Source organism: Amaranthus tricolor, chromosome 3, assembly GCF_026212465.1.
Source record: "Amaranthus tricolor cultivar Red isolate AtriRed21 chromosome 3, ASM2621246v1, whole genome shotgun sequence".
In the NCBI taxonomy this organism is placed as follows: Eukaryota; Viridiplantae; Streptophyta; class Magnoliopsida; order Caryophyllales; family Amaranthaceae; genus Amaranthus; species Amaranthus tricolor.
The window spans coordinates 36825547-36897635 of record NC_080049.1 but is presented as its reverse complement, the minus strand read 5'-3'; the positions used below and the strand labels follow the sequence as shown (position 1 = coordinate 36897635).

At 31.2% G+C, this 72089-nt stretch overlaps 6 protein-coding genes across 9 annotated transcripts; 4 read left to right on the top strand and 2 right to left on the bottom strand.

Annotated features, from left to right (window-relative positions):
• Positions 1-4918: 4918 nt before the first annotated feature.
• LOC130807596 (uncharacterized) lies at positions 4919-11654 on the top strand. 2 transcript variants are annotated; one of them, XM_057672865.1, is made up of 7 exons: positions 4919-5325; positions 5903-6033; positions 6264-6301; positions 6397-7010; positions 7663-7743; positions 9392-9454; positions 11165-11654. In XM_057672865.1, exons 1-7 carry the CDS (start codon positions 5272-5274, stop codon positions 11219-11221), a joined length of 1038 nt encoding a protein of 345 aa, XP_057528848.1. In that variant the 5' UTR covers positions 4919-5271; the 3' UTR covers positions 11222-11654. The 2 variants fall into 2 exon arrangements, with proteins under 2 accessions (XP_057528848.1, XP_057528849.1); XM_057672866.1 differs by having other exon boundaries at positions 10967-11654.
• Positions 11655-25365: 13711 nt separating this feature from the next.
• LOC130807595 (zinc finger protein 5) lies at positions 25366-26227 on the top strand. Its single transcript, XM_057672863.1, has one exon. The coding sequence runs from the start codon at positions 25427-25429 to the stop codon at positions 26093-26095; it is 669 nt and encodes a 222-aa protein (XP_057528846.1). The 5' UTR covers positions 25366-25426; the 3' UTR covers positions 26096-26227.
• A 6854-nt stretch (positions 26228-33081) lies between these two features.
• Positions 33082-41082, top strand: LOC130807594 (actin-related protein 2/3 complex subunit 2A). 2 transcript variants are annotated; one of them, XM_057672861.1, is made up of 11 exons: positions 33082-33230; positions 34450-34629; positions 35073-35139; positions 35259-35466; positions 36078-36247; positions 36358-36435; positions 37952-38090; positions 38175-38266; positions 38805-38861; positions 40606-40677; positions 40763-41082. In XM_057672861.1, exons 2-11 carry the CDS (start codon positions 34568-34570, stop codon positions 40817-40819), a joined length of 1002 nt encoding a protein of 333 aa, XP_057528844.1. In that variant the 5' UTR covers positions 33082-33230; positions 34450-34567; the 3' UTR covers positions 40820-41082. The 2 variants fall into 2 exon arrangements, with proteins under 2 accessions (XP_057528844.1, XP_057528845.1); XM_057672862.1 differs by having other exon boundaries at positions 33097-33230; positions 34400-34629.
• A 3739-nt stretch (positions 41083-44821) lies between these two features.
• LOC130807590 (chaperone protein dnaJ 16-like) lies at positions 44822-53333 on the top strand. 2 transcript variants are annotated; one of them, XM_057672859.1, is made up of 12 exons: positions 44836-45385; positions 48485-48608; positions 48754-48836; positions 48960-49071; positions 49151-49255; positions 50611-50661; positions 50896-50985; positions 51068-51176; positions 51780-51928; positions 52002-52055; positions 52274-52503; positions 52599-53333. In XM_057672859.1, exons 1-11 carry the CDS (start codon positions 45216-45218, stop codon positions 52496-52498), a joined length of 1272 nt encoding a protein of 423 aa, XP_057528842.1. In that variant the 5' UTR covers positions 44836-45215; the 3' UTR covers positions 52499-52503; positions 52599-53333. The 2 variants fall into 2 exon arrangements, with proteins under 2 accessions (XP_057528841.1, XP_057528842.1); XM_057672858.1 differs by having other exon boundaries at positions 44822-45385; positions 52274-53333.
• LOC130807593 (peroxidase 6-like) lies at positions 53333-57266 on the bottom strand. Its single transcript, XM_057672860.1, has 2 exons — positions 55089-57266; positions 53333-54544 (listed from the first exon to the last, which is right to left on the bottom strand). The coding sequence occupies exons 1-2, from the start codon at positions 55617-55619 to the stop codon at positions 54011-54013; spliced, it is 1065 nt and encodes a 354-aa protein (XP_057528843.1). The 5' UTR covers positions 55620-57266; the 3' UTR covers positions 53333-54010.
• Positions 57267-67356: 10090 nt separating this feature from the next.
• LOC130807589 (anthranilate N-benzoyltransferase protein 2-like) lies at positions 67357-69719 on the bottom strand. Its single transcript, XM_057672857.1, has 2 exons — positions 68938-69719; positions 67357-68169 (listed from the first exon to the last, which is right to left on the bottom strand). Exons 1-2 carry the CDS (start codon positions 69614-69616, stop codon positions 67511-67513), a joined length of 1338 nt encoding a protein of 445 aa, XP_057528840.1. The 5' UTR covers positions 69617-69719; the 3' UTR covers positions 67357-67510.
• Positions 69720-72089: the final 2370 nt, after the last annotated feature.

Sequence of the window (72089 nt, the reverse complement as noted above, 5' to 3'; positions counted from 1 at the left end):
TGCATAAAAGTAAAATGTAAGCATGTTTGTAGTACGATCATGATATATAATAAGCATCGTGGTTTGTTTAAAGTTTTTGATGATTCAAATTCATGGCTGACATATTCAGGATAAAGTTATCAATTTAAATCTCACTTTTGAGTTTAGAGTAGTAATTCTTGTCTTTTCATGCTTCTATTTATGCTTTTCTAAATCATACAACCAAGTACTATTTCTTGACTTCAATCTAGGCGAGAGGTAATTGGTGTTTAGTCCTTCAAGAGATTTCGTTCATTCACTTTTTTTGTAGTGCTACTATATTCATCTTTCTAGCTCTTTCAATTTTGTTGTATTTGTATCTTCAATATCAATGAACTTCATATATATTAGATATACCAAATTTTAAAAAACAAATGAACTATTTTTTTTCTGCTTAGTCTGTTATTTTTATTTGAATTTAGGGTATAGTGCTTTTTAAGTTTTGGTATAAAACAGGTAGTTGAAACAGATTACAAATAAGTGAGTGAAATGAGTGGTATATGAATGTAAGCAAATGCATGCATGATCCGTTTTAAGTAAGATTCTGAGTAGTGTATGAATTTTATAATTAAATTTTCATTTTTATATGTGATTGATTTAAATAACTATTTAATATGCTTTGTTTTGTATACCAGAATGGATATTGTCTCACTTGAGGTAAATATCACTTTTCTCAGATAAGATTTTGTGTTTTAGTTCCACCTATTTCTTTGCTTTCTTAGGCCTACGCTATAAGTTGTAATAAAAGAAACTCAAGAATGGCATTTTAGGCTTATGAGGTAAGGTGATAAGAGAAGATAAAATAAGACTCAATTTTATTTGCAACTGTTTTTACTAATATAGCAAAACAAATTTGAAAATCAAAAAAAAAAAACAAAATAATCAAGAAAAAAGACAGTAATTTTATTGCCTTTTCTAAAATGTTGTGTAAGTTGGTTAGTAGTTTGCTACCATGTGATGGCATAAGAATTAAGATTATGTATTAGTGCCCGTTTTCAGTAATTAGACAAAAAATTATCATGATAAATTGGTAATAATAATAGAATGAATATAATTGGCAACAAGCATATTTATTGGAGAGCGTAATGCTTTTAGAAGTATAGTTCAATAGTAATGTCAATGTGTACGCGTAATTTATTTATTTATTTCTCTTTAATTAACTGGTGAGACAATTTTACCTCTTTAATAATTATATAATTATGAAATTATATTGGTTATTAAGGAAGAGAATCGAGTTTTATATCAAGCAGATTATAAGTATTACTCTCCAAATAAGATTTTGGATTTGGTTTTAATATTTCTCAGTCTTCTTATAATAAAAAATTTTGTAATTCAACTCAAAATTAAATCTAAAATTCCTTTCTTAATAAACATAGCCATTATTAGATTAAATATATAAGGATATATATAGATATATTTTCTTTTACATGCATTTTATAGTAGTTAGTAGTTACAAACAAATTAATGTATTCAATACTGCGTGTTGAATAATAAATTTTTGACTTGTTGATTGAAAATTTTTTTCTTTTCGCTCATTTGATTTGAATTCGATTATTACCACCTACAAGAAGATCAACTAACCTGACGTTCCTATTACTTGTAAAGGGTTCGATCTAAGCCAATATTAAAAAAAAAAAAAATTAATAATTACAACACACAAAAGAATAAATTGAATTTTAAAAATAGTTGAAAGACATCGTAGATCTTAAATTGATACACACTATTTCAAATGACATAAAATGTGGTCAATATTATTATGTGATTGCATAATATGGGTTATTATTAGTTTATACTTATCACTTTCTAGATAAAGTTACTCTTGTAATGCACTAATATCACATCTAATTGTTTTAACTTAATCTTGAACAATAAAGTCTATTATTATAGCCAGACATATATAGTTGCCTACTTTGTTTCTATCTTCCAAAAGCATCTAACCATATGTCATACACAAAACTTGGTTGACTTTTGTTATTATTTATTAAATTATAAATCATTAGTTATGTGAATGACTCAAACAATACTTATTTTTTTTTTTTGTCAAATTTTACCATCTATAAAATATAAATTATATATAAAGTATATACAACATGTATGATTATATGCTGTTATTAGTTAGGACTTGCCAATTTAAAAACTCTTCAATGAAATTGCGTATAAGTTGAAGCTAATTAATATAGAGGTATAATATATATTTTTAGGTTTTTATTATGTTTTTATTAAAGTGATTGTTTGCTATGGTATTACATTGCAATTCTTGTTCTCATCTTTTCCTTGTCAATCATAACTTCCACATTCCTACACATAAATTAGTAAATCACAACTCATTCTATTCGAGTCGATCCAATTTTTTATTTTCATTTTATCAAACTCCAGCTTTGTCGTTGAACAAAATCATTTTACAAACTAAATTTGCTCATGTGGACAAGAATTGACACTCATGTGTGAAATTGTGCCAAGAAAATCAAATTTTGAGGATGTTTAAACTAGTTATTTAAGTCAGTTATTATAAAAATATTTGGTAAAAATTATTTATTTGTTATTGGCTATGTATTAGAGAAAAAGTAGGTCAAAAAGACAAATGCTAATAAAAAAGCTACAATGAACAACTTTTTTATTTTGATTTAACTAATTTTTTAATTGGCTTAAAAGCTATACCAAACACGTATTTAGCTGTTTGACGAGTCAAAAATAGGGATGGTCATGGGTGTAGGACCCTGTTGGACCCGCTCCGGACCCGCATGGGTCTTAATTTTTGAGACCCATTGGATCCGGGTCGGATCTGGATCCAAAAAAATATTTGACGGGTCCGGATCTGGGTCCTAAGGTGAAGACCCGGACCCTAAACTTTTAAATTTTATATTATGAATTTATGATTTCTAAATTCTAATATTAATTTTTTTATTATTAATATATAATGCCTTGAATATTGATTGTCTAATTTGCCTTCTCATTAATCTCAATACAGTAATTATTTTGTAATGTTATGGAATATAAACTATTTATCTCATTTAGTCTTTTATATTTGATTTTTAATTATGTATTTAGATAAGTGTTTTTACGTTTTAGTAATTATTTTGTATTTGAATTTTATGGACTCGAACAAGTGTTTGTAATACGATAATAAATTGCTTACAAAAATACAAAAAGACTCGCAAAAGGTTCAATTTTACAAATCAAAGAGGCTTTGTATAAGATCCATTAAGGACCCTAGACCCGTCAGATCCGTAGAGTCTGGGTCTGGGTCTGGGTCTGAAATTTTTGGACCCTTAGGGTCCGAATTCGAGTCTGAATCCATAAAAAATAAAAGGGTCCGAATCCGAGTCTGGCCAGACCTGCTCTAGACCCGCCCATAACCATCCCTAGTTAGAAATCATAAGCTCTAAATCAATCAAAAAACCAACAAAAATAAGTAATTGCAAAACATCTTCTTTTAACTCTCAATACGAGCTACCGAGCTAGCTAGCTAGGTAACAACCAATGGGTGACCATCATTTATCCAGCGTGTGGAGCCAAATGGATTTAATCCTTAAACCCCAGATAAAATAAGCCCCATCTCGCAATCTCCAAGAGTCCATTTTTTAAATTGACATGCAGTAGATCACCTGCGTGACCGTCGCGCGTATGCGACCGTAAGGCCCAATCCATTAATTTTTTTAACATATAATATTTGAAACACTAATTTCAAAACTTAAAATGCTCATTTAAAATTTTTAAATGTCAATTCCAAATATTAACCTTCTTTTACTAAACAGCTTTAGTTTTGCGTTCTATTATAAAATTAAAACGGTCTATTTTAAGTCTTAAAATATTATGTTAATTATAAGAATTAAAATGTTTATTCTAAGGATTAAAAATTCCACTTCCATCTTTTTCAAAAGGCTTGTGTTTTACATCTTACTTCAAGTTTATGATGCTTATGCTAATGCTTAAAATGTCAATTGGAAAGATTAAGATTTTCATTTCAAGACTCAAGTATTTAAATGTCTATTTCAAAGATTAAAATGCTAATTTAGAAATCATGGCATTCTTATATATATATATATATATATATATATATATATATATATATATATATATATATATATATATATATATATATATATATTGTATTATAACGTATTAAAGTTTGTGTTATAACCTATTAAAGTTAGTATTATAACGTATTAAAGTTGTATCTCTAAATAGGTTATAATACCAACTTTAATTGGTTGTAACACCAACTTCAAATACTAACTTTAATAGGTTATAATACCAACTTTAATAGGTTATAACACCAACTTCAATAGGTTATAACACCAACTCCAAATAGGCTCAACGCGCTCGTCAAGTTTTAGATTTTTTTTAATTAATGAGAATATGGGATGAGCTTTTTTAAGAGGCGTCTATACAATAGACGGTTTCTCGGGCCTGAACTTATAATACCAAAAGAGAAAATTTGAATAAAATAAGATTATTTAACAACTTAATTCCAAAAATAAGCTCCGTGAAAACTTATTTTCCAAAATAAGCGTCCGTACATCCAAGCCTAGCCTCGGTTTAAATCGCTGTTACTAACAGCGAAAGTAAAAAAAAATAAAAAATTAAAAGGCCAAAGTCGCTGTTGACTTTAAGGTTAACTGGTAACTCCTTCACCTCGTCAGCTGGAATAAGGAAGTAACTGAGAACTGAAAACTTAAAACGCATTAAGTCGCAGTTACTAACAGCTACTTAAAAAAAAATTATTTATTTATTTATTTTTTTAAGTCGCTGTTAGTAACAGCGACTTTGGGCTTTTAATTTTTTTTTTCTCTTTCGCTGTTACTAACAGCGACTCTTGCCAAACCTAAGTTTGAATGTACGGACGCTTATTTTAAGAATTAAGTTTTCACGGAGCTTATTCTAAAAAATAAGTTGTTTAATTATCTTATTTTTTTCAAAATTTCACCAAAAAAACCATCAAAATGCAAAGCCCATTCAATACCTCCTCCCTCCACTCTCCAGGACTCGACAATCGTTTTTCCTCTTAAAAAAACAAAAAAGAAAAGGAAAATTAAAACCCTAATTTCGAAATCGACATTCATTGAAGAAGACTCAACGGTTCAAGTGAATCAACCTTGTGCTTCTTCATTTTGGAACCATTTCCAGCTTTCATCATTTTCGTTATTCAAATACGTTGATGTTTAACTTATTCGCAAACCCTAATTTACGCGAATCCGATAGCGCAAATATTCAATAGCACAACAATTTCGGTTTCAACAAGAGTTTTTTCTGATGTCGGACAGTTCGAGACCTGGTTTTACGGTTACTCTTGGTCGTAGTGGTCGGGTATACTTTCTTCTCCACCTATAAAATTAGGGTTATAGTTTTTCCCCTTATTTTTTTTGTAATAATTTATTTTTGCCTTGATTTTTATATGATTATGCTATGACTTCAGCATTTTTGAAGGAAAAATGAAGTGATTAAATAATCAGTGAAATAATTATTTTGGATATTTTACTGCTGGCTGCTAATAGTTCTTAAAAGTTATGTTGCTTGTAAAATGAGAAATGAAATGCTTGGGTTATCTAAAAAAAACAAAGAGGATGGATTTGTTGACGAATATAGAAATTGGAAGATATTTTGCACTGAATCAGTGAGGGATTGGAAAAAGCAAGACCTGATAATTATAATAGAGTGGGTGCACTACATTATCGATCGAAGTACTTCGTCCTGGGGATGTTATCAATCAAACTAGATGTGCTATATATGGGTTTAAGAGATTTAGGAGGTAGAGAATTTTTAAGAAAATGGAAATTAGGGTATATTCTGATTCCTCTTTGTGGACCGTGGTGTGCTCTGTTGTATTTGCAGGGATGATATATCTTATGTTTAATGAAGATGAGTGAATGATTATTGAATGTAGGTGGTGAAGAGGGCAGGTGGATTATCAGATGAGGGTTTCCGAAATGATGGTCCAAGGCCAGGAAGCAAACGTTCCGTCAGAGATAGATTGGGTGGTTATTTTGATGATAGAAATCATCCGAACAACAAGCGGTGCGTTCTTTTGCCTAGTTTCCTATTAACTCATTTGATTAGCTATGGCATCCGTTGTTGGGGAGATCCTATTGCTTCAATTTTTTGTTGCTTTCGTCTATATCTGGTTTTAAGCGCTTGCACTGATTACAATGTTAAATTTTTAAACAGGGATATAAAAAATGTTGGTAGTATAATTGGGTTTGTGGTTTGATTGCCAAGGTTTAATATCCGTTGTTTATCTTACACAGGCAACGTGGGGAGGGTTTTGGCACAAGTAGCGTAAATGGTAATTCGCTTTTATGAGCATTGCAGTGTTATACTTTTCTCTATTGTAGAGCTTATTTTCCTGTTACTGACCATGTTGCTTTTGGAACACGAAAGATATGCATCTTCATAAAGGTGATCTTCGTTTTAAATTGATGCAAAAAAGCACGTCTCAGAAACCTCAGAATAGTGTGTCACATGGAAACCTTGATCTCCGTGATAAACTGTTGAGTAGGAACTCTATGACTTCTGTAAACATCAAAGCAGTGCGTTCTCCTGAATCTACTCTAACTACACGGCATTCTTTGGTCCCATCTAGAGATGCTGGGATAGTAAGGCAACCTTTACTTGAATCGAGAAATATCAGTATATTAGGGAGATATCCTTCCTCAAGAAACCCAAGTGACTTGTCTGTGATGGAGCCTACTCGACCTTGTTCTTCGTGGACTTTGGATAATTTGAGACGAAGATCTCCGGAAAGGCTTTATCGCTCTTCTGCACCTCGGGGAATCTCTCCTGAAAGAAGTAGGGAAGATTTGCAGAGAAGGTCAATCAGGGTGTATGACGATGGCAGGCCAGCTTCATGCATTAGAAGTAGTCCAACAAGACCTGTCATTTCGTCACCCTTTCTCACTAAATCTTCTCTACCTTCTGGTCCTGTGAAGTCTGCTGTACCGCTTTCTCCACATTATCCACAAGCAAGTGGACTTGTTCGTAAGATCCCATCTATGGTACGTGTCACATTCTTCATTGACTTCCTTTGAAATACCTTATTTTATGGAGCTGTATATCTACTACGCTGTTGTTTGCCGGACACATTGGGGCTTTACTAGTGAGTTTTATTTTACGTAATTAAATGTCTGAAATGCTGTTAAATGATTCTGAATAATGCAAAATTTTTTGATAGTTGTAGGTTTATTTGATTGCTTAATAATGAATTTTAATGCTCCTTTTGGGTGCTCATTGGAATGGATTCAAAGTAATCATTGTGACAAAATAGCAAGGAACGTTGTTCAACAAATGTGATTTTGTGCATTTTCTAATTATTCCATGTGTAGTAATTGTAGAAGCTATCAAGGTTAGTCAAAGCTTTTTTGGTGGTAATCGAATTTTTTTTATCATGGCCTAGCTTATGGAGAATTCGATTGACAATTCTTTTTTCAATTGTGCTTTACCGAGGGGTTTATTTGACCTGTTTGTTATCTTGATTTGATTATATGTTGCTGATAACTGGCATATTGTTTTGTTCCATTATGTTACTTGCATCTACGACCATATTTAGTTGCTACCATGATGGGATATTCCACTATTTTGATAGCGTCTTGTTCAAACTTCTGGCTGTTTATTTCTAATCTTTGTTATTTCCTATCTTAACCTTTGCAGAGTGATGAACATCTCTCAGTGGAAAGTTGGTTGCGGTCTCTGGGGCTGGAAAAATATATCATCACTTTCAAGGCTGAGGAGGTCTGTTTTCCACTTGTGAAAGACTGTAATTTGGACTTTGTTGATTCCACACAAGGATATAGGAGGAGTGATACCTGTTCTTTCTTATATATAAGAAATGATAATATCAGTTGCACGAAAACTAAACACTAAAACACGCGTGATTGCAATTAATTTCTATGAAGTGCCTCCTGGAGCCTTATATAGACCAAGGAATGATAACTGAAAATCCTGCATAACATTGAAGTTTTATACGAAGCCTTATCTTACACCACTCAAGTTAGCATTTTAAATCTAGTTCTACAAATAATGTGATAATATGACCTTTCAATGATGTTCCACCGCTGCTGGATTCTTTTCACAATACCTTGCACGCAGTGGACAATTTTCTAATTGAATCTATCTAAAGTTTATCGCAGTTAACTAAATCAGAAAATATAATTACGAAGACTGATGCCAAACTCACTTGTAGCAGCAAGGAGAACCACTTATAGCCATTTGAAATGTGCTACTTAGCTAGGCTAGCACCCAAATAAGGAGTACAGCCCACATAGTCGCCCTTCAAGGAATCTTTCACGCCACAAATATTCTTGCATTTTTAGGTTATTTGCAAGTCCGCCGGTCATCATTTCATAAATGCTCCAGTCCATCTTATTAGCATTTAAGCAGAAATGCAGAATTTTAAGAGTATTTAGTCATAAGAGTATTGTTTTTTATTCAGACTGATCTGCTTCTCTAGTCTTGAAATTGAACTTGAATAATGATGCATGTGGCCTGCAAATATATCAAAATAGCTTCTATCGTAACTTAAATGTGCTGTCATTATCTTGGCTTCATTTTTTTTCCTAGGCACTTTTTATTCTCTTTTGTAATTGTTAACAATTTGTGCTTTTGTGCTTTTATTTTTCTAACACAAAATCTCCAATGAGACGGTTTTCCGATGAAACCATCTCTAATGTACACTTACAATCTTAAAGTGATCACTTATAACCTTAAAGTAATCTCATATAATCTTAAAGTAACCAATTATAACCATAAGGTAATTACGTACTGTTTTAGAGTGATCATTTTTCATAGTTTTAAATTGATCACTTATAATCTTAAAGTGATTACTTACAATTTTAACGTGACCAATTATAACTTTGAAGTGATCACTTAAAATTTGAAAAATAATCACTTTTTTTAGTTTTAAAGTAATTACTTGTAACTTTAAAGTAATTATTTACAATCTTAAATTGATCAATTAAAGAAATAGGTTGATTGTATGGACGCTCTCATACAGGACTTGGTTTTTTTATTTTTTATTATTAGTGCATTATTTAACGTCCCTTATTTTGATAGGTCCTAAGATCTATAGTTCTTTGGGTTTGGATTATATAGACTACAGTTAAATTACTCATTGAATCATGTTCTTTGGGTTTGTGTTTGGAGAATTATATCGTATTCGATCAGAAGCAGGCAGAATTTAGATAATAAATGTGCACCTTCACCGCTGGCCGCTGTACTTGATCCTTTGTTTATGTTTGAGTAATATGTCATACTGTGCTGCTTGACTTTGCACGCAGCAAAGGATTTTTTTATGATGGGTTATTCAAGTTTTTATTTCTTGATGTGTGGATTTCGTTTGCTAATTATTATTTTTTTTTTAAAAAAATTTGGCCATGAACAGATAGACATGAATTCATTGAAGCAATTAGGTGACAGTGACCTGAAAGAGTTGGGCATACCTATGGTAAGTTTTTAAAGTTCCCTCTTTTTTTTCTCTTTTGCTTTATAAGCATATCGCAAAAGGTTTCCATTTATTACTATATCAATATCATTATGTGAGCTGTCTCTTGATCTAGACCTTGCAATTTACTGAAGTTTTGTTTGAGAATAAACAAGATAACCCACCTAAAAGACTAGCCTAGTAGTTGAGAGAGCTCATTAAGCCTATAAACCCCACATTGGTTGCCCATACAATCGATGTGGGACAAAGTTCCATAACCTTGTAATGGCATCAAATCCATTCTACTACATTCAAACCCTCATAATCTCCAACATTTCTAGTTGGCCACGATTGGCTTAACCTAGGTTGCCACTCCGAGTCGGCTCTGATACCAATTGATATGATCTGAGAGAGATGGTCATGAAATTGAGAAGGTTTGAAAGTACAAAATACGGACAGTAAAGGGTAAGAAAACAGAGATTAATGGAAAGATGAGAAATGTGTTACAAAGCTTTTGAGAGGCTTGCTTACTCCTAATAGTTAAAAACTCATTACAATAATTCGCCATCCACTAATGATCTTAATTACCTACAAATACAATACACAGAGACACCCTTTATTTAGGAACTAAACTAACAGCCCCCACAAATTACCAAATTACCCTAACTAGCCATACATGACTCAAAGTCATGTCAGGTTTCTACTCCATCACACTTGACAATGGCGCTTATGAGCAATTTATTTTTATTTTGATTCTCTCAGATAATCAACTGTGTATTGGTATCTTTATCTTAAGTTTTCTTTTCTTTTTGGTGTATAGTATTGTTTGTCACCAGGTTTGTTGCTCTCCAGTAAAGTCACCAAATGTTGAATTTTTGAGTTTTAAAATCGGTTGTTTGTGTCTTTAAGATATGGAATTTTCTTCAGATATACATCTTAATTTCTTTTATTCTCTATACTTCCGCTCTTATTTTCCCTCTTCTCGTTTTTGCAATTTTTAAATGCCTTTCATGGAGTTGGAAAAGATGCTGTTTCATGAATCTGCAACACAGGCTGTGAAGGCTAACATTTTTATAGCTTTAATTTTAACAGACTGGATTTCTTTCGTTTAACGGATTATATAGCATTCCATTACACCAATAATGGCTATCACTTAGGTTGGGTTTTAGGGGGCCGAATGTATGCAACCTTACTCTTGTTAGGGATAACACTAACAAATAGATTGTTTCCGATTGACCCTTGCTATTAAATATTATGTGCAACTTCACATTAATAAGAAATGCATATGATTTAATGAGTTATTTTACTAATAGTCCATTATGATTCAAAACCAAAGAAATATAAATCTTTGACCCATCGAAGTAAAGGTCATTCACAAGAATAATCTGAATTGGTTATAAATTTGTGGTTTTTGAATAATACATACCTAAGTTTTAGATGTTCTTTGCTATATATTGATTTTCTTCTTTAAAATCGAGATGCATATTGTGGGTGATGATTCTGTTTTGATTTATGTTTATTGAAAGCTGTCTGTAGACTGTCGGATTCAAAATGGCGTTAGGACTACAGGATTAAGGGGAATAGGGACTGGGAAGGAGAAGAAGGAGAAGGAGAATCCCTTAAAATAAACTAGCATTCCACTCTCTTTTCATTATATGCTTATCTCTTACAACAGATGCATTTGCTATGGTTGGGCTTCCTTGGTAAATGATCAATGCGACTATTCTCTTTCAGGGTCCTAGAAAGAAGATGATCCAATCGCTATTGCCCCGTCCTAGACGACTTCCATGAGCACGCACATTTGATGGCTAAGGTTCAATAAAGATGGTACCAGATCTGTTTTTGGAATGTATTCAACTGTTCATCAAGTTTATTCACAGTGGATACTGCTTTGTCGATGTTTCACATTCCGTTGGTAAGAAGAGGCTCTTATATTGTTGTCAAAAACATTCATGTTTGTGAAATCGAGTAAGTTGATGTATTTATGGTTGTTAAAATGTTTTGGCATGAATTTGCAATTGAGCTTAGAAAAGCAAAGGATTCTTTTTCTCAGCTCTAAACTTAGTCACAAGAATGTGAATTTTTCAATCTGCATTTTGATTATGTGAATGTTCGCTAAGTAAATGAACATGTATGTGAATGCTATCCATGTTCCTGGTAATTGCTATGTATTTACACTCTCGTGTGTTTACGATTTACTGAGACTGCTAAGCTATTCTTACCTGAGCAGATGGAGTATTATTATGTCAGCGGAATCCAAAAATGAATGGATAAGTGGGATAGAGTTTTCTTATTTTTCTATAATATTCAGATCCAAACTTGAAAAAATGAGGTAAATTTATAGGAATTATAAATGACAAACATAAATAGTGTTTAGTTTTTTTTATTTTTTTTTTATTTTTTCGGGAAAAGTTTTTGGCATTTCTTTAGATTTGAGTGAAATCAGATTTTTATAAATGATGGTGATTCATGCACCTTCTCTGAAATCAGACGAATAGTGTAATAAAATAGAGTGTAACTAACTATAAAAATAAGTACTAATATTGTTGCGCAAAATTGTAATAACATATGCAAGAATATGAATAAAAAATTAGAAAAAAGCCATGGGTTGCATTTAGTATTGTAAATAAGTGTGAAAATAGACTGAGAATATTTGAGCGTATGCAAAGTAAGACCAATGATAAGCTCATAAAGCTGTAAGAGTAGAAAACATTACAATTGTCAAATTATGGAAATAGAAATTGTAAATAGGGCTAAGAAAACGTGAAATTAGAAAATTAGAAATTATAATAGGCGTAAGTAAAACATTATAGTTCCTTTCTAGGGACTGACGTTGAATAAAATAAGTTGTAAACATTGAAATATCGTTATTATTTTTGTCATGATTATTGTGTTGTGTCTTTTATGTTTGTTATTTATATTTCTGAAATCGCTTCCAAAACCGTTACGATGTTAAGAACAACACAAATAACAATGAACAAAACAATGTTTGACAATGTAAACAAAATAAAAGAGACACAAGGATTTAAGGAGGTTCACCCAATGATGGCTACGTCCTCCGTGGTGTGTAGTTTCTGTTTATATTATATCAAAAGCGTATAAACAACACTTCTAAATGAAGAATTACAATTGAGTAAGAGATAAAGACAAAAGGCTATGTGTTTGGCTTAGGGGTTGTGTTTGATGTGTGAGTATGAGAGCTCTATATATAGTACTAGGTACATGAATGTCAATAGTTCACTTGAATATAGTATTAATATAGAGTAATGAATAATATGAAATAACTCCAAGAACTTGAAAGGTCGAAATCAGCATTCCATGCACATCAGAGGATCCGCTCGACCGAAACAGGGAGCTCGCTCGGTCGAGCGGCTTGGTCGAGCGAGCATCAACTGCATTCTGGAGCATTCTGTCTAACCGGTCGACCTACCAATAAGGCTCGCTCGGTCAAGCGGGTAGGTCGAGTGGCCTCCCTGCTTCCTCTGTCAGAATTCTGATCGAGCTACCATAAAACAAATCCTTTCTACTTCTTCATTAATCTTCATTAACACCAATAATACCCAAGAATACTCTCCACATCATTACACTCTTTTGGATTCCACAAACCAAGAGTCACACACATGAATACACACTTTAATTGTGCACTCAAGTCACGCACATACCATTCATAACAATTTCTTATTTTGTTATTAGTGTTTATATAATTGTCTTGGCTTGCTTTCTTTTGCTATGTCTTGGTGATGCCTATGACATATTTTGTGTCTTTTATTTTCATTTGCATGTTTTTCTGAAATGAGTATCTAACAAAATTTTAGAAGACGTAAAAATTGATTGTCATATTGGGGGATTATAATTGCATAGTACTTGTGATCGATTCTAATATCAATTCATCATCATCATGTATCCCACCCATAGAAAACTATGGCCAGGGTCTGAGGAGGGAAGGACAGCGTTAATGGCGAAACTTAGTAAGGGGTGGGTAGGGGCGAAGCCCCTCCGAGATTTTCGGCAAATTTTTTTTAGTATATAATCGTCATTTTATATTTTTTTAAATTTCAGTCCAATAAATAAAAGCAACACAATCAAAGGAAGACAATAACTAATATACAATTAAAAAATCTTATAATTAAAAATAGAATATCAAAATTAGGAATGAAATTATTATTTAATAACTAAAAAAACGAAAAAAGAAGACAGTGATTGGGAGAAATCGTCAAAATCAAAAAATAAGCTTACCATACACAATTAAAGAATAAAGGTTTGTTTTATATTTTTAATTGAATTTTCTTATCTTTATTTAATAATTAGTTTGAATAAGGGAATATTTGAATCACTAAAAAACCATATAATAAAACAATCAATTATGAAGATAGTGAAGACAAGATATTTATGCAATAACATATAGTATCAATGAGATTATAAACGATATAAATAGAAACAACATATACAATAAAGCAGTTTAAATAGAAACAAAAATTTTTTCAAAAAGTCCTTACAATATTTCAGTGTGGATATAAGATTTACTTCTGTTATATACTTTTTTTTTTTTCTTTTTCTTTAGCTTTTCTTGTCTCTATATCACTTTGCTACGATATACATATATCACTAGAAATTGATAAGTAGATTGATATTCCTCCTGAAATAGTTCTACTTTCAGGAATCAATCAAAATCCAAAAATAATTATTAATTAGTAACGTTGTTGATTTTGCGATGATTTTATATTGGTGATTAAATATTCTTGTTGGTGAATAAATTACATAAAGATAAATATAGGCGGCTTTACCTTCAATTATCATGTGTAATTACTTATTTGTACATTGAATTTTTCTCATTATCTTTAAAGGTCAATAAGCTCTAGATCTTGATGTGATCACCCTTTCAATATATTATATAATAATGTTTAGCCAATTCAGAAATTGTGTGCTTAAATTCATTCATCATATCTGAATCATAGCTATTGTAGATGTATTCTTATCCACTACTAATCAAATTACCATATGTTTAGTTAATTTTTACTATTTCTACATGTAGGTATGATAGGTGGTTAGGACACAACGGAAATCTGTACCACATACCAAAATTTTTGTCAAAAACCTATGATATATAGCATTTTATTACCCAATAATATTTTATTACTCCAATAATGTTAGAGTGCGTAATAGTATGTTCTATAGAATGTTTTAATGTTTTTGGAATCAAGTCAATAATTAAAGATAAACAAGATGCGACTCAATGTTACATGTGTCTTAGCCGGCTATATGTATTGTTGCTCGTTGCTAGGCTAACTTAGACAATGAGAAAGCGAAGCACGTTTTGGCTCACCCAACCAATTTAACACTTCTTCGAGTCCAAATTTACTCGTTAACTCCCTACTCTCGTGTGATAATTTCCTCGTGCCATTTATTTTATAACAGTTATTCTTGTGAGAAACCATCTCTCAAAGAGATGACCTTAAAATAAGAAGCCCACATTTTTATTTTTTTTATTTTCTTCTTAATTTTTATTAATTAGGTTATTTAACCCATATATTTAATGCGTTTCTCGAAAAGACCGTCTCTCACACTAATTTGTGATTTTCTGATAATTACTTTTTCGTCCTTTTAAATTTAATATATTACGCAAATTAAAGGGATTTTGTTTTTCCATTGTATCATGCACCTTGGTCATTTAGGCTACACTTATCACTGTTTGAGTCTTAGGTTAAAGTTTAATTAAACCCTTGGATTCTTTTGGGTCAATAATTGCATCGACATTATTGAACATATGTTATTATTTATGTCTTAAGTTTCTTAAATGCTAATTAAATAACTGCCTATTATTATATGAACATAGTTTAAGAATTTAGTAAGCCAATATAATACTTGTATAGATAGAACTACAGAAGTATATAAATTATAATAGTCAATAGAGTCTAGAGAAGTTGTATGCAATTATTGACTCTCCAATACCAACTTCCAAACAATAGTAAACAAGATTGATGAAGTCTAAATGAAAGTGTCAAAGTTGCTAGAACAAACTTTAATTTAAATCATATTTAGGAAACAGGTCAATACTGCTTTCTCGCAATGAGGTCCTTACAATTCTCATATTCTGGGTTTGTAAATAAAATCCGCGTAAGATAAGAGTTGATAACGCACAAATATATTGAACTTTCACTTGAAAGTTATCTGTAATAGCACAAGTTACTCCTTGAGTTTATAAAGCGATCTTACTCTCTTCTATTTGTTTGATATAAAATAAGTCACACGTGGGTTAGTGTGTTAACAATGGGTACTTCAACATCTTCTTTTTGTATAAGACTTTGTTTTATATAGCTTATTTCTAGCTAATTGTTGTTGGTTATACAAAATTACTTCTATTTTTTTGAGTCATAGTCGTCTAGACTTATCAAAATTATTTAATCTTATTAGATCAAAAATGAATAAATAATAAAATTGAAATACACCTTATTTTTTAATGTATTGATCCTTATTTAATTTGGATGTATCTCTCCTTAAAGTAACCTATAAAAATATGCTAAATTAATGCAATAGTTATTGCTTTAGGGTCGCGTTCAGGTGTAAACCACAGTTTTATGCGAACCGTGAGAACAAAAAAATGTGTTACCTTTTTAGAAAAAATGTGCTACTTTTACACAAAAACTATATTACTTTTGTTTTTAAAAAAATCTGGTACTTTTTACCAAAAAACAGTAACTGTCAGAAAAAAAAAATACAAATTCAAAGTAATACGTTTTTCTTGAAAAAGTAATACCTTTTTATATAAAAAGTAACACCTTTTTATGATTCTCACAGTTCTCATATAAGGATGTTTTTCACTTGAACTTTTCCATATATATATATATATATATATATATGTATATATATATTAAAACATGGAGTATTAAAACTGAAGTATTTATCCTTACCTTTAAAAAAAACTTATTTAACCTTATTGATTCTTCTTCACGTTTTGGATGTATTTAAGTAACTTAATAAAAATCCACTAAATGAAGGTAAATAATTGGGTGGTTGTATTTTGACAAAATAATTTTGACAGCAATTCGTGTCTCCATTCTCTTTCGGTCTTTATCTTGAAGAGTAAAAAAGGTTAAAGAACATTGAAAAATGGTTATGTTAATTTCTACTGGTTTGATGTCTTAGTTTAATTTGTACCTAAATTAAAGTTCAAATTCCAAAAGGTCAATAAAATCACACATAAATAGTAATTTACCAACTTTTATAGATCAACACACCTTAATTTAATTACACATAAATAGTGAAATCCACCTACACACCTTAATATTCAAGTGTTTTAGTTTATTTTTTACTTATTTTTTAAAAGAATAAATAACGTTTTGATGATGTACATTAAAATAATTATTTTGGTTTAAAAATCATTTTTATAGTTAAAATAATTTGCAAGTCAAATGCCCACTTAAACTTAATTTTCATTGATTTTTAAGGGTGGGTCATGACTTACTTTCACGCTCAAGTAAATTCTCTGAGTATAATTTATTTTTATTTTTTTTATTACCAAATTTACTAGTTGGGATCTTCAACTTAATTAAATTTTTATGATAAACAATTATCAGTAAATAAATTCACTTAGCTAGTATAAATTGAAATATAAATGAAAAATCAATGTACAACTTTCACTTTGTGCGTGATTGGTATAATATCTTGCATCTACATTGGCTTAAGATTTTATTCCACGGATTTTATATTATTGTATGCAATGCATGAAAATATGTTATACATACCCTGTGTATTATTATTTGAGTTTGTCACAATTTTGTCTTTAGTTTATCTCTTAAATTTCTTAATTTTTTTATATTTTTATTTTAGACGGTGTTTCCACCATTTTCTTTAGTGATTCCTACGAATTTCTTAGCATAACAAAAATATTACGGGTTTGAATCTCAAACAAGAAAAAAGTGAGATAATCCACATACAATCCAAAGGAGATTCACTACTAAACTTAATTGTTAGAAGTAGGAATTTCAGTTTAGACAGCCGCTTAAGACTTAAGATGTAGACAACATTTAATCTCTAATTCAGGGTGTCATACGTATAAAACTTTATCAGCGTAATTAGCAAGCTGATATGATGATTTGGGGTGAATGCAAACTATTAGTGAAGGAGAGGTTGAATATTAATCTCTGTATGTATTGAATCAATTTGACTGTTACTATTTTTGTTATATGTTACAAATTAAATATTAATGGCTTTAATAAAATAGTGTAGGCAGGTTTATGTAACACCCCAGAATTTCCGACCCTTACCCCTAAACCAAAACCGTAAAAGGCGGGAGGAAATTCGGGTGTTACAGTTTAACCCTTAATTCTTGTGATGAAATTGGCATTCTAATATTGTTATGATTAATGGTCACATTTGCTAATCATAAAATGTTGATACGGAACTATAGAGGCCAGGCAACATTAATGACCCATTAATTATCTACTCAATCAATTACTTTCTTAATTATATACAAAGAGTTGAATGAATGTACGTCAATTAAGTCTAATCTATCCAAAAACATAGTGTTAGGTTGAAATTGGAAGTAAGAAAATAAGTTAATAAAAGGTTAGCAAACAGAAGAGTGGTTAAGCTAAATGATTTAACTTGTGTCTAATAATGTACTTATCCTGTTTACATTTGTGTTAAGACTTAAGTCACCACTTTTTTTTGGTATCATTGAAAAGAAATCGTTGGTGCGATATTGACCTCGTATGCATGCATCGTCAACAGATGCTCAGCTACATTGTTTAACTGTTGCACTGGATATTTGAATATTATTTTGTGTTTTCTATCAAACTTGTTCCAAGGTGCAATAAAACTATAAAAGTATACATTAATCCATATATTTATTTTTAGTCAGTATCACCGTACCGAGATATGAGTCTGTCCCATTATTATTTAAGGACATGACTCTCTTTACAATATTCTACTAAAATGTGTGTAATTTATTTCTCTTTTCTACATTAAAGCATGTAATTACTTCATCACTAAAGAATATAAATCTAATTATAATGTCCCACTATAATATCCATTTTTTTCATTTTTAATCATGTCATCTTCGGCCCTTAGAAGCAATTTCAGGAGATGAAAAAATAGTAAAATCGATAAAATTTAGAACATGAGTCTGAACAACTCAAATAAGAAAGAAAAATCGTACTATAAATCCAAAACAAGTTCACTAATAAAATTAATTGTTAACCTAACATTAGAATTTATTAACTTGAGACATAACAAAATCTATTCAATTTTGGCTGGAATGGTGAGGATCTTGTGTCTAATTCGAAATTAGGGGTACCAATCTTGTAATTCAAGTATGCTTGGAGTTAAAGTTGATTTTCCTTTATCAATCCTTTATCCTTATCGCACTACAATCGACCCCCTCACTTTTAGGAATCTGACTCGAAAAATTAGAATGGTGGGTCGAGTAGGATCATGTCCAATACAATTATAGAAGTACAAATTATTAATAATAAGTACTAAAACCCGTATTGAGATGGTTTATTCCATATCGAGAAATTAAAAGTAGTATGCGCACTTTATAAGCTATTGGAAACCTTATTCCCATTGCCATATAGTTTTGGGATGGTATATATTTCCTTGGCTTATGAAGTGTGTGCACCTCGTGTTTCCCCGTTAATATGCTGACATTCACAATAAGTCCAGCCTAATTCAACATAGTATCCGAGCCGATGGTTCGATCAAAAATTAAAAATTGTAGATTCGAAAATAATGACATTCCTACCGTCATTGATTACTCCCACATGCAAACTTGACGGGGGTTCGCATGTGAGGGGGGTGTTGGGATGGTTTATCCCACATCGACAAATTAAATATGATGCGCACAATTTATAACCTATTGGAGATCTTCTTCTCATATATATATATATATATATATATTGTATATATATTGTATGATATGATATTAAAACAAAAATTGAAAGACGTTTTTGGGCGTTTATCAATGAGAATAATAATATAATTTATAGATTAATTATATTATGAATTTAAAAGATTATATCATATAATATTGATCTTAATTTGATGATAATCTAAATTTAATAGGAGTAACTATATTATAACGTTTGTTACCAAATAAAACAAGTTTTTATTATAAAAATAAAATTTAACAAAGGGAAATTAGACATAGTAGTATCGAACTTTCATGAAACGCTAGTGGTAGTATTTTTGTAAGATTTTTTCACATGGTAGCATCCAGTTTATGCCTTATCCTTTATCCAACTGTCATAGAATTTTCCGTTAAATTCTTGTCAATTTCCGTTTAATTCACCATTTTGACGTTTCCACCCTTATTAAGTGTTGATTCTTGTCTTGCCCCAAATATTTGAGAGCGTTGATAAATTAAATGATGAATTAAACATCAAAATAGTAAATTAAAAATATTTAAGAGCGTAAAAATGGTTAAGACAAATTATAAAGACAAGAACTGACATGTAATAAGGGTATAAACATCAAAATGGTAAATTAAACGGAAATTGACATAAATTTAAAGAAAAATACTACAAAAGTTAAATAAAATATAAATTAAATACTACCATGTGAAAAAATCTTGCCACATGTAAAATAAAAAAAAAAGAATACTAGACAAGAAATATAAGGTAGTCAACAGTCTACTGCTCTCTGTAGTTCTTAGTCCTTATTGCTAGGGCATTATTAACACTCAAACTAATAGTCCGTATAAATTTTTCATATAAATCCAACATCATTACATTTCTTGCTCTTTCTCCTTCTAACACGACTGCCGTGATTACCTGATAATCTCTAGACCAAATCAGTGGTCAATCCACATGAGCCCGACAGGAGCCCAGCTTTTACTATTATTTTCCAAGTTTATTTTCGCAATCTATTTTTATAAGCCTTTTGGCCCTTATAATTTTTTAAATTATAAATTTTTAGTATTATTTTTATATTTTTCGGTCTTTTTAACTTTTATATTCTAGCATTGTCCAGAATCAAATCACGTTTTATTTCTAATCAATCATCAATTAAATTAGCGTATGAACATTTATTTTATATACTAGTCAGTATAATACTATGTATTACTCATTGTTTTAGTTTTATATGTTTATTTTTATCCTTTTTAGATCAGTAGATAATTTATCAAACTTGTTTGTTTTGGAAGTTGGTATTAATTTGTTCTATCTTATGACTTTTGTGTTCATACAATCCTATTCACTCCAAGGAGTAAATAAGTTTTTTTTTAACTACACCATCAAAATCAATTTTAGGACCTTATAAAAAAATTTTACTTGTTTAAATTAAGAAAAGATCTAATTTTTAAACTTTTTTAATCATGTGGTAGGCTAAGGAATAGTGAGGGTTAGAAAAGAATTCAACCCTAAATCTTTTCTAAAAAGTCTCAAGAAAAATATTAGATCTCAAAGAATACAAATAATCAGCTTGAGATTTAAGACTTGACACTTACGAAACATTTGTAAATAAAAACTATTAGGCCTTCATGAAAAATAAAGGAGATAAACTGCTGATAGTATATTTGTAATTTTCCTATATATATATATATACTTCTATTTTCAATATATTCACATTCTTTATCAAACAAAAACATGACATAAATTCGTCAAAATAACCTTATAGTAAAATTAATTAAATGTATGTCATGTAATACATTAAAACTTTATATATTTAATCGAACTTTTAGTTTTTATCTAAATTTAAAGAGAGGAAATTGCACAATAACATTATTATTAATAATGTATAAAAGTCTTATTTTGAAAATTAATTAGCAAAAGATTAATGATTATAAATCTTATTTATTCATCACTAATTAAAGAAGTAGACAAGATCTTATAAGTTGAAGATAAGTACGTGGCACTTGCCAATCCAAACACAAACAATGCAACTTTATTCCAGATATATATTCGTTTTCCACCAACAAGATATCATGGATTGAACGTATATATAATTAGGGCTTTAATTTGGTATTCAAAACTGTGCATGATGAAAGCGAGAATATAATTAAGATAAGTGAGAACATGAATGTTACTTCATCATCCCCATCTCTTTTAAGCAATGACCAATCATCATTTGCAACATTGCCTTACACAACAATTTATCCAATTAATTATAACGTCTTTTCCAAATTAATTACCTCATTTCACTGTTGATTAGACTAATCTTGATGTATTTATGTGTTTTAAGTTGCAATTAGTTGTAATGGACTTGCTCTTTCATCTATATGATATATCACTTTTGAAATAGTTGAGTATGTTTTTTTTTTGTTTGTTAGGTTTGGTAAGTACATCTTTTGCAAGTATATATTACAGAATATACTGGTTCTATGATCCCTATTAATATGATATTGTCAAATCTTTTGTATACTCAACATTCCTCCCTCATACCAAGCTAGAATTGCATCACAGGTCTCCTTTTCTCCAACGATATTATTTGTCTCCTTACACTACCGCTTCACCATGAGACATGCTTAATTTCTTGATCACCATTTCAAGAAAACTTAAGATATAAGTCACCAAGACGCGATTCTCCAATCGCAAGGTCATCCATTGAGAACCTGCCCACACATATGCTCTAGCAATTCAGAGTGCCACCCATGCTATTGTTCCATTGTATGCGAACCTTCAGTTCTTCATATTGATTCATAATTGGGACTATCAATCATAAATGATTAACATTAGTACGAAATCATTTTATCCAATTGGTTTAATTCTACTGACTATTCACAAGGATATAATGTAATTTATATTGGCATAAGGAAACGGGGGTGTTTATTAGTGTAGTTATACTTCTTTTGTTGTGCGTTGAGTGACTTTTACTGTGAACATACCATGCCATAATATTATTGTGTAAAAATGCAATGCTAACCTTAATATAAAAACTCAATGTTTTTAAAGCATCACATGATTCTGCTAAAAAAAGTATATGCTCAATTAGTCAATTATGGTACAAATTTTAGTGACAAGAATTGTCTAGAGGAAAGGTATTATTACAATTGAATGGAAATAATAAATAATTAAATATAAATTTGATGTGGGTTTTTTTAGTGGGGTTATCTAATTAGCAAGGATTCTCTAATTTTATTAACAAGACAATTTGAAATGAAATGGGAATAGATTAGATGATATCTAATCAACCAACCCACTGACTAAGGCCATGCCCATCACCTTAATCCAATCCCTTTTACCACAAATTTAATAAAAAATACAATTGAAAAAAGTTACAAACCCCTCATATTCTTCCACATGGCAAGATAATGAAACTTGTTCATTGATATTTGAATTAAATTCTTCTCCCTAAAGGAAGAAAGCTATTTGAATATGATTGAAAAGATTAGATGAAGGAGATAGGAAGAAAGAAAAACCAATTTAAAAACTCTTGGCATATACATTTTTAGAATTGATTATAGATATTAATTATATCTCTTTAATGTTATCAATTTTAGAAATCTTATTAAAATAAAATATTTTGGGTCTGTACTTTATATTTGTCTACTATGGGATAAAACATACATATTAATAAAAATTAAATCTTTAAGATAAGCGAAATATTATTATATTTAAAGTTTAAAGTACTCATAATATTGATAGTTTTGAAAATACGCAAAAAATAATTTATTTTTCATTAAAAAATTCAATGATGACATTGATTATGGAATTATACATGCCCAAAAAAAAATTTATAAGGATACATATTATTTGTTGGCCCAAACTAAAATATTTCTAAAACTAAAAAGCATTTGAAAGTGGATAAACATTTTAATTAAAACTATCATTATGAAATGTGGTTAAACATAAAAGAAAACGTTATAATTTTATGCTCTTAAATTTTCATTTTAGTTTTTGTTTTGTAACTTTAAAGTCTATATATAGCAAATATCCTCAAAAATTAACAAATATTTTTTATAAAATTAAAAAAAAAGTTTAAATTGATGATGAATATATCTAGGAAACTCATTGGTGGAATCCTTCCACCAATGAAAAGATTAGATCAAATCATCATGATAAACAATAATAGAATAAACAATATGATCAAATTAATTTGGTCTCTCAAATGTCCTTAATAAAAACATAATTAATAATTAATAAAAATGTAGTAGAATTATGGAGGGGTCCAACTATAACAACTGTCCAACAAAAACTACTTTGCTTTGAAATATAATAATAATAATTGATGACTTGATTCAGCTATTAACATATAAGGTATTTAATATGTGTTTTGCTTCTTCTAAGAAGATATGCTGAGATCTTAACGAAGACCTCGCTTAATTTTAATTATTTGTTAAAAGTATAATGCTTGCATCATTGCCCACTTCTTAATATTCCTTGTTATAGCAACTACCCTCTATGTTCCAAAACCTTTTCTTCATACATGGTCAAGATGATAAACATACTTCTATTAATTAAAGAGCCTTCATTTCTTTTTTTTAAAAAAAAAAAAATTAATTTTATCGATTGCCTCTTTATCACAATCGAAAATATCTCTTTGCTATTATATAAATGGAGTATAAGCCTTCAATTTAAAGACTCCATTCAATCATGACCTCCTTGTGATGAGGATATTGGTCTGCCTTCTTTCTCAACTTACCTTCTCCAGACTCTACCTTAGACGGAACTTATTGAAATGATGATGATGAAAAATTCAATTGTATATCAAACCCTTTTTTAATTGCACTCCATTTTATTACGAAAGCTGCTTTAGCGACATTATATATTAATATTTATTATGTATTATTATATATTAATATTTATTATGTATTATGATTCTAATTAATAACATAATATCTATAATAAAATATTTATGTATTACTCCTATAAGACAAGATAATATCATATGTATTATTTAATGTAAATGTTGGATATGGTCCAGATGTTTGATTATTGCAAATAAAGACGCTTCATTATCGATGCTGATTAATCATAGCTTCTACAGAAACTTAGGTTTAAAATAATTATATGACTAATAATAATGTATCCTTTTTGAAGCTGAATGGATGGGACTGGAGACCAAAGTGGTGTTTAGTTGATTAAAATAATTTGCATTAATTAAATAATTGTTAGCTAAGATTAAATTATAAGATAAGCTTATATTGGTAGATGACATTATATAATGGCTCCACTAGCTTGTTAAGTTGGTCAAGAAAAATATTGTTATTTTATTTAAATTTTTAAGTACACACAGTATGCTAGATTTGTTACAGACTAGGAACCTTTCATATTATATGTTTTATTTTAACCAGGATGATTACACCCTCACCTTTCTTTGACTTCTACCAATTTTATTATTATTATATTAGCATTCTCACATCTTTAAACATGGAATATTTTCTTCATTTATTTACTCTAATTATTTTATAAATCGTTTGCCCAGCTATTATCATGTGCAAAACGGTCTATAATATAGTGTCTTAATTTTTTTTGAAGATGTCCAATTTTCTATATTTAGTTACTTTTCTCTTCTAATAAGTCAATTGTATTTTGATTTTTTTTAATGATTTTATTTTGATTTTTTTTATTTTAAGAGTATATTACATAGAATTGGTACAAAGCCTTAAAATTTATAAAAAAAAAATTCTTTTTTTATAATGGTAATTAGTTTAATCTATTCATAATGGCGATCTACCATAAAACTTGTCTATTTTTTATTTAATTAAATCAACTGAATCCCTTTTGATAGTGAAAGTTAGAGGAGTATCTAGTATTTTATACAAAACATATATTTTTTCTCTTCATTATAAACAAAACCCACCATTTTGCATGCATGAGCTTCCCTTATCTGACTTTTTTTTTTCCCACCTTCCCTTTATTTTTTAAATCATTTAAAATTGACCATTGCTATTCATGATACTTCAAAAAATTCCAAATTTTTTTATAACAAAAAATAGTAAGTATAGTACTATATAAAGGAACCCAACCCAAATTAAACTCCCAAGTAAAATATACCAAATACCCAATAATATTCAACCTAGCTTATTTTCTTCCTAAAAATTAAATCTTGAAAAAAAAAATGGAGAGTAGCTCGTTTTTTGTAGAGAAAAAGCTAAAAATATTTGGGTTTGAGCTTGATCCTAACAAAAATCATAATGAAGGAGAAGAAAGCACAAATTCTTCAAACACAATATCTTCAAATAATACAAATTCTTCATGTAAAACCATCAATAATAAAGAAAAAAATGATTTTAATACATGTAATAATAATAATATAGAGGTTGAACAAAAGAAATTTGAATGTCAATATTGTTACAAGGAATTTGCAAATTCTCAAGCATTAGGAGGCCATCAAAATGCTCATAAAAAAGAGAGAATGAAGAAGAAAAGACTTCAACTACAAGCAAGAAGAGCAAGTATCAATTTTTACTTACAGCCTTATCATCAAAGTCTTAAAAATAGTTCATCAGGTAATTCTCTGTGGTACTTTGATCCTTCTTACTATGCACCAGCAGATCAATTTGGCGTTTATGAAGAATCCCAGATTAGTTTTGGGCCATTTGATCAAGATCATTGTAATCAGACGGCTGCTTTTCAACAGTTTACACTTACACATGCTGAAAAGTGTTCTTCAGAAAGTAGGCCTGTTATAGTTAAGCCACCAGGTTCTTCTTTGGCTGTTGCGAAACAAAGCTGTAAATCTATAGATCGTCAATTAGAGCTTAGATTAGATTCTAATTTTATTTAAAGCCATACAACTCGTGATGTGTGTTGAACCAAATCAGCTAGCAATTCGATCAACTGTGTTAAATGTTACACAAATTCAATATTAATCAGAGTTGGTTACCATATTTGAATATTTAGTATTATTTTTAATTATATTAGCTATATATAAACTTAATATATATTAATTAGTATATTATATATTTTTACTTTCTTTGTTAATTATTGGAATTTATTTGAAAATTCTATTATTTTTTTTCTCTTGAAAATGGAATATAGTTCAACTATTTTACGTTGATCCTCAATCATACAAAATCATGATCATCATGATTGATTGATTAGAAGGCAAGGGTTGTATTTTCATGACTAATATAATTCTTTTCAAAGTTATTATCTATCTATAGTATTTACTATACATGTAATATGGAATCCAATGATTTTTAATCAACTCAATAACAGATTTTATTAAGGAAGAGATCAGTTTAATTATGCAATTATGAATACAAGTTGTTTTGCACCCTTAATTAAAATTATGTTAGTGATGATGTTTACGAATATTTTTTGATATATTGTGTCGTCATTACAAAAATCGGAAGGATATAATCTTAATAAAAATAAGATTGCATTGATATGAGTATTTTCTTAAAAATTAAATACTATTATACTTAGTTTGAAGAAGGTGAAAAAGGATGACTTGATGCATATGAAAGGGATAGGAATCTATATTGGGTAAACATATTGCCTTACCATATAAATTATGGGAGATATATATAATAGCTCAAGCCGAGTTTTATTTTAACATTTCAATTGTTTTCAATTCAAAATGAGCTAGTTTGTATTAAATTTTGACTATTTAATTTTAACTTATCTAGATAAAATTTTAATCAAACATCTTATGAGTGGATCGGTGATCATCTCTAGTTCTGATAATCTGTTGGATTGCTAGCCACAGCCCACATGGTCAAACGATGTGTGGAGCAAATACTCTACGTACAGAGGTAGGTATGGTCATGGATCGGATCCAATTGAATTTTGATACAGATTCATTATTTTTTTGTGTACTCATACACCAATTCAGATCCGCACTCTTAGATTCGAATTTAATCCCGTCATGGGTCTATAGTCCTAAATGCTATATGATCTTGATTTAATTATTCACGTATAAATTTTTTTACAATCTAAAAATTTCATTAGTACTAAAATAGGTCTACGAGTTATATGCAAGTCGAAATTGAGTTCAAATAATCATAAAATTAGGTTTAAAACAAACTTCTTTGAATCTGAAATGAAGCGGGTCTGGTGGGTCTGAGACGAGTCTAGCGAGTATGGATCTTAAATGAGTATAGAGAGAGGGTCTAGGTTGGATTTGAATCTGAAGACCCAAGATCCAGATTCAAACTCATTTTTTTTGAATCCAAAATCAACCCAAATCTAAAGTAAATCCAATAGAATCATAAATTCATAGCTATCTCAAAGCGGTGATAGAAAGACAATAAATAAAGTGAACCATAATACTAGATTATGACTTCCTTTAGTACCTTGTACTGAACAAATACTTTCTTAAATACCTAGGTCCTAGAGTAGAAGAGAACCGAAGAACATTTGTGAGAGAGGGAATAATAAAAGGTTCACTAGTTGTGAGGTATGTGAAAAACAATCTTAAAAATATTCTCAGACAATTTATTTTCCTATATGACAAGCCGAGAAGTCTTGGAAAATAGAAGGCAAATTTGAAGTGCATAATTAATAGAGGAATTAATTAATAAAGTAGAAGTGTTTTTGAACATGTACAAGATGCAAAATCTTTACAAATAAGAGCTGGCTTATTTATAAATTTATATTAATTAATTATTGTATATGTTAAAACATACAACCCTTAATCCTAAGATCTTGAAAGAAGAACACAAATACCTGTAGAATGGTGCAGAAGGATAAAGAAGTACAAATGCCTACAGGATGGTTAATCCTACAGAACGAAAAAAGAGCATAAAACACCTGCAAGTAGGGATGGTCATGAGGCAGATCCGGAGCGGGTCTGGCCAGACTAGGACCCGGACCCTTTTATTTTTTATAGATTCAGACCCGGATTCGGACCCTAAGGGTCCAAAATTTTCTGACCTAGACCCAGACCCTCCTGATCTAACGAGTTTAGGGTTCTTAATGGGTCTGAAACAAAGTCTCTTTGATTTGTCAAAATTGAACCTTTTGCGATTCTTTTTGTATTTTTGTAAGCAATTTATTATCGTATTAGAAACACTTGTTCGAGTCCATGAAATTCAAATACACTTGTCTAAATGCGTGAATTGCGTGAATGGCGTGAATGTCGAAATATAAAAGACTAAAAGAGATACCTAGTTTATATTCCATAACATTACAATCAATTTTGAGGGAGACCGAAGAATGGCATGAATGGCGACCGTGGAGACAGGAGACTAGAATAAGAAAAATTAAAATGGCGTGAAGAAAAATTAAAATGTAAAAGTGGAGACTGGAGACCGAAGAATGACGTGAAGAAAAACTAAAACGTAAGAGGACAGGAAGAACGGCGCTTCTAAGTTCTGAAGAAGGAAATGGAATACGAAGGTAAGAAAAATAAGGGTCAGGTGAGGAGGCACTATGTATTAATATTTAAAAAATTAATATTAGAAATAGGGATATTAGAAATCAGAAAGCAGAATATTAAAAAAGTATTTTTTTGGATCCAAATTTCGATCACCTGGATCCGATGGGTCTAAAAAATTAAGACCCAGACCTTTAAAAAAGGGGCGGGTCCAACAGGGTCCTAAACCCATGACCATCTCTACCTGCAGGATGGTTAATCCTGCCAAATGATAGAGGAACATAAATACCTGCAGGATGGTTAATCCAGCAGAATGATAGCAAGGACATGGCATAAGATAACTGCAGTCGTACTTAGAAAAAGTTGTCAATATTACAAGGCAAGGCACCACACCTACCTCGTACTCTATCCAGGAAAACGTACTAAAATGTACTAAAAGACAAAAAAGTGGGGACCACGGTGCAAGGGCCAACAAACCACTAGACGCCACATGAGCGTACGAGATATTCTATCTCTCTTTCTATTAATTCCTAAAAAGATTCCATTCAAGGTTAAGCCAAGACTGCCATTAGGGTTTTGGGATCCTCTCCTAAGGTCCACTACGATAAATACACGATGTCATGCATCGCCAAGGGTAACGTATCTTTTTACACTGAAACCCGTTCAAAGTATTCTCTTGAGCTTTAACAGCAATCTTCTCAGTACGTTTACTGACTTAATCATCGGAGGAGGACCCTCGGAGGACCCCTCTCCGACCCTCATTCGCTACCTTGCGCAAGAAGATACGGTGAAACAGCTAGGACGCTACTCAAGCCTCCCAAGTAGTTCATATTCACTGTGAACTTTAAAAAAACATTCTCTTGATCCTCATTGAGTGTTGATTGTTCTTTCTCTAGCAGGAACAATTAGTGTTAACTTAATTACTCATTTTTATGCACCAAAATTCAAAGTGCTGAATTTATACCTTACAACTAAGTAGATTTTTTTGATTTTTTAAAAAAAATTGTACTACATTTATCACACAAATAAAAAAAACAGAGAATATAATAATATAACCGTTATAGATATAAGCTTGATAGACATTGTTGTTTCGATCATTGCTATTATTGGCCTTCAATTAACTGTAATACAGCGAAAAATAAATAATAAATTTATGATTTATTGATTTTATTATATGATTATTATTTACTTGATTAGTTAGTGTTATACGCCTATATTATTTACTTGTATAAACTCGCCAAACTTAAGTGGGTGTTCTTAACAAATGGGACAAATAGTCATAGAAGAACAGCATTGTAATACTCCCTTTTGTCTCATTAAATTAAATAGTCTTATTCTCTATTTTAATCCATCTTATTAAATTTATTTTATTTTTATTTTTAGTCATAATTTATTTTTTAATTCTCATCTATATATTTGATATATATTTTTATTTTATTTGCACATTTCTCTTAGTTGGCATAAAATATATACAAATTTGCTTTATCTATTTTTATAATTTTCACCCTATTGGGGCTATTTACGGGACAAGGAGTAAGATGCAGGAGATGTTTACTACAGAAGAAGGGACAAAGTGATGGAAGCAAGTGTGTCAATTTGTAAGAATATTAGAACTTATTAGCAAAAATTAGAATCATTTGGCATTAAAGTATACCACCTCTTTGGTGGACAATTCACAAATATCAATGCCTCTTCGTGACCCAGAAAACAAATTAAACCCATCATTGTCTCCTTTGGAGATTCCTAACTATTAATACTTATTGTGTTCATGGCTTTTAACAAGTTGTTTTAGTTGTAGTCATCAACATGTTTATTTTTCTTGCCTTTTATTTTCTTTTTAAAGCTATGTTTTCGATCATGAACGAGTGAGTTTTGGGTATAGACAACGTATAGTGTAAGGCTAGCTATAGAAGGAGAAATTAAAATACGAAAGGGACCAACAACAATTAAACTCAAGTTCTCATAAGAAAATGATATATGTTTTTAGTGAGACAAAATCTGATTTTCATGCATGATTGAGTTATCCAAATGTTAATTAGTTCTTACGAGTTTCTTGATCAAATCTTACCTACCTTACATTTATGTCCCTTAGGTTAACAACGTGCTTTAAACTTTAATATGTTTGTAATTTGTACATGTTCATCTTTCAAACTATACTTATTTTACGCTACACATATAATATATTTTGAGATAATAATGTTTATGAATGCATCGCAAAACATGCATGCATAGTATATTCATGGTATCAAGTATCAACTTTATATATGAATATAAAAGATAAAATTGTATCATCAAAAAATAAAGTATTTATCTGAAGATCAATATATCGTCTAAACTATCAAAATAAGATGTATAAAATGCATAAAAATTAACGTACTTAATGAAAAACAAAAGAGCCAAGAATATATAAGATTTATTTGATAGTCTTGATCTCTCTTTTTGATTTTTATTTCAAAGTTTAAAATTGCATTTCCCTTAAAATGCCCCCCTAATGAAAAATAAGGTCAAGTTTCCACAATATTTAATTAGTAATAAAGGGTCACTAATTATATTATCATGATGTTATTGGTTGTTATCTTTCTTTATGATGTACTATACCTAATATATTACTCCCTTATATTTTAATCGAATATCTCATTTAATTTTAAATCATTTTAAAAAAAAGAAAGGAATCACACGAAAATACATTAGAGTTGTGAGTTAATGGTAATTGTATAAATAATTGGATCTCATGAGAACATAAGTAAGAAAAAAAGTTACCAAATAAAAAATGAAATATTTAATGTAAATATTAATAAAAAAAGGAAAATGAGACATTTAATTGGAATAAAAGGGAGTAATATTTAATTAAGATATTAATTGAAAAAAAATTATAAACATGCACCCCAATTCTTAAATAATATTAAAACCTACTAGGAGTATTAATTTGAATATGCAAGATTATTGTATGCTAGAATGAAAAAAGCTCCAAATTTGGACCGGTCAGCACAATTTATAGTACTATCATCAAAATTAAAATTTCCAAAAGAGCTATTAATTCTAAATTAATTATTGCATGGGTGCCCCAAGATTAAACATTTTTCTATTAGTTTATGGAATCAATCATAATAATTCATACCTGCATAATTGTTGTCCATTTATTTTTATTTTATTTTATTTTATTTTATACCAATTAAGTACAATCATTGATGGACTATCATATACTTGAGACTAATTAATTCCAATAGCTTTGACTTAGCTTAACTTAATTTATTTTCTACTTAAAATTACACTTAAAATAGATTTATTAGTCGACGCCGTCCAAAGTTTAGGTAAACTTTATTGGGCAATAAAACATATGTTGTAATACAATTTATCAAATTTTTTAGAAGATATACTAATAATACTAATACTAAGAAGACAAAACAACAATAGGTGATGTATATGATGGTCTTCCTAAATCAGCGGACTGTCCATATTTAATTCTATTAGGATTTCATAAAACTAATTTTGATCTTCTTTTTTGAGTTAACTAAGAATTAAAAAAAGATGATTATATTTATAGCCCTATGTAAAATATTAATTACTTCCATTGATCATGATTTGGTGATAAATTTAAACAACGCCACTTTATATAATATAATTAATGATTATAAAGTTTATTGCTATTTAAAATACCATTTTCTTTAATATAATTAACGTTTAGTGACATCAATTTACTAATGCAAATTGACTAACAGTTCTATCTTATATTTGCTAATTAAAATAATAATATATTTATATTTGTTAACAATAATAGGAGTAATATATTTGAAATTGAAAGTGAACTTAGAAAAAAAAAAGAAGAAGATAAATATAACATATTTATTGATAAATTCCAAATTTTATATCATATTAAGTAATATAATTGATGATTATATAATTTAAAGTCTAAAATATATTCAAATTTACTATTTTTTGGGTCACAAGGTAGGCCGAGAAAGAAAATCAATGAAAAGTGAACTTAGGTCTCGCTTGGCAACAAGAGTGGTTCTGGACATGTGCAAGGTGTCCAATTCTATAGGACCTCTTAATTTAACGAGTCTCAAATCTTAGTCGGCGTTAGTTTTACAATACCTTGGATTTAGTCTAGTTACTTCTCTTTCAGACTCCAAAATTACCAAAAAAATATAAAATAAATAAAACCTTCAAAATTAATATGTATTTTTATTCTGCCTCTGCTTAAAATATGGCAAATATAATAAGGTAATTACCGCCACTAAGACTACACCCAAATCTCTTTGTTTAGTAGCTTTTTTTTTTTTTTTTTTTTTTGTATTCTTACTAACGAACGTCTTGTTGCCACTTAGACAAAACCCAACTCATTTAATTTAAAGGTTAAATAAATTTGATTTATATTTCTATTAACAATCTGAAAATCCTTCATTAGCGAGATCCATTTATTGAAATTTAAAACCATATACGCTATTTCTTAAATAAACAAAAACAAAAGAAAAAATAATTTCTTTTTGTAATGAAACGCGTAAGGACAGCAACACAAACTTCCACGATTTTACCCATCATTTCTGCTCTGATCAGTGATCATATCTCTCCCTCTCACGATCTTCCTGCTTCTCCCAAGGTTAGATTGTTTCTTCCTTTTTCTTTCCTTTCTATCAATCATATCCCTAACATTTATTAAAGATTGTATTGCTCTTGTTTATGGATCACATTCCCTGTTTTAATGCTTGATTATGTTGTCAATGGTGAAAATTCGTTGATTATTTGCTTGATAGTCAATTTTTGAGTTCAATCTGATATTTTTGAGGTTAATTACGCCGGTACCGGATAGCTGTTTGAAAGTTACGGTTATTAGTTTGTAGCTGTTTGAAAATTAGGGTTTTTGCTCGATTTTGGGAATGTAATGTTTTTTTTTTTGAGAATTTGAATAGTTTAGGTCAAAGATAATTGAATTGATTCATGGATTGGTATTTGGTTGATGATTACATTTCATGTCAATCGGTTTGTTGCATTCGATGCATGTGGTGATTGGTTTTGGAGCAAGTGTTGTAGGAATCACTAGTTTACATTTGTACATGAGTTTGTATTTGAATTTAAGCTTCATTGGAAATTAGAAATGCTGAGGCAAGAATTAATTTTTGAGATGCTCGAGTGAGTATCTGTTAATTAATATGAGCTTGAGCATGAAGAAGTTAAGGTTGAGTGCATGTTGGAGATGAGAGTAATTATTGGAATACCATTGTCTTTAGCCTGAAAATAGGCAACAAAAGGTTGCACAATAAGAGCAGTTTGTATTCCCTTTTCAAATGCTCATAGTGCACAAAGCCCCCCACAGAAGAAAACTAACTCTGGTTAGAGAAGTGAGGCAAACATATCTTCTGAGCTCTGAGCTCCTAGTATAATGTTGATCACGATTTACTTCTAAAGCTATTTTTTCTGTGCTGATTGTTTCATTTTTCCAGCAGTAGAATATTGGGGGTTTTGATCTTCTCTCCAATGTTTGATAAGTCTGCCTTATTTATTCAATATTCAACAGATTTAAATCTGTTCTATATGAGACTATGCGAGTATTGTAATTGTGATATTTTAAATAATATTATTTTATTTATTCAACCTGGCAAGATTTAGATGACAAATGAATGCTCTAGGTGTTTCCTGTCCTTTTACTTCCATTATTCTTACAACAATTGATTAAAATTTTTGTTTCCAATACGCTCATTGTAAAATATAATTACTTTATCCTTTATTTTGTTAGTTTATTTGGATTCTGTAAACTTTGTTGGCATTTAGGGATTTACCTTTAGGAAAAGGAACTTATGATGTTGAGTTGACAAGTGCAGAGAAGTTTGATGTTGGGAATGTTTAAAGCTTTTGAAGCAAGTTTTAGAGAGCGCTGCTTCCTTTGATCCACTACCATTTGCTACTGAGAAAGTTACAGTTTGGTAGTGGTTAAATCAAATGATACTTCTGCAGTCCCAATCAAAATATCTTCTTCAGCTCCTCACCAATCGCCTTCAAAAGTAAGCTTTAAGTTTTGCTCCTTAGTGATTAAGTTCATAAAAGACTTTACACACTATCTGTTTCATTTGATAAATAGAGATTCAGCTCTCAAAATCTTTCTTTTTTTTTTTTCTTTTTTTTTTTTTTTTGTAAATTCCAAACTCAAAGTTATGGATGTGTTCTTTGCTATAAACCTTATGGAATTCATGCAATAGTTCTTATATTTCTGCATATGAAATCTTACTTAATTACCTTTGGGATGCTCACTTACGCTAGATAAATACCGTGTGTTTGAGACCACCAGTATTTTTTTAACGTAGCTATGAAGAGAAATTGAAAATGATGTACAATTGTCATGGATTTGAATCAGAGGGTAGAGCACTCTATGTTTGTCGATGATAGTTTTACTTTCTTACTGCTTTGCCTTTGTCTTTCATAATTCCTCTTTTGTGGTGTGTTATAGTCTTGACAAAGGCGTTGAACTGGACTGCCAATGGATTGAGTTTGATGATGTACGATTCAATGTCCAGGTAATGTCTTTGGAGGTCTTATTACTGTATTTGATAATAACTTGAATAGAAAAATACTAGAGAACAAGCCTGACTTATTTGTTTTCTGCTCCTCTGTTTGATTTCTTTTAATTTTACAGACTTCTGTGAAGAACCCTCATCTCTTGCTGTTGTCAGTATCATTGCCAACACCACCTCCTGGAGCAATGTTTGTTGGAGGACTGCCTTATGGGGCCATTGAAGCTGTAAAAGCGGCATATGGAACCGTGGTTCAAATTCTTGATCCTCCTAAAGATGGTTTTAATCTCACACTGAAGCTGAACTTCTCAAAGCTCTCACCAGATGAAGGTCTTACGAGTTCTTCTTTCTAAGGTCATTATGATCTTGCTGTGACTAGTTGAATCATATCATCTTAAACATGCCTTTGTCTTAAAATTTCTTGTGTCTATCTGTATGATTTAGATGGTGGCTTCTCCATTATTCCCTCAATGTTGCGATAGGTTTTTTTTTCTAAACTATTACTTTTATAAAACTCCCTTGATCAAGTTGGTTAAGTTCCTTGAGTAGCTTTCTTGTAAAACGTGTGATGATGGTTTAAAGTAAAACAACCGTTAGAAATTTATTTAGGCTAGACTGGTATTTATGGTAGGTTGTGGTGGTATTATTTTTTTCGTGAGGGATTCTTAACATTATGTGTTATGGTTGACCTAATGATTTGCATGTAGTGTACGAGTTTACACACACTTAAGTATCTGCATATTGACAGATGTGGAGTTCGACGTTCTAATTGAATTTGGTTGAATAATTTGGTATATCTGAGTTTTTATTGGAATGCGGTCCACTATTTCAACATACACATCATGGATGAACTCTTTAGCTTGCTTCTTGATTTTTGTTTCCCTGATCCTGTCATTTTCTTAGCGACCCTCTTATGACAGTTTTCTGCTTGTGGTTTTCAGACACCAGACAGGCTCTGCTGATGAAGGTTGCTTCTGTAAGAGAAGTGGTGCTTGGTGCACCTTTAAGGGTAATCCTAAAACATCTAGCATCAAGGGGGCTTGCACCGGGTATGGATCAAATAGTTGCTCTAGTGCATCGGCCTAACGAATCATTCTTTGTTTTTCCTCAGGTGAGTTGTGTTTTAGTTTTCTCTATAAAGGTTAGGTTTCGAGCCAAATTTAGTTCTTTCATGTATTCTTTTTACAAATCTATCTCAAATAAGATATTTTCTAATGGCAGACTGATAAAGTGACTGTTATATATCCTATGAGATTCAAGGATTCCACAGATATAGTTCTTGCAACTTCTTTTCTACAGGTACTACATCTCATTCTTCAGATTTGTAAGTTTGATCTTTGCGAAGTACACGTGATGGGAATATATGATATATTTCCACTTTGTGAGTTTGTTTAGTTTGGTAATTTTATGGGAAGACAGATGGAAAAGGAACTCACTTACGTTTAACCCACTTTCTCCTATATCCCTTCCATCCCTTGCTGTATTGGATTCCCTTACCCTCCACTAGCATAGTGCCTGCTTTCTCTCAACTAAAACACCACTTGCAAAAACTTACACTTGCCATCTCGTGGCCATACTACACATACAGTCTTCCAATACCTATAATCCTGTCACAGAAGACTAGAAGAGATGAAAACAAAGGGAGGATTCACGCTCACACACGGAACATCAAACCATGGGCAAGTTATATCTCAAAAGAGGTGCAAAATTCAATGTATCCGTATTTTTCCATGGTGAATATGAATTTGTGTCCCGTGTGAAAAGTCATGAAATAAGAAGCAACACTATACTAGAATACATGATATTGTTTTCTTTGTTAAAGCAACGGATGAAGGTAGCATAACTAGAATGTACACTTAGAGAGAGAGAGAGAGAGAGAGAGGGAGAGGGAGAGGGAGAGAGGAGTTAAGGGAGGCTACAGGAATGAGAATTAGAAAACAAGAACAAACATTTCAACTAAAAGAAATCAAACCAAACTAGGTTAATAATTGATGAATCGGTGAAAATTGTCGTATAATTCAGAGTATTAGTATACAAATATCATAAATATGATGCTAAAGTGTTGTGCAAGTGCTTAATAACATTAAGCAAAGAAAATGACACTAAGAGGAAGCAGACTAGCCTCACACTCGACCAAGTGCTCTAGCTTGACGTGCACCGCTAGACCGAGCAGTTAGGCTAGACTTGGTGGAACAGGCTTACGAAAACACAATTTCATGGAACATTGTCTCTGTTTGATGAAAAGATGTATGGGTTAATCTAACGAACACAAATCTTTAAACTTTGAATGTATTTTCTTAAGGGGTTCCTTGCTATACAAATTGTAGATGATGGGAACAGTCAAATCATGATTGAAATTCAGAATTTGTCTAATATGCATTTGTACCAAAGAACTTAGCAGATTCTTTTGTGTTATATCTATATTATCACATTTGTATTCATATTGTTCATGTTCAAGATTGTATGTGCTTTGTACATCTTGTGTGGGCAGTTATATATCAAATCTTAAAGTAGATTTTGAATCTTAAACGATCCAAAGCACCTTGAGGGGGAACTCTTACATTAGAAAAGTATAGATAACGCCTCTACCTAGTATCGAGAAAGGCTGCATTTTCATTGTTACTGCATAATCTCTTCGATTTGTTTGAGATCAAACATTGGTGATTAATGGGAAAACAATCAAAATTTTCATCGAACCAAAGCCCCCAAATGCACTTGGCTTTTGGTAATGTCATGGTCGTTAATCAACAAGTGTCCATTTTATTTAGACAGCTTCATGATCTTGCTCTGTGATAGCTTTTAATGTAAATTTTAGGAATTTGTCGAGGCGCGGCGCAGTGCTGGTCCTGGGCTTAATAATGCTCCATCTTGTCAATGGTCACCTTCACCACCAGAAGAGCTTGAGGGAGTCCCTGAAGAAGCATTATCTGCAAATGCTGGATTTGTTTCCCTTGGTATATTCTGACACTGGTTGCATACCATGTGTTTTTTACGCATATATGTATTTAAATTTAACTGGACCTCGTGTTAATGTTCAGTTATTTTTCCGCGCCATGTTGACGGCAGAAAGATTGATAGAACTGTTTGGAATTTGTTGACTTTTCATGCATATGTGAGTTACCATGTCAAGGTGATGTCTCTCAAGCCCACTATTATCTCCTTTTTTGACTCTAAAACTTATTCCTTTGTTGTAATTATGTGGAAAATATTGTCATCTCTTCTATAGCAACATCATATATATGAAAAATGCCTGCTATGTCATCTACTTGAATTTGATTGCAGTCTTTGCAGTTAAGAGATTATGAAATATTACTTATACATGGAGGCTGTCCTGTTCTATATTCTTATCACTCACTATCCCTAGAAAGAGGAAAAGGAAAAGGACACTAAGAAATATTATGCTAACCTGATATGTTATCAGTTGTGTGATGTTGACTTTTAATAAAATAGAGCATTGCCACAAAAATCAATGACTTGTGAGTACCATATAATAACTTGTTCTTGTGATGTTTGACGAGCTGAAACTAACGGCCAAACTGGATTCCTTTGGCTTTCAGTCTAATGATCTTCTACGAGATTCCATTTCTCAGCTTCCTTTAACATTTGTAAACTACATTTAAGTTCCTGATGTTGTATCTTACTTGAAATTTACTCATTTGTTTCATCAGTGCTCTGAAGGGTTTATGCATACTCGGATGAGGCGTCGTGTGGAATCTTTGATTGAGGTATTCTTTCTTGCACCGAGTGTAGAACTCCTTTTACACCGGTAGCCTTTAGTTGTCATGCTACTTTGACTGGAATTTTCAATATAGGGAGTCATGACCACTTGGGTAAGACATAAATTGTGTTAGAAAAAAGACACCTCAAAATATTTTGCACAATTATTTGACGTCTGTTGATCCGGTATTCTTGGACTGTAATTCTTGTTTTCTTACATGGTTATGAAGATGTATTATATTGCATGTAATGCAGAATATCTCTGGAAAGTGGCTAACCTGTTACGAATGCTTGTAATCTGATGACATGACTATGTGACCCAAGCTTGTAATTAAAAGGCCGTTTTTTGGGATTAAGGCTTTGGCAATATTGTGTTTGAGGTGACTCGAGAAAGGGAAAGAGAATTGGCTTCCATGGCCCTCTTGGCATGCATTTTGTTTATCTTTTTTATTCTCTTTCACCTCTTTTCTTTTTCAGTTTTCTTAATTTTTTATGCACTGTTTCCTTCCTTACACCCTGCAATATATATTACAAAGAAATTCTCTACTGCTAAAACACAGCACTCATATATACTTTCCACGGCTGCCAATTCTTATGCTTCCAATTTCAATATTTTGTGTGTGTCTGCGTGTGTGTGTGTGAGAGAGAGAGAGAGAGAGTTCATTAAACACCAATACATTTATTGATGGGTGGTAGAATGTGTGCACTTTTTGGCTTCGGTTGGCGCCTTGGTGGTCGAATATGGGTTTTAACTTCTTAATTTGGAGTTCTTGTTGATTGAAGAAGCTGCTTATTGTCAGTGGAGATTGAGGAAGCTTTTTTATTGTAGATAATAAAGATAATTGTTGGATAAATGGGTGGGCATGTTTACCAGTGTCCAGTAGTGGTAGGTTGTTGGAAAGTGGAGAGAAAATAAGGCTCATTTATTGAGAAATCAAACAGTTGATTTTTCTGCTTCCTTTTCCTAGACAATTTCAGAAATCAGTTGGGCATCACAAACAGTTGTCCAACATCGAATCAGCAAACAACTTCGTAACGTAGGTTGGCCTAGGGTGGACATCGTAGGTGATGCTTAACTGATTGTTCGGGCTTGGCAAATGAGTATGTGTAGGGTGATCCATTACAAATCATTGTTGATGATGCTCTAGCCTCTTTAATGGTGTTGGACAAGTGCTCATTTTCCTTTTGTCATCGTGAATAATGTCATTGCCAATGACCCCGCTAAATAGAGTGTCCCGAGTGTTTTTGATGAGGTTTGGCTTGATGGAGGTATTCTTTGGATCTCAGATCTAGTTGTATCGGATTATCTGAACTTTAAGTGCTAGAGCTGTCGGTGTCTATCTTTTATTTCTAAAATGAATAAACTCCTTATACAAATTTTCTGAACAGTCTGAGTCTGAATGTATCTGATGTCCCCATATTGTTGGGAATAAGGCTGTGTCATTGTTGTACAGTCTGAATGTGACATAAAAGCTGATTTCAACCGGACCTATTACACAAACTGCTAGATCTCTACCACTTAGATTGAGGAAAAGTAGTTAAATTCATGCAGATTTGCTTATGCAAATGCAGGGAAAACTGGAAAACAGAACCTATACGTAAACATATATTCTAGGATCTAAGTGGGTGGGTATTAGGACTTCATTTATTACTTCTGTTTCTTATCCACTAAAGACAGCTGACGAAACCATCTGTTGTGTCCTTAGTATGTCTGATGATACAACTGAACGATTTTCTTTTTGCAACTCACAGGCACTAGATCGCGCTAAGTCAGACCCTGATAAGACAAAGAAAGTCGGGACTAAAACGTCCTTCAAGCGACTGGTTAGCTGCACTGCTTGTCTATATAACATGTAATTCAATTACATATAATCTTTTACCTGACTATTCTATCTCTATGATTTATTAGAGCCTGAAGGAATCTCGGAGCAATTCAAATTCAAGGGCTTCCGCCAGCTGGAGATAACGAGTTTTATGATTAAATTTGGAGGTAATCTTGGGTTCATTGAACTATAGACATTTGCAATGGATTACTTTGGCTCTGGGTCGTCTCGGTTGCCAGCTCCTTTTTTTGATAGTAGTACCCGGCTCGGCAAATGCATCATTTTTTTCTAGTCTTGGTAATTAGGTTGATTCTTGCCATTGAAAGCTTATAAGATATCGATACTTGAAGCCTGTGTCGAAACTAACTTAGATATTTATGATAAGTTTTTTTTTTTTTTTTTTGTTGATAAAAAAGCTGCGACTTTTGTGTAATACGTTGAGTGAAAATTACTAGATTAGCCAGAAAAAACTTATCTTTCAAAATATTTTTCCCAATAAAAATAAGAATTGAATAAGGAGTTTTCTATGCCACTATGTAGAAGCATATATTAAGAGGAACTATTTAGCAATCAGTAAAACAAGATAAAATTCAATAATTAGGAGTATTACTTGATTAAACTTAGCTTAGTTAAATTTTACTCCTATCTAATTCAAAATAACATTGTAGAGTATGTTTTAGTATTTCATTTGATTAGTTTACTTTGTTATGATTATTGTTTCTGACTTAATGATTATAATCTATATTTTTTTTAGTTTATATGATTGGCCTTGTCTTTTCTTGTTATTTTACTTGCCTATGCGTGTTTAGCATTTTAATTTGCAAGTCATTGTTTGTAGTCATCTTATCATTTTAGACTCATAGCTTCAATGCGGAAGATAATGTGTATGATGCTGAGTTTACTTTTAACCTTCCACTTAATTGTCAACAAACATTGTGCTAGCATATTAATATTCCATCCATATTAGAATAATGATTACATATTTCGTTTTAGGTTTTCTTTTTTGTTGATTTAAATCTTTCCCTTTTATGGAAAGTTTTTCTAATTTGTTGGGAAAATGATAGGGCAATTTCATTTGTCCATTAATCTAATAAGAATTGCAAAAATGTTAAAAGTCTTTTGATTAACATACCCAAATAACAAAGTTAGAAATTTATAAACTTTGTTCCAAAGTTAATCTTTATTTATATTTCTAACAAACATAACTAATACTCCCTCCGATCTTATGAATTAGTCCCATTTCTTTATTTGGCAAAACCTTTGAATTAGTCCCATTTCTATTTTTGGCAATCCTTTTTTACTTAAATACCCTTAGTTCACACAAGTAATTACGAATATACCTCCATATACCTTACTTACCCAACTACCCTTCACTACTTATCCTTCACTACTTACCCTTTACTATTTACCCTTTTTAATGGACCCCACACAATCCTTAATATCCGTGCCCAAGCAAATGGGACTAATTCATAAGATCGGAGGGAGTATTATTATGAAACAGACAAAATATGAGTTATTTGTCAGACAATAATAATTACCTCAGACTTGAAAGCAAACCTAGTAGGAGTAAAACAAAAAGGTGAAAAAGCAAAATCATATTCTACTCCTACTAATTAGGAGTCATGTAAAATAATACTCAAAATCAAAATAATTAGTGTAAGTGTATGAATTCAAAATCTAGTTTCCAATGCCTGCTGTGTGATCAGTGATCAGTGATCCCCAATCCCCGGCCTACTAATTGTCTGTTAAATCCGTTCTCAATGGCCTACTAGCTTTTCTGCTTTGATTACGGACTTCATTTTTCATTCTCTTTCCTCGTTGGTCATTTGCTAATCTTTATTTTTTTTCAAATTTTTATTTAATTCACCAAGATTGAACCAAAATGTATAGAGCGATTAAAAAATTAAACTTCAAAAGACTTAAAAAAAAAAGCAAGAAATTATCAAAGATGACTTAGAGTGCATGAGTTTAAAATAATACTAAGAAAAATTATATGCATTTACTAGCTGAGATAGTAGAAAATTAAAATGAATAGAAAAAGAGAATATATATATATATATATATATATATATATATATATATATATATGATCAAATAAGAAGGATTTTAAAATGAGAAAGGTGAGAAAAAATTGTTTGATTTTGTTTGGTTATAAAAAAATACACTATGTTATAAATTAAGAACATTTTAAAAATTATTTCATAGTTACCTTTCTGTGTAATATAGTTACTTTTACAATTATGAATTTTTTGCTCAATCGTGACCATAGATTTTTTTATTTTAGTGAAATTAATGGTGTAGAGTCCTTCTTACCCTTCTCATTTTCAAGCCCTTCTTAATGGATATATATATATATATATATATATATATATATATATATATATATATATATGTTATATATATATCATAGAAAATAATTTATTAATTCATGTAGTCTATATAATAGTTGTATCAAACACATCTTTTTATTGTGTGATCTGCTAGCAATTAAAAATTCAAAAGTTAATTAGAAGTTTTATTAAAAAAACATTTGTTATATTCACTTATATCTTTATAAAAAGTTAAAAATTTTAATTTTAAATATTAACTATATTTAAGACATACGGAGTAATAATTACCAACTTAATATCATTAAAAATGATATATTTCATTTCATTTAAATTATGATATAATAAATATTTAATTAGGAGTATAACCTATTAAAAATATCTACATGTCAATGTTGCATCGTAAAGTTGCACATTGCCCACTCTCCATCACATGGGGTACAAATGAATCTGTAATCTACAACGCATTAAATGCCTTAATTTAATAAGACTAATATCCAGATCAATTTTAATTTTAATCCATTATTTAGGTTGCTAAAAATAATTAAGATTTTAAATGAAAACATAAAGAAAAGCCAAGAGTTGCCAAACATTCTACACATGTTAATTAGTTTTTATGACTAGAAAATCTAATAGGAGTATATATAATAGAAAGAAAATTAATTTAAGTGGTGATTATCACTAATTCAGCACATATATTTTCCATTGTATTAATTAAAATTATTAACATAGAAAAATTATAACTCGCAATCTCTGTTAACAAAAAAATTTATTTTTATTTTATTCAAATTTAATCATTTATAATAAAATATTTTTTTTAATATAGTTCGGTCACAAATTATATAATGGCAATTTAAACAAATTAAGTAACAATTTGTTGTAATGCTTTGGGTTGCACTTGTACTAATATCAATACTCACTTTACGGTTGGTTCGTTGCTTCATTTAGTCGCCTTTTACCGAATTTCTGTACTACTAACATCTATATACAAGTTTAGAATAGTTTTATAACTATGTTGATTTGAATTACCACTCAATTTTGAAATTATGACTAGGTAGAAAGTTAAACCATAATGATATACTTACGGTTTTGATCTAAGACGATATTTCATTGAGAATTCGTTTCTAGTGTAGATAATGAAGTGCTCCATAAAAAAAATCTATAACTGCGTCTCGAAATATTAAATCAAGTTGAAATAAAAGTAAGAAAAATTAAAAGAGAAAGATAATGAGTACAACTTTTATATGCTTATGAAAACCTCGAGCATATAAAAATTCCAAAAACCAGGATAATATATAATTAATAAATAAATATAATTTTGACTTTAATATTAGGGTATGGGTTGTGAGAATACATACTAATACCTTACTAACCTACTCTAGACTTTCTCTAAACTTAGACTCGACCCACGACCAGATTCATAATCAATTTTAGATTTATTTAAAACCCATATATTATATGTTTGTTTGGACTAATATTAGACCTATATTTAACGTATAGATTTATTTTAGATCTTATTAGACCTTAAAGATGTAAAAGGATAAAATGTAAATAGTTATATTAAGTCCCTCTTAGGATGAACTAAAGATTTGGTTAAGATCTAAATCCATCAAATTTATAATAGGTTTCGATTCAAGTTTAAAATTTTAGACTCTATATCTTCAAATGTGAATTCATATACATAAATAATTTGAATCTAAATTTAAATCTTATTGAATGTGATTCAAATTCGACTTATAAGCATCTATTGAACTCGGCCCATGGGCATCTCCCTACCACAATAGAAGTAATGACATTTTGCAAACATGACACATTTTAAAATGAAGAAATGCTTTCAAAATTTAAAAAATTTGAAAGCTCAAGTTCTTTATATGAACAACCCATAAAAAATTCACCTACTCCTAAGTTTTACTCATCGTATTCCTTTCCTTCTGTCCCATCTTTCTCTCTCTTCTCTTTCCAACTCCAGCTTGTTAACTTACATGTTCAACTTCTTATAATCAAACCCAACTTACAACTATATCTTAAAATTTATTTCTTTTTAAAATAGCAATTTTACACTTTCAAAATCCCATTTATTTGCCCGCTAAATCTATGATGTTTCTTGGCATTATCATTGTGTTTTTGGGTGATTTTCATTACTATAAAAGTGTAGATTTCTAGGTTTCTTTTCTTGGTTTGCGGAGAGTTTCTCCAAATCAATTGCAAAAAAATGCCTGCAGCTCAGAAATCAAAGCCAGAAAGAATTGATTCAAAGAAGAAGCAAGAACATGAACAACAACAACAACAACAATTTAGAAGAGACCCTTATGAAGTTCTGGGTGTTTCTCGCAACTCTAATGATCAAGAAATCAAATCTGCTTATCGCAAATTAGCCCTAAAGTATGTATCTTTGTTAGTTTCTTTTGTAGAAATTTGTTATGTTACCGAGTTTAATGCCTCTTTTTGGTTGGGCTTATTGACTTTGATGGGTATTTATTGTTTTTCATAAGGGGTTATTAAATTTATTATTCTTTTTTCTTTAATTATTGAGTGGAAATGGAGATTTTATTTATTTATTTATTTAGAATTAATGGTGGAAATTGTTTAGTTTTGATGGTATTAAAATGAAATTTATTTTTTTGGTTGAGGCAATGGTGGAAATGTTGTAAAGGCGGCAACTCGGTGGATTTAGAGAGGAGTCTGGTGATTGTTGTGGTATTTAATAGTGCAACAATTTAAAAGTGTTTTGAGAGAATTATTCAATAGATATATTCAAATCCTTTTTGGTTGAGTGATTAGTGGGATTAGTAAAAATGGGAACTTATATTGTTTGGTATTGATGGCATTCAAATGAACTAATAACAATTAGCCCTAAAGAGTTAACTGTAGTAAAGTATATTGTTTGGTATTTTTTGGTTGTGGGTTGTGGTAAATGCAAAAATCAACAATATAAAAGTGTTTGGGGTGAATGATTCAATGGGTTCATTTAACTCTTTTTATTGATTGAATTATTGGTGGGGATGTAGTAAAGATGGGAACTTGATATCTTGAAAGATGAGACCCAGCTTTTGGAGGGTTATGGACTGTTGTAATTGCAAACCAACCGTTCAGAAGTGTTAAGCTGAAGGGTTTCTATGGATTTTCAGTTTTTTCAAAAAAAGGTTTTAATGGGTTTATTTTAATCTTTATTGAATTTTGGAATTTAGTACCCCTTGTTTGGTGGATTGAAAAATTTGGAAACTACTTGTATTTCATTTGGTATTAAAGAAGGATAGAGTTGGTTGCAGTTTATAGAATGAGTACAAGTGTCTTTCAGCTTATAAGTTTTGATCTTTCTTCAGTTGAGGCTTCCAAGATTAATTGGTAGATTAATCAGGTTCATTAGGGTTCCAATTGCAATGACTCTGTGATTGGAAGGAAAAATACTTTTAATTGAACAATTATTGGATTCTTGATAGGGCTTGAGATTATTTCAACTATGGAAATGCCTGATTTGTGATTCACAAATCTTTTTACATGTATTGAACTCTTGATAATGTATATTGGAATAAATAATACAGAAAAAATCATACGTGGACAAGGGATACTAGAGAGTTGAGAAGGGACTTATTAATCATAAACTCAATTTTCACTTTCCATCTTTAAATTCTCATTACTGGTTTGGAAGGAGAGACTCTCGTATTGGTTATATGGTGTTTATTCTGTAAAGTATTACACCTTCAAGGTGTGCTGAATGTTTATAACATCTGAAGCCTTACTGTTAGTATCTAACAGTATTATGAAAAATTGGTTTTTTTGAGCAGAAAAGGAATGGAGGCCCAAGTTAGACGTTGGACTGTTGGGCTTGAATGGTTCAATGTATCAGTATATAGTGTGCAATTGGTTGACCATTATTGTCTGAGTTTAAGTTTTAATGAAAACAAGAAAATTACGCATAATAATACATTCCTTATCTTTACAACTAATTGGACCTGCACCTTAAAAAGGAGAGTGAGCTATACCAAACATGCAAGTTTGGTGACCAATTAGACGTAATGTTGGCTCGTTAGTACTTATGCTGTTGTGTATATTGATTGTTTCTTGTTGTATTGAGTGGTCATAGTGACATTTTAAGTGTTTTGGATTACATTGAAGGGACTCTTATCTTAAGGTGACTGTGATAATCAAATATGAAAGATTGGGCTAAAGCTATGGCAATTTTCCCTGATCTGAAACTAATTGGTAAATGTATTAGTACTTTGTAAAAATAAAACAATAGGTGTCCATGAGTTTATTATATTAAAATATAGGACACCTCATCACTTACATGGAAGTTGCTTTTGTCATAATCAACACTTCCTCTGTTCCATTATACTTGCTACATATCACTTTTTACGCAATCTAATATGTAAATTTAATCATTTATATCTATTCTTAACTAAAAATGTAAAAATTTGATATAATAAAAGTATGTAATTAGACGATTCAAACAAGATTCCACTTGACTATATTTCTTCAAACACATTAGCCGCAATATATAAAATAAGCTGAAAGATAAATAGTACCACTATGTCTTATATACCGAGTATTTTAGAACAGAGGAAGTATGAGTTACTAAAAGTGATAATTTGAATATTGCTGATGGTAGGGTCTAGGGCTTATATGGATCTAGAGATAGGATTGCATAAAGCAATTTTGCTGCTTGGAAAGGTGAAAAGTGAAGTGTTCCGTGGATGTTCCGGGGAATTATGTATTATACTGTGGGCTAAGGGTTTAATCACTTTCCAAATATGAAGGTTGGCTTTGCTGTTCTGACTTTATGGGTTTATCCAACTATTTAAAATTGAAAGATGTCAAAGAGCTTAAGTGATCTGTTGCTTCATCCCTGAGATCTCATCGTGGATTTTTTCAAAGGAATCAAAGGAAGGAGAAAACTTGGAGAAAGAAGCAGGAGACCTTGTTTGCAGTTTTTCAATAGAATATTAACCCTTTTATACGAGTATATCTGAATTCGTAATACCTTGTTAAAAAGCCATCAATCAGGAAAATCTAGTGGAGAATGTTAAATTTTAGTATTCTATCCATCGTATACCAATCTTAATAGTTTGACTTTTGCACTTTTGCCATTGGGGGTCAATCGGAAACAACCTCTTTGTGATTGCAGCATAAGCAAGAACGAAAGCTTAAGTCGCACTTAATATGATACATGGGGAATCTTATCTATATACTGCAAACAATGCTTGGTGCAGACTTGAAGATGTAGGTCTTATTAATCAGTAAATAAGGAGAGATTAAAGAATCTGAATTGAGCCTGCCCCTGTGCTTTCTGTTACAGAATCTCAAGTTAGGCGGTGACTAGTCATATAAAGTGTAAATGATGACTTGTTTGTTTAAATAGAATATAAAAGCAAGCCTACTAACAATATTGATGATGAAAAAGTACGAAGCAGTTGTTAGTTGTCATATATGATTGTAGCTATTATTATTCGGTCAAATTAAACTACTGTTGTAACTGTAAAGGTATCATCCTGATAAGAATGCAAATGATCCTAAAGCAGCAGATATGTTCAAAGAGGTTACATTCTCTTACAACATAATATCAGATCCTGAGAAAAGACGCCAATATGATGCAGCTGGTTTTGAGGTGAGCATTTTGTCAAGGCATGTGAATTGTGATGTTACTTTTCTTTTTTTTACCCCAAGTGAAGTTGTAAAAGTAATTTTGAATTTTTTATTAATGATTTTTTGTTTTTCTTTTAGTTGGCTAATATTTCGAATTTGTAAATTAGGCTGTTGAATGTGAAAATCAAGAACTTGAGCTCGATCTTTCAAGTTTGGGAACTGTAAATACAATGTTTGCAGCACTATTTAGGTTACTACTATATCCCCCCTTTTGGATTTTATGCATTTTAAAATCCGTTTTCATGATTTTCCGATGCTTCGTCCTTACTCCTTGTATGTCTGACTCCTGGTTTTGTTCCTTTTTCTTGGACAGTAAACTTGGTGTGCCCATCAAGACCACAGTTTCAGCGACAGTGTTAGAAGAGGCATTGAATGGAAGGGTCTCTGTGTCCCCTCTTCCACTGGGTCAGCCATTGTTTAGAAAGGTACAAATGAAGCATGTTTCAATCATTTCTCTGTGCTGATCTTTTCTAATGGCTAATTGAATTCCACCCTGGTTTGCAGGTAGAAAAACAATCTGCCCATTTTTACTCTGTCACAATAACTGACGAGGAGGTGCAGGGTGGACTTGTCTGCCGTGTGCAATCATCTGATAAAAGTAAATTTAAGGTTCGTATTATACTGCCACATTATTTTGATTTGACTTACTTCTTAGTTATTGTGCTTAGTGCTGGTCCGAGCCTGTAGTGCTACTAACAGATGAATGTCTGCTATTCCTAGCATTGTATGCGAGAGCTTGAACTGATGTTTGTATGATGCTGCCATTCCAGTGGTTTTCATATGTAACTGCATATTGAGTGATGGTCAATGTTTGCATGGGAAATTTTTTAAATCACAATGATATGACATGAATATGCGAGAGCTCGGTTTTCTTTCTTCTTATTTGTTTCTGTGCAAACGTATTGATTTCTCACTCTGAGGGCATGCTTGTATTTTAAGGACTGACTACTAGAGTAATATTTATGGGGATAAATCTTGAAGGAAATTTCAAAGAGGAACTCTATTAGTTTGGCATCGTTCAAGGGTAAAAGTTGCACCTTTATATATCGCTTCTGCAATGCTATAACACCAACCGAATCCCACTGACAGGAAACCACAGCAAAAACCATTGCACAAACAGCCAGCATGATCCAAGTGCCACTGATAAACGACCATCAAAATATGCAGATCTAAGATAATCGAAAGCATAGAAGAGATAAGTAGAGGAGATAGAATAAGGTTGCAAATATTTTATTCAATGGGCTTTGAATTTGCCTTTTCTAGTCTGAAGTTTCTTCCGATTTCATCTACCCAGAATCAAGATTTTTCTGTCCTTTGCCATTCTGTCTGCTGCAGCTCATCAGAAATTGTTAGCGGCGGTGAGGGTTGGTGGCAATGAAGAGAAGATATATTAGTGAGAGAAACTATGGTGGCAACACCACAGCGGTGGTAAGGATAGTAGTAGCAGTGTTGGAAGCGAGGATGAAGCTGAGAGAGAAAGGTGATAAGTGAGAATAATTGCAGCACGAGGAAAGGTTTTACCTGTTTTTGGAATCATAGATAAAATACCCGAGAAAGCTATTACCTTCCAAATGACCATGAATTCCTTAGTTTGTATCTCATGAATCCCACAATGGAGGTAGACCGGCAGGCGCTAAACTAAATCTTCATCAAATACATATTCATTGAATCACTCTTCAGTTGCCAACACTTATAGGTCTTGCTGAAGATTTTTTTTTTCTTACTTTTTGAAAAGGACGAAAATATATTTCAACTGTGTTAGAAAGAGCTAATTTCAGAAAATACCCTTTCTATGGATTAAAAGTATTTATTTGCTTATTTTGGAGGCTGATATTCGGAGCATATGGCTTCTGATCTCCAATACTTGCTATTTTCTAGTGACATCACATTGACTTTGAAATTGTCACTTGATATTTGGTTATGACAATTTCATTTCTGCTTACTGAAGTTTGCCTTTCGTGCAGCTATTGTATTTTGAACAGGAAGAGAATGGTGGTTTAAGTCTTGCCCTACAGGTACTTCACTTCTTTATTTCCAACTTCGATAGCAATTTTAAAATTTAGCTTTCGGTGAGCCTGCCCTGGATAATTGTTAGCACAGATGCGTAATTTTCGGTCTTTTATAATTTAGTGCTAGTTTCTTAACTCACTACAAGTGAGGCTATTTGAAGGTTATCATTGGACAAAGATAAGCTTATATCTCTATGTTAATCTTTTGAAAGTGCTAAAGTTTTGCTCCCTTCAACATAGGAAGACAGCAACAAGACTAGAAAAGTTACGTCTGCCGGCATGTTTTTCCTTGGCTTCCCTGTTTATCGGTTGGATCGTGCAGCTATTTCGGTGAGTGATCTCTAGTATTACGTTTCAGTTCTTTACTTCAATTGAAACAATCATATGTTATTCTGTGTTGCCAACATTGCAGGCGGCTGCTGCCAAGGATCCCGATGCAGCCTTCTTTAAAAAGCTAGATGGGTTTCAGCAGTGTGAATTGACTGAACTGAAAGCTGGAACTCATGTATTTGCCGTTTATGGTAGGTTGACCTATAAGTGCTGGTATTTTGTGCTTTCTTAATTCTGTTATTTATACGCATATAGCTGATTTTTCTATTCGGTAGTCAAAAAAAGTCACACTTTTTCTTTTAGCTTAGGTTTATAATGTAAAAATTGCTTTCCCATTTTCTCTTTACCCATCAACAATTATTACTCTTTATGATTCTTTGAATTTGCTACATAACAAATCAAAGTAAAGGCTTCTTAGATGTGTAGAAAATTCAAAGGCAAGGGGGGAGTATTTCCTTGTGCAATACTTCAGTAACCCCTTTTCCGCTCTCTGTGGCGGATACAAAAAGACGTCAATGCTGTCATTTGACATCACTTTGAGTTGGACGAGTTGGTTGTACTAGAAGTATGCCACTCTTCAGATCAAGGTTCCCCCTTGCAGCACATTTTGTATATCTTGATAATCATTTTTTTTGGGGAGCCTACGTTTTTAATTTCATGTTTACGGATCACCGGTAATCTCCATGGTCAACTGAAAAGTGAATTTCAGTGTGGAACACTCAAAATCCTATGTCGAAAGTAGAAACCGTAAGTAGAGGGACCTTAACATTATTTTGATTCTTGCATGTTTACAGGCGACAACTTTTTTAAAAGTGTGAGCTACACAATCGAGGCTCTTTGTGGATCACCTTTTGTGAAAGAAAAGAATGATCTTAGAGATGTAGAAGCACAATTATTAAAGAAAAGGGCGGAAATCTCAAAGTTCGAGAGTGAATACAGAGAAGTAATTGCTTCCTCTTGCTAAATGTAATGTATACTGTTCTCTTCTCTTCTCTTACATGTTGCTATTTGTGTAGGTTCTTGCCCAATTTACAGATATGACAAGTAGATACACAAAAGAAATGCAATCCGTAAGTTTGGGACTTTTATACTCCATATTTTTTTATTTAAAAAAAAATCTTTAGTAAAAAATCTTTGACCGCACTCTCCTTTATGGAAAGGATATGAGTTGTTGTCTTTCTTCCCTCCCCAGACCCTGACTATAGTAAAACATCTCGGTATCTCCCATTTCTGTGTCAGTATAAAAAGTTACAAACTCATCCGTGCATTTGGAAACGTGGTTTTGCAGATTGATGACCTTCTAAAACAGCGAAATGAAATCCATGCCTCGTACACAGCTGCTCCTCCGATAAAGCGTAGTTTGAGTAAAACCAAGAGGACGAGTTCAACAAAAGAGCCTAAGGAAGAAGGATACTCAACTAGCTGGAAAGAAAGGAAGCCTGTTAGGGATCGGCTGAAGAAGAAGAAATGGTTCAATATCCACTTAAAGGTCGATAAAAGGAAGCCATGCTAAGCACTGTAAGTTACCGTGTGATAATGTTATAAGCTTATTCTTATATATTCAGATGGGGCGCTATGAGGATTTTATCTAATCCAGATGCTTGGATTCGTAGATTATACATGTCTGTGACTGCAATTTTTCGCAAAGGTTCAGGATATGGAGCAAGCATGTCTTGAAACCTATTGATTTGGTACTGGGTACCGCCCTTTGTAAAGCTCTAGTTATTCATTTCTTTTATAAAATTTCATTCTTGTTGTTTCTATGCTTTCCTTATTATCCTCTTGTAAGAGATCCTTCTGCTATTTCATGTATTCCGAGTTTTGAAAATTTGCATCTTATAAAATCCATAATATTATTCATGTACGCTATCCGTCTCTTTGATTTCACAACACTTTATTTTTTGTGAATCCCTTAAACTTTGAAAGATTTTTTTAGCGGAATAAAGTTTGGTCTAAACCGTAAACAAAACCGGAATTTTAGTATTTAGTCTGGTCTACGATTTAAATGGTCTGGTCTGTTTTTTTTTCAAATTAAACCACGATTTACGGTCTGGTCTCGTTTTTTTATTTTTCAGACCAGACCGGACCGCAAACCGTACTGTGGTTAAAAATCATAATTTTGTATTTAAAAAATTAAGTTGCTACTAGATATTTTAAGATGTAATTATTTTTATATAGCAATATATACTTGAATGATGTTGACGTTATCAACTAATTACAAATTATTATATGTATTAATTATAGGTGTGAAATATTTGCATAAATGCATGTATTAATTTGGATGAAAAATATAAAAATAAAAAACCGTAGACCAGACCATAAAACGGTTTTGTCCGGTCCGGTCTGGTGATTTAAACGGTCCGGTTCGATTCGAAAAATTTTCAAAGGAATTTCTAGTTTGGTCTGATTTTAGTATTAGACCAGACCAAACTGGACCGTGTTCACCCCTATTCACATTCACAGTTTCAATTCTTTATTACACCGTTCATACAAATTTAGTGTCCCACCATTCTTAATTTTTGTGCTATATGGTGTTGCAAATTCATGGAATAGAGAGACACAATTTTACAAAAATGTTCCTAGTTATTCAGTAAAATGTCATTCAGACATATGAACTCAAAGAAATGGGCTAGGATAGTTTCTAATTCCTTAAGTTGTTCAAAATGGTACTTTTGTAAGAGACTATTTCTCAGTGAGACGACCTCAAACAAGGAGCCTATATTCTCATAATATGTATGGGATGACTATTTAATCCATCTATTAGACACATCTCTCGATAAAATCATCTCATACAATACTTTGTGTACTTTGCTTTCTATTTGTATTTATTTCTATCATGCTAGTAATCCAGGCCTTAATTATTTTTATTTTATACACACGAAGTACAAAATATTAGTTCGAGTCAAATACAATCAACCAAAAAAACCCAGGAAATGCAAATGTAATAAGAAAATTTTCATTTAGTTAGAAAGATGATTGGTTATATTACACACAAGAAATCAAATAAATAAAATCAATCCCATATTCAAGTTCCACTTTGTTGGTTGAACGTATCACACCTGTGTCTAACTTCTCCATTCTTATCAGTTTTGATATCCAGCATACTAACCTTCTGCATCGCCTTAGCGAAGTCGTTGAAGAAGGCATCTTCGTTTTCAGCGTAGAGGTCGACAATGGGCTTGGTTCTAGGGTCGTCTGCCATGGCCTGGTCCGTTGCGAGTAGGCCCAGCCCACGTTGGAGGTTCTTGTAGTACATGTTATCGAACTTTCCAGGTGTAATTACATCGTTGAAGGCGGCCATGGTGTGATCTTTTGTGTAGTTGGCGCACAATCTTTTTAGCCCCTCAGCATATTTGGGGTTCATTTTGGGGTCTACAGGTTGGTTTTTTCTGTAGGAAAAAATCCTGGTGCTGAATTCTTTGCAATGAGAAAAACCAATTGTGTGGGCCCCTACTAGAGCAACTATCTCTTTGACTGTGAATCCTTTTACTTTGAACATGTTTATGATATGCGTCATAGTCATGTTTGGAAGGGCTAAATTTCCCTTCACTCTTGAAGCCTAGCACAAGGAAACAATGCGTAAATATGTTAGTAAATCTATGTTCGAATCTGTCTAGATGGTGATCCTGTTATTTAATTATAAATTCTCTAGCATAAATAAAAAAAATAGTGATAGTCAATTCAAAAATTATTTTGCACAAAATTTTATAAAAACTTCTTGTATTGCCAAATTTCGTTACCTTCTCATTCATCAATCTTACCCAAGGTCACATTATACAAAGTTATAGATTTGATGCACTGCTATATTCAAATTTAAATCAAAATATCCCATTAGATGGAAATCTAATTATCATAATAAATAAGGGCGAATTTAGAATACTAATATATAGTGAAATTTAGATTGCTCATATATTATTTCATAGATTTCGTTTGTGTTATGTTATAAAACTCAAGATTAATATGTTGTTTTTAGATCAAATAACCTGAGTCTGGACTTAGATTTATCTTTGCGTTATAGTCTTTAATTAAATGATTTCGGTCATGGCTTGTAGATCCGAGGATAAATTTGAAGTTTATAATTGTAAACACGAAGAGGATCAAACCTGAGAAACAAGGCCATCTTTACGTCCAAAAAGAACATCAATTTTAGGACCACCAGTCATCTTAATAAGATTCCTAGCAGCAGTAGCTAAAATATCACTACATGAAACAACACCAGGACATTCCAATTCTAGGGCAGTTTTAACCCTAGTTACCAGATCAAATGCATCTCCTGGAAGAGACAGATTTATATCTGCGTCTCTTTCAGCTATACCATGAAAATGGTTCGACGCTACCAGTGTCGAACCATCACAACCATCAACCATACAATCATGGAAGAAGACCCTAACGACTGCAGCTGCAGTCGTTGGTGTTTCGGCTTGTTTTGAGGTTACAATTTGTCTCATTATATCCTCGAAACGAGGACATGTTTTGTTATAATAATCTTTTGTGAGAGACATTTGGTGTTTTTTAAAATCTTTTGCTAGAGCAATAAATGGAAGAATAAGGAAGATAATAAAAAAGAAATGAGAGAATTTGATATTGATGATGAAATTCATTGTTTTATTTGATGAATATAGTAACCTCGCCATTGTAAAAAATGGCGTTGTTTTATTATTATTGTTTTTGTTTTTGGTTTAATATTTATTTTAAGGGTTATTTTTTTTAATGAAATTTTATTTTTATGGTTTTGTTTTTAGAAATTTAGTTGAAAAATTCAACAGGGTGGAGGAAATGGAATTTGTGGATGTGTGGAAATTGATTAGGGAAAAATAGATGGTAATAGAATAACTGAACATTTGAAAAGAATAGGGTTTGTGGATGTGAGGGATTAAAGGAGGAGATTGGATATATTTGGAGTTGTTTAAAAAAAAAAAAAGAGTTTTACAATTGTCATGTAAGTGGAAAGAAGAATATTGGTTGTATTAAAGGATGAAATGTAAATTTGTGGATTAAAACTAAATAAATAAAGTAAATCATGAGAAAAAAAATAAATATGAATGAATTTGGTGGGACATACTAAAGAAAAGTAAAATAAACTTTATATTACAAATAGAGTATGTAACGTATATCTTGAAATAACATTTACATTCTAAACAATACTAAATTGCGGAGTGCATCTATAATATATATAAAAAATTTAGGAAAATTATATATGATAATTATGAGGTTTTGGATTTTTCACGTATATTTATAAATTCTCAAGTGTTAGAGAATATAACATATCATAGACCTCAATCATTACCTTAAATTTTTGGTTAATTGATTTTTTAACATGGTATCAAAGGCAAACATGACAAGAGATTATGAATTCGAATCTCAACCACTCCTTAAATTCAAGTGGAATATTTCACACTGCAAGGTAAAATGAGAGTTTGTGCTGCATTTACATGTCAAGCCCTAAGGGCTCTCATATGAAGAGACGTATTAAAATATATAATATATATATTATGAGGTCTCAACTTTCTACTTAAGTTTTTAATTGAGTTAGTTTATTGAAAATAATTTTAAATTAAAGTCTTAAGCTTGGTTCTTCTTATTATATATTACCAAAATGATTATACAGAACAAGAGAGATCAAAAAGTAATAATTAAGGGAAACAAAATTCTATATAAGGAAATTAAGGAGAAATGGAGCTATCTTACACAGTGGGGCAAACAAAAAGACAAAAAGAGTGCCTTAATCATACAACTTAACAAATAATGTAACATATATATAAGAAAAAAAACAATTAAAATAATTATATATGTATGTTGTATTCTAGATTCACCCCTAAAATTCTATACAAGTACAAAAAAAAAAAAAAAGAATTAAATTTCATGAAAGTGAATATATGTCATTAAAACCAAAAGGTAAAAAGAAGAGAAGACAAAACAAAGAAAAAGATGTTAAATGAAGGATAATAGATAGGGGAGGTTTGAGAGCTATGTGATCTTGTTGTGGTTGTTGTTCCATGGTAATAAGGATAATTTCGTCCTGATGTGGTTCTCGTGGATGACGAACTCTTTCCACCTGATGAAGAACCTCTACCACCTTTCCCTTCAACCATATCTATGGTTACGATTACACTTAGTACAATAATAATGCAAATAAGGATCATAATTCTTTGAAAATAAGCCATAATTGTATTTTGTGCTTAATTTGTGTTATATGTTGTATTAATTAAGTTGCAAGTATTTGGCTAGCAGCTAGCTTATATAATATGGTCTAGCTCTATTCTTATGATTATATCCATGTTTGAGAACCAACGTAATATTCTATTATATATATAAATAATCTGGTTTAATGATACATACATTTTGACCAATTTTGGATATATATTACTCCCACCTATTCATTTTCTTATTTGGTCAAAATTCCATCTAAATGTCTCATTTTTATTTTTTGTATGTTATCTTTACTAATTTATCCCTATTAAACTTAGTTTTTTCATACCTTACCTCTACTAATTCCACTTTACCCTATTAAAATTTAAAAACACTATACTTTTTTCTTTTACATGTAATTCTATTTGACCACATAAAAATAGTGAAAAGTTAAATGCCGCATTGGGTGAATAGAAGGAGGGAGTATATCTTTCATTATTAAAAAGAGACGTTAACAGGTGCGGATTAGTTTCGTATATTGATAATTTGACCAAGAAGCTTATGCTGAAATTGAATATGCTTTTTCAAAACGACCATGTTGACTTCCACGCCTACGCTACACGGTTTACGCGTGTATAGTGGGTCCCATGTAAATATGAGTGTATTAACAAACGTTTAAAAAATAAAAGAGAGTTTAGAGTATATAAATATGAGTGACATAACATTGTCCAGTTTGTCAACTTTGGAAGTTGTAAAGGCTACTGGTACGCCTCAACTTGCATAGAAACAATCAAAATAAATTATCTCTGGCTATTGTTGTTTGCCCCACGAAATTGAAGTCGTGTAAGGAATTTTCTATATCAATGTTGGTTCATTTTTAATTCCAACAGAATTTCATTATCCAAATAAGGATCTAAAATGAATTTTGACGCAAAATGACTTTTTTTTTTTTTTTTTTTGGAAAAAGACATTGCCAGTTAACATTCCTTAAGGGAAAAGATTTACATGTATGCAATTTAAAAAATTTAAAATATTCATCTGTCTAATAGAATTTTATTAAAGAGAAAAGTAGGTTTTTTTAAAAAAAATTGGATATTGGTAATAAATGAAGAGAAGGAATAAATTGTATGAATAAATTTAAAAGAGAGTTTAAAAATGTATAAATGTGATTAAAAGAAAATAGTAGATCATTGTCCAAAAATATAAATGATGCAAATAAATAGAATAGCCTAAAATGACAATTTATGTAAGGTGAGTGCGACAGAAATAGTGTAAATTTTATCAACTTTTTTTTGAGTAAAAATTTATTGTTGCGGGACAGCGGAAGCAAGGTCGTTAAACAATAATGAAACGATAAGAAATTCTAAGCAAACAATAAGAAAATGACATAAGAGATTTAACGTGGTTCACTATCAATGTGATAGCTACGTCCACCGGCACAATTTCACTATGATCGCAAAGAATTTACAAAATGAATTCCAATCACACTCACAAATTATAATGACTCTCTTGTGATTTCTCTCGATTTGTGAATCATAATAAAACCTAACCCTAAGAGGGGTATTTATACTAATACTCTCATAAAAGAGGTTATAGCTTAATTATCACAAAATAACCTGCCCACAAGAAAAAGTAACTGTTAATTACATGGAGGAAAAACTGCTCCATCTTTCCTGCTCACAAAGCCGACTCGGCTTCCACAAATGAAGACCAACCGCCGAGTCGGCATAAGCTACTGAACAAAACATCATATTTCCAGAACCAACAGCCGACTCGGCTGTCACCCAATGTGCCTCGACGCCGAGTCGACGATACTTACTGGAACATTCTTTCGATAATAGCACGCCACGCGGAGTCGTCTTCTTCGTTGGCCACCACAACGTCGAGTCGGCGTTGCCTACTGGATTCGTGAACCCAACAGTTGACTCATCTAAAACATCAAGACAAGACTCAAGTCGAGTCATCATCTTGAACATTTATCAACTTTTACGAGACACTTTTTGATTAATTGACACATGATTTTATCATTATAAAAGAATCAATTTAATTAAAAAATCAAGCTGATGGCTAAAATTAAAGAATATATTTTATATGTTGTTACATACCCTTACATGAGAGTTCATTAAATTAGAATTTTGGATGTAGCTAATGTATCTTCGGTCCTTCCTCATAGAACTTACTTGATGGTTGAAACTAAATTTAATTAATATTCCAATATAATAATTAATATCGTGTAATTTCTGCACTTTTAGGGTATTTTTATTTGAAAATTGTGAGTGTTTCTAAAGATAAGAAATTATACGCTTCAATCAAAAGCAGAAAACATTTGATCATAGCTAAAAATACCACGTCGATCGGATCGTAGACACTAACACTAAAACGAGAATAATGTTAAAGATCAATTCATAGAGAATTCCCATATTAATAACTTCAAAGAGAAAAATTCCAATAAAAATATATAATAATAGAGTTTAATTTATGCAAAACGTCATCAATTTTGAAGCTAAATTAAACACAAATCACATTGAACAATATATATATATATATATATATATATATATAAAAGATGGAAATGAATTAATATCTGTAATTATATATTGCACCCCCATTCAATATTAGATGTCAAACTTTAAACATATATTAGTATAAAAATATGTGTACTCACCCTGAAACACGTTCTCAAAATTCAAATGATCACATCTTTACTTTTTATTATGACCAAATGGTAAATAAAAAAGAAGACAAACAAAATAATGAAAGCATATTCTTGAATGATGGGTGATGGATAGGGGAGCTTTGAGATTTATGGGATTTAGATGATGATGATGTTCCATGCGGATAGTAACGTGGGTAGCTTCTTCGTGATGATCGTCCTCCACCGCCACCGCCACCTCTTCCTCCTCCTCCTTTTCCTTCAACCAGTTTTATGGTAAAAATACCGAATATTATGCACACCATGAGAATCATAACAATTGTTTTTCTTACCTGAAAACAAGGCATTTTCATTAATTAATTTTTAACTCTTAATTATTATTTTGTGTTTGTGTATGTTATTTTGTACACCTGAGGTTTATTATATATTTGTGTTTTGAAATAATAATTTATGTTTTAATGCCTTTTGATTTGACAACTTTTAATATGAAAATGGTTATTAATTAAAAGGGATGTTTTGGGCTATCAATTAGCTTGGTCCAAAGTTTGAAACATAGTTGTGGTTAATTTGTTCAGAGGCCTAAAACCTAATTGGTAGTAAATGAAGTACATACGTCTTCATAAATATAATATCAATATAAGTTTGTAGTTCTTTAACAAATCGGCTTAAATAATTATGAGGAGGTCTAGAGTTAATAACTCACTATAGTAGTTACAAGTAAATGATAGTTTATTTGCTCAAACTGACATTTTAAATAAACTCGACTGAATAAGATGTGATTAAATTATCATATATGTAGATTGATTTATACCATATAATAATTGAAATTCTAATTAAAAATGGTAATCAAAAAAACAGCTAAGGGATCATCGGCTTGTATGGCTACACAAAGTATATAACATAGTAGTTGGTTCCATGTTGATATATAGTACAATTATAGAACACCTTGTCATCAGTTGCCAGGTTATCTAATAGATCACATGCCTAATATTAAGGAAAAGTTTTAAGAAATTACATATTTCTCTGTAAATAACTACTATTTAACGAAAAATGTTAATTGCCTATTAAGTTTGAGGGTTTGACCAATTTGCGAGGCTAAGTTGTCTATGTGGCAGTATCTCATTGGTCCTCGTTTTTTAAATAATTAAAATTAAAACACATAATTTAACAAAATAAAATAAAAGATATTTGTCGTCATTTTTATCCATCATAATGATTTTTTTAAAAGAACGGACGTCGTGATTACCCATCATAACGATTTTTTTCTAAAATAAAAGAATAAGTACTTGTTTTGACCAGATTTTCGAAAGATTTATCCCATAAGGATAATCGCGAATTTGAAAATAAAAAATTGTTATGATTGGTAAAAATGACGTCAAATATCTTTTTCGGTTTACGTATCAAAAAATAGGCGAATAAGTACTTATTTCGATCGGATTTCGAAAGAGTTACCCTATTAGGATAATTACGATATCCGTTTTTTGAAAAAAAATTAGTTATGATAGGTGAGCCGAAGAGAAACGAGGACTAATTGATCATAATGGAATTTAGAAATGATATTTGCTTTGAGATAAGATCTAATTGATCTCTAGCTTATAGATAAGTGACTAACGACTCCTTTGGTTAGTGCGTGGTACTAAATGGTAGTAATAAGAATAATTTATAGTGTAAAATTTCATTAAAGTTTCATGTCATTTTCGTGGTGATGAAACTTTGGTCACAAAAAAGTTTTTTTTGTTTATAGATTTTTATATATTACCACCTAATACCACATTTTTCAATGATAATGTATTGGAATAAAATTTATGAAGAAAATGAGATGATTGATGTTGAACAAGGAATGACCATCAAGGTAGCAAGAGATTTTTCAACTAAAATTGCACTAGTTTTCATTCTCATTACTACCGTTAAGGGATCGTAAATGTATCAGTTTAGTGATTAGAAAATGAATGATATATGATCAAAAAACTTTTATACCAATGTATATTTGACTTTTCATATTTCCTATATACAATTTTAATCGTTTTTAATTGTTAATATTTCTATTTGTGCGTATCAAAAAATTAAGAATTACTACAAATTAATATATTTTAGATCGAGACAATTCAAACAAAATCCGATATGATAGATTAACAACAATATAAGAGTCAAATTTTTTACTGCTAAATAGTGCACGATAATCAAATCGAGAAAGATTTAAAGAATGGAAGAAGTTCTTGTTTAGATGGATCAAACACTCATCTAGTATGTGGGCTGAACAAAATTAGCTTGTAATTTGTTTGCTAAACACACGTCGTTCACTAGCAGTGCTCAAGATGGATATATTAGACTCTGTATATGTTATTATTGCGGACTTTGACATATTGACCATTTGACCTATTTTTCTCTTATAAATTGCAGATAATCAATATTTAATTTTATCAAACATCTTTAATAAACAGTAAATTTATGAAAGATACTCAAAAACTAATAAAAACAAACAACTTTTTTAATTAGTTATCAAGTGAACTTAACCGACCAAAACCTAAGTGATTTGCCAAACAATCCGATAGTGTTGGCTTAATTTAATTGTATCATTTTATATTGGTATCTAATTAATTCTCGAAGGACCTTCTGTAGTTTTGAAACAACGGAGATTTTACTTACAAAAAATAGATTTTATATATATATATATATATATATATATATATATGAAAAATTTTCAGTGAGAACCATCCTTATATGAGAACCGTGAGAATTAATCTACCTTACAAAATTTACCTATCTACAGTTGTTGTAATTCATGTAACCAATCTAGCAAGTTTTAAGAAATTCTATCTAACAACCGAACTCTTCATTTTTTGATGAATTTGGATGGGAAATATGAACATGTAAGGTCAAAATTTTTAATGATGCCCAAGTTACCTACCACTTCACACGTTTATAGCATTTTACTTCAAGAAGAAATGCAATAATGCATAAACATTTGAGTAATAAGCAAAATAACACCACCATAGAACCTACTGCCTTCGTTACTGTCAAAAGACATTATCAAGATAGAGAAAGACCATCAAAAGGACAAAGTAATAATTCAAGAAAAAATTTCTTTTGTGATCATTGCAAGACTAGTGGACATACAATTAGTAGGCGTTATAAACTTCATGGATACCCAACAAGAAACAAAAGGATTGCAGCCATAGCATGTAATGAAAATGATACAGATGCTAGTCATGTGGGTCATTCTGAGGACCAGTTTAATAAACTGATGAGTCTTGTTTGTGCCCAAAGACAAGATCATCCGTCTTATGACCAACATCATGCAAAACTTGTAAGTTCCTCTATCTTGGCTGCTAAATTTTGTTTACTATCTAACAATCATACTAATTCGATTATAGATAGTGGAGCATCTGATTATATAAGTAATAATATTGAGAATTTCTTGAATGTTAAAAGATGTCACCTCTCAAAATCTTGTTATCACTATACCTAATGGAGTCAAAGTAAAGGTTGATAAAATTGGAAATATTAGACTAAATAAAGATTTCACTCTAAAAAATGTCTTTTATGTCCTGAATTCCAATTTAATCTGATCTCAGTGCATAAATTTTGTCTTTATAATTGTGTTTCTATGGAGTTTACTAACAAGTTTGCATGATACAGGGCCCTTCAATGAAAAGGCCTCCTCTTGGTAAAGCTACCCAAGGATTATATTTTACTGAAGTCCTTTCTTACTCTTCTATTGAAGCTAATTCTACTGCTATGATATTCTTACATCAAAAATCATGCGTCTACACACCTCAAAATAACGGAGTTTTGGAACGCAAACATAGACATCTCCTTGACACAGCCCATGCCTTGCCATTTCAATCTAATTTGCCATCCAAATTCTGGGGAGAATGTTTAAAATGTGCTACTTATCTTATTAATAGAATGCCATTAGTTTCTATTGATAATTTTTCTCCATATTTTAAACTTTTTGGTCATTCTCATAAAAATGATGACTTAAGATCTTTTGGTTGTTTAGCTTTTACTTCCATCACCAAACCTGAATGATCGAAATTTGATGCTCGGGCACATCCTAGTATCTTTATTAGATATCCTTACGGACAAAAAGCATACAAATTATATGACCTTGTTATCAAGAAAATTATTATTTCAAGGGATGTTATCTTTTATGAAAAACATTTTCCTTTTCATTATTCTATGATATTAATAAAGTTCATCAATTCTTTTTACCCATCAATACTAATAATTCAACATCTTGTGATGTTTTGTTACATAATGAATTGTTGCCTTTTATTGATCCATGCAGCAAACAACAAACTAATATTCATGTTTCTAACAGTAACTTGTAACCGGTCACTCAACATACTGCACAATGCAAAGTCTGACACGCGTGCTCATGAACCAAGTATAACTGACACACATGATACCAACACTATTGCTACTGAACAACCTTTTGAGACTACTTTTTCTAATACATATTCCAATGATACTATTGTACCAACTTTGAAGACTACTTTTGCTATTGCCCATTAAATGAAAAGTCATTGTCTATTGGTTCCTTGGAAATTTCCCAGGATGGGCACCAAATTGAGTCTCCTCTAACATTTAATGACCATGACACTTCATCTTGTTTTAATAATGATGATAATACACATATCTTGGATTTATCTTCTAATCTTAATGTGCAGGAAATTAACATTTCGGATAGACGTGTCTCTTCAAGACTACGTGGTCCTCCTTCTTATTTGCAAGATTATATTTATTCTCCTGTTCCTAAGCATTGGTGTAATCTAGTCTCTTCTAATACTTTAAATGCCAGAATTTTTTTCAATATGAAGAACCCATAACTTATAAACAAGCTCTTAAAGATTCTCATTGGGTTGAATCTATGTCAAAAGAGTTGCAAGCTTTAGAGAAAAATAACACTTGGGATTTAGTTTCTTTACCTTCTGAAAGAAACCCATAAGATGTAAATGGGTCTTTAAGGTGAAACTACAGTCCGATGGGTCTATTGAAAGATTTAAAGCAGGTTTGGTGCCAAAGAATACAGTCAAGAGTTCGCTATAGACTATTTGAAGATGTTTTCTTCTGTTGTTAAAATGGCTACCGTTCGCTGCCTTTTGGCCGTTGCAGCTAGTAAAAAATGGCATGTGTTTCAACTAGACGTCAACAATGCTTTTCTTCACGGGGATCTTCACGAATAGGTTTATATGAAAATTCCGAAAGGTTTGTCTGCTGATGTTAATATGGTATGCAAACTGAAAAAGTCTCTATACGGATTAAAACAGGCTTCGAGGCAATGGTTTGCTAGACTTGTTGCCGAACTCCTCCATCAAGGTTTTCTTCAATCCAAAAATGATTATTCTTTGTTTATTCGTAACTTTGATGATTGTATGACCATCATTTTTGTTTATGTTGACAACATTCTTTTGACGGGGGACTCCCAAATTCATATGGATAAGCTAAAACAACATCTTTACAAGGTCTTTAGCATCAAGGATTTAGGGCACATTAGCCTTTTCTTGGGCATAGAGAGGTTCTTCTTTGGATGATGGTTTTGTCCTTACTCAAAAACGGTTCACCAAAGAATTACTCAAAGAAAGTGGGATTGATAGTTTTAAGCATGTAGTTACTCCCTTACCTTTGAATCTCAAACTTCATCAAGATTCTTCAGAGCCTTTTGAGGATCCCACTAAATATCGCAATCTAGTTGGAAAATTCAATTTCTTAACTCATACCCGACCCGATTTATCCTTTACCGTACAGAGTTTAAGTCAATACATGCAGATACCATCTAAAGATAATTATCAGGCTCTTGTCCATACTCTTAATTATGTACATTTCACTGCTGGTTAGGGTATTCTTTTACATGGCATAAATCAGCTTACATTGCAAGCCTTTTCTGATTCTGATTGGGCATCATGTACGGAGACATGAAGATCAGTTACTGGTTATCTTTTACTATTAGGTGGGTCTCCGATTAGTTGGAAATCGAAAAACAACCTACAGTTTTCCATTCATCATTAGAAGCCGAATATAGAGCTCTAGCTTTCGCATCTTCAGAAATAACATGGGTTGTCCGTCTCCTTGAAGAACTTGGCTTGTCAAATCTCAAACATGTTCGTTTGGATTGCGATAACCAATCTGTCATTCACATTGCTCATAATCCCATCTTCCATGAACGAACAAAGCACATTGAGATGGATTGCCACTTCACTCATGACAAAATTCTTGAAGGATTGATCTAGCTCACATATCTTCCTACAACAGCTCAACTAGCAAGACATATTTACGAAGATTCTACTGTCTACTCAATTTCAACACTTATTGTCCAAACTTGGATTTTTTCCATCTCCAAGTTTGAGGGGAGGGTGAATATTTACGGCTCTTAATTAATTAGCTTTTTTATTATATCCCTTTCTCTTTTAGTTGTGGCTTAAGATTGTTTGTTATATATATTTTGCCACCTAGGATAGTTTGATATATATATATATATATATATATATATATATATATATATATATATATATATATATATATATATATATATATATATTTTGTTTCTTTTTCTTTCTCTTGTTTTAAAGCTTCTATAGAAAACTGCTAGAGGCAAGATTTCACATTGTCTCTAATTGGCGGACTTCCCCTAAAATTTGGAGGGCTTTTTCTTAATGTTGTACTTGACCTTGTCGATGATGGACTCCTACGAGTGCTGGTAGGACTTTTTCCTGATGCAGGTGAACTCCTCAAACTAGACGATGATGAACTCCTCGTGCTAGACGACGATGAACCCCTCAAACTAGACGACGACGATGAACTTGAACCAATTCCTTCAACAATTTGTATAATATAGCCATATTACTTAGGAAAAGACATACGAAAATTATAGTTGTTGTCTAACATATGTTATTTCTTTGAGAATAATATGTCATTTTTATTAGAATAGAATATTTGTGTTATTATATAATATATCCTGAGACCTCAATCATCAGCTTAAGCTTTTGGTTGAGATCTCAGGATATCTTATATACTCTAATAATTTTTGTTTATGAATTAAGTAGTATGTATTGTTAATTTGTGATTTTATAGATATTGTATGGTATGTATGGATATGTTTTGGATTACAATTTATGATGTTTGAATTATAATAGAAGTATAATATATTGGTTCTTAATTTGACCAATATTATATTCAAATTTTCTTTATAATGATATGAAAAAGGTGCGTAGGAATGGTTCAAAGGTTATTTTGATTTTTGATGCCTCACTCGGATACTTGTAATTGAAAATTGTAATTGTAATTAATATATAAGTTGAATGCATTGTCGCGTAGACGACACACACGGTTTCTTCGCTAGTTTGATTCGTTTAACTTAATTTACGTCAAATTTATTTTGGATAATGATCCATCACTTTTTTTAATCTAATTCATAAATTTTAATTTTTTTTAATTTTATTCACATAATTAGTTCTCTCACTTCAATTATTATCATTATCCATCCTTTTATTAAGATCATCTATTTTCTCTTTGATGCAAAAAAAAATAGTAATATTGTTATTTGTTGTATTTTATTTTTTAATTAATTTAATCAAACCAATCAGTTCTTTATTTAATAAAAATAAAATAGTACTATTAATTTATTATTATCACCGAAAGAATTGTATAACAAAATACATATTTGTAATTAAAAAATTGAAAAATAAAATTGAAGATTACATAAATTGGAATTGATAAAAGCAAACCAAGAATAGATGGATCTTAGAAATCATACAAGTACCTTTCAAAGTGTTTCATATGTGGGGTGAAAAGCTTAATGGCAACAAAAGAACTACCATCTTCATTTGAGCTTGATGTAATATAAGCTTGTCCCTCAAATTTAATTCCATTAATACCTGTAAATGAAGGTGGGCCCCATCCAAAATCTGCTTCATAACAAGGCAATCTTGCCCAAGAATTAACTGTGAGATTAGGGCAAGTAGATGTTTTTGGTCCACGAGTAATAGCCGTTAAATCTGGATGTGATTCCAAACAATCAACGGCTGATCTTATGTACTCTGTATCAATTCTTTTTAGTGCTTCGTGTAATTTACTCGCTGCATACGAGAGTGGTTTGCTTGTTATGTCTCCGGCCTTTTCCAGACAACTTGCAAAAAGTGTGACATTCCCATAGTACCCTTCTGGTAATGCTATATCATTCAATCTTGGCCGTCCATTTACTGGGATGTAAATTTTGGCGTTTTGATCGTGTGCTAGTCCACGCGCTTTACATGCTGTACGCCACACGTGCGCAGCTTGAACCACAAATGTGCTTAGTTTTTTTGTTTGAGGTGCTAATTGAGATGTTGCTTGTAGTAGTAAGGTGTCCATTTGTTCTTTAGTCAGCTTGAAAATACTCTCCATTGTTGTCGCCATTTCACCTAATAATAGATAATAAAGAGTAAATATATGGATACTATATCAGTATAAGTATATTTCAATTTACCTTAACAGCCTGTTTAGTACATGATATTAGAAGGCGGTAATGGTAATAAAATTAAGTAATAAAAAATTTGGTTGTTTGGATGCTTTCAATGGTAATGGATGGTAATAAAATAAGGTAATGAAATTACCAAAAATGGCCACTTTTATTACCATCAAACAACCTGGTATTAGGCTGTAATGGTAATGAAGTATTATTGTGGTAATGAAACAAGGTAATGTTGTTTCAAGCTGAAGAAAAAAAATAATGAAGAAAAAAAAGGTAATGTATGTAATTATCCAAAAAAATATTATTATCAAAAAAGGAATCATTAGATAGAATAATTTAGATACAATAATGCTTTTAGATATAAATATACAATAATGAAACTAAGAGTCAATTACCATTTTTTATTACTAACAACCAAAGGCAATCAATGGAATATTATCTTTCATTACCATTCTTTAGTTATGCACACCAAACAAAAGAATCTTTATTTACTATTGCCATTACAACATTTCATTCCTATTACTTTATTACCATCAACCAAACGGACCGTAAAGAACATAAAACCAATATAATATAAATAATTAGTTATTTTCCCCTCAAAACTCCTCCTGGTTTAAAACATGTGACTTCCCCACTTACCTTTGAATTCACCCCATTAATCAAAACTCTACCACAACTTATCTATTAAATTAAATTTCATATTATACAAAAAAATTACCTGAAAAGTCCTTAGGGTGTATAGAAGGCAAAGGTGGCTCATATTCCAAATGCCTAAACTTAACTTGAGGTGGATCACGAGGACTAAAATACTTAGCCCTATCATGCACAGGCTCAACCAAAAGTTCTAACCCTTTAGCTAATTTTGCCCATGAATTATTAAATAGCATATGTGAAGCTCCATCTGCCACATGATGATGTTGCGAAAACCCGATACAAACCGACCCGCATCCAAACCGGGTCAATTGAACCATCATTAAAGGAAACATAGAAAGCCCTAGTGAATAATCACATTTTGCAAATACCAACTTTCTAAGTTCAGAATCTTGCTTACAGTAATCCCCAAAATCACTTAGAGGACTAATTGTTTCAGCTTCAACAAATAATGCTCCTTGTGCATTGCAATCGATTTCATATCGACCATTTTTGTCGTTGAAAATTAATCTCCCGGCCGTTGGGTAAAATTTTGTAAGGGTTTGGCTGAGGGATTCTTTTAGAATTTTGGTGTCAAAAAAATTTGGTGAAGATTTTTTTTGAGGTTGGGGATGATAAACGTATAGAACGTTTGTATGTGAATATGGTGTTCTAATTGTCATGTCTAGTTTTGATAACCAAAGATTTAGTCTTGGAGTTTCTTTGGATGGGAATATCATTGTGGATTCTTTCACTTTGATGCTCATTTTTCTAAACTATGTATTATGTGTTTGTAAATGGTGGGTATTATGGTAGTGGTATTAGGATTCCATTAGTTCATGAATATATATAGAACTTTATAAGTATCATACACCCAATGACCCAAATAGGTCAAATTTAATTATGTAGTGTTTGGTAACAAACATTTCATTTTAAATTATGGATTTTAATTATGAAATTATAAATAAAGAATTTGAAAATGACAAAGTTTGGGTAGTCATTCTCAAATTTTCAACTTTAGCTACTTTAAAAACAACGGTGAAATTTGATCCAAATTCAATTTTAAAAATTTTTGATTTGTCAATTAATAAATTTGAGCCTATTTTGAATTTCTAATTGAAATCATTGTTCCCAAAGAAAGCATTAAGGAAAAGCCTCACAATTTTATGTGGCAGACTAGCAAAGGGTGTTTGGTAATTGGTTATTGATTGTTTTTTTATTGTTTTTTTTATTGACTTGTTTAACTTATTGTAAGTATTGGTTATTTTGTTTGCTTTTAAGCTAGCTAAAAACCAATTGTTTATGGAGATATTCGCTAAATAAGGTATTGGTTGTTGGTTGTTTCTTATAGCTAGAAAAAGTGGGCCAACAACCAAGAGCCAACAAAAAAAACTATAACTAGAGTAGCTTTTTTATTTTGGCCTAATAATATAGCTTTTTAGTTAGCTTAAAAAGCATTTACTAAATACATTTTTTGACTATTTGACCAACCAACAAGCCAAAAATCTAAGTAAATCAAAAAAGCAAATATAAACTCCAACATCCAAGCACCCCAAAACCTTACGAGCAAGGAAAATTTTTTTCATGAACGTAATGAAAATTGAGTCCTTGTTGTAAGGGTGTAAAGAAAAATCCTAAACATGAGAATGACCCATTATTTTTTGGGTCATTTTAAAATTAAATTACTCCAGTTTTTATTGAATTATTGAATTAATTTTTCTTTTAATAGTTGATCAGTATATTGTTTCTAAGATTTCACCCTTTAAATATTGACCCAAAGGATAGGTCTAAATGTGTAGGGTTGGGTTGTTTTCAAGTTACGAGTCAAGATTTAGGATAATCCACTTGTTTTCAATCAAGTGTCTAGGTTATTTACGGTTTGATAAAAACTTATGTGTTCTATATTCTAGTTTCTGAGCATAAATAATCTCAATTTTGAGTCGTTTTTTAAAATTTTTTTGACTCATTTATATATTGTCTTTGTTATGAATGGTAGTATACTAATGTGATTATAAATGATAGTATACTAATGTGTGACTTGAGTGCACATTAAAGGGTTGAATTCATGTGTGTGACTCTTGAGTTGTGGAATCCAAAAGGGTGTAATAAGGTGAAGAGTATTCATGAGAATTATTGGTGTTAATGAAGATTAAGGTGAAGAGTCTCATGTGTGTGACTCTTGAGATAATGCCTTTTCAAGTTCTTAGAGTTATTTCATAGTATTCATTACCCTAAATTAACTATGTATTTATGTGAGCCATTCATCTTCAAGTACCTAGCACTATAAATAGGGCTCTCATACCCACACTTCAAGTATGTAAAAACACATCAAACACAACCCTTAAGCCAAACACATAGCCTATTGTTGTTATCTCTATCTCAATTGTAATTCTTCATATTGAAGTGTTGTAAACTTTCATCGTAAGTAGATTGTTATGAATGGTAAGTATTGTATGTCAAGTAATAACCTTACGATGTTAAATGTACCTCCATAACTAGGCAAAGAAGGAAGATCGTGGCTCCAAGGAGGTACATTGAAGAGTGTGATTATGTTGTATTCATCCATGGAGAAACGTTGAACAACTTTCTCAATGTACTTCCTTTGACTAAGGTATGAACAACTTTCTTAATGTACTTCCTTTGAACAACTTTCTCAATGTACTTCCTTTGGTTAAGGTCCTCACAATCCCATCAAACTTTCTCCATGGATGAATACGTTGAACAACATTGAACTACATTGAGAAAGTTGTTCAACGTTTCTCCATGGATGAATACAATGGATGAATACGTTTCTCCTTTGTCCACAACTAGGCAAAGAAGGAAGATCGTGGCTCCAAGGAGGTACATTGAAGAGTGTGATTATGTTGTTTATGCTCTAATACACCAAGTCACAACATTCATCGTAAGTATTTGTTCTTAACATCGTAAGGTTATTACTTGAAAATCATGACTACAATGAAGCTCGATATTGAGAAGTTTGATAGGAATGTAAATTTTGGCTTATGGCAAGTCAAAATGAGAGCCATTTTGATTCAAAATGGTGTGCACAAGGCGATTGATGGTGTAGAGAAGATGCCGGAAGGAATGTCCGCATCGAGACGGGAAGAGATAGACACAAAGGCGTTATCGGCAATCCAATTATGCTTATCCAATGAAGTTCTAAGAGAGGTTGTTAAAGAAACAACAACCAAGAGTATATGGGAGAAATTGGAATCACTCTACATGGCCAAGAGTGTTACC

Coding starts and splice junctions, on each gene's coding strand:
- LOC130807596 (XM_057672865.1), top strand. CDS start 5,272: ATGTCGGACAGTTCGAGACCTGGTTTTACGGTTACTCTTGGTCGTAGT. Junction 5,326..5,902: donor CTCTTGGTCGTAGTGGTCGG/GTATACTTTCTT, acceptor TATTGAATGTAG/GTGGTGAAGAGGGCAGGTGG. Junction 7,011..7,662: donor TTCGTAAGATCCCATCTATG/GTACGTGTCACA, acceptor TAACCTTTGCAG/AGTGATGAACATCTCTCAGT.
- LOC130807595 (XM_057672863.1), top strand. CDS start 25,427: ATGGAGAGTAGCTCGTTTTTTGTAGAGAAAAAGCTAAAAATATTTGGG.
- LOC130807594 (XM_057672861.1), top strand. CDS start 34,568: ATGATACTTCTGCAGTCCCAATCAAAATATCTTCTTCAGCTCCTCACC. Junction 35,140..35,258: donor ATGTACGATTCAATGTCCAG/GTAATGTCTTTG, acceptor TTAATTTTACAG/ACTTCTGTGAAGAACCCTCA. Junction 38,091..38,174: donor TGCTGGATTTGTTTCCCTTG/GTATATTCTGAC, acceptor GTTAATGTTCAG/TTATTTTTCCGCGCCATGTT.
- LOC130807590 (XM_057672858.1), top strand. CDS start 45,216: ATGCCTGCAGCTCAGAAATCAAAGCCAGAAAGAATTGATTCAAAGAAG. Junction 49,256..50,610: donor CTGATAAAAGTAAATTTAAG/GTTCGTATTATA, acceptor CCTTTCGTGCAG/CTATTGTATTTTGAACAGGA. Junction 50,662..50,895: donor GTTTAAGTCTTGCCCTACAG/GTACTTCACTTC, acceptor CCTTCAACATAG/GAAGACAGCAACAAGACTAG.
- LOC130807593 (XM_057672860.1), bottom strand. CDS start 55,619: ATGGCGAGGTTACTATATTCATCAAATAAAACAATGAATTTCATCATC. Junction 54,545..55,088: donor AAGATGGCCTTGTTTCTCAG/GTTTGATCCTCT, acceptor TCCTTGTGCTAG/GCTTCAAGAGTGAAGGGAAA.
- LOC130807589 (XM_057672857.1), bottom strand. CDS start 69,616: ATGAGCATCAAAGTGAAAGAATCCACAATGATATTCCCATCCAAAGAA. Junction 68,170..68,937: donor ACACCCTAAGGACTTTTCAG/GTAATTTTTTTG, acceptor ATCTATTATTAG/GTGAAATGGCGACAACAATG.